This window comes from Oncorhynchus kisutch, linkage group LG1, assembly GCF_002021735.2.
Source record: "Oncorhynchus kisutch isolate 150728-3 linkage group LG1, Okis_V2, whole genome shotgun sequence".
NCBI lineage: Eukaryota > Metazoa > Chordata > Actinopteri > Salmoniformes > Salmonidae > Oncorhynchus > Oncorhynchus kisutch.
In genome coordinates, this window is record NC_034174.2 from 33508269 (window position 1) to 33580357 (window position 72089).

A 72089-nucleotide genomic window follows, 5' to 3' on the forward strand; every position below is an offset into this window, starting at 1 on the left:
TCTCCCAGTCCCTGCCACTGAAAAACATCCCCACATGGTGATGCTGCCACCACCATGCTTCACCATAGGGAGGGTGTCAGGTTTCCTCCAGACGTGACGCTTGGCATTCAGGCCAAAGAGTTCAATCTTAGTTTCATTAGAACAAAGAATATTGTTTCTCATGGTCTGAGAGTCATTTAGGTAGCGGCGGGCAGCCTAGTGGGTAGAGCGATGGGCCAGTAACCGAAAGGTTGCTGGATTGAATCCCAGAGCTGACAAGGTAAAAATCTGTTGTTAAGGCAGTTAACCTATTGTTCCCCAGTAGGCCATCATTGTAAATAAGAATGTGTTCTTAACTGACTTTCCTAGTTAAATAAAAAAATTGGTGCCTTTTGGTAAACTCCAAGAGACAGCCTTTTACTGAGGAGTGGCTTCTATCTGGCCACTCTACCATAAAGGCCTGATTTGTGGAGTGCTGCAGACATGGTTGTCCTTCTGGAAGGTTCTCCCATCTCCACAAAGGAACTCAGGAGCTCTGTCAGAGTGACCATCGGGTTCCAAGGCCCTTCTCCCCCAATGCTAATTTTGGCCAGGCGGCCGGCTCTAGGAAGAGTCTTGGTGGTTCTAAACTTCTTCCATTTAAGAATGATGCAGGCCATTGTGTTCTTGGGGACTTACAATGATGCAGACATTTTTAGTACCCTTCTCCAGGTCTGTGCCTCAACACAATCCAACACAATCTTTTCTATATAGACAGGTGTGTGCCTTTCCAAATAATTTCTAATCAATTGAATTTACCACAGGTGGACTCCAATCAAGTTGTAGAAATATCTCAAGGATGATCAATGGAGACAGGATGCGCCTGAGCTCAATTTCGAATCTCATAGCAAATGGTCTGAATACTTATGTAAATGTGATATTTCCCCCCCAAAATTATACATTGCTTTGTCATTATGGGGTATTGTGTGTAGATTGATGAGGGAAAAAACTATGTAATCAGTTTCAGAATAAGGCTGTAACAAAATGTGGAAAAAGTGAAGATGTCTGCTTTCCAAAATAACTGTACATTCTACAATGAACCATTAACAGGGACTGTGCTTCTCTCCCATTACCAGAAGCTTTAGGATGTGGGTGGAAGAATTTAAACAAGGTCATGAAGTAGGTGAGTGAAGGACTAGTGCTCTTTTGCATTAAAATTAAACTTCAATCACTATTTATTTTCTCTCTGCCTCTCCATCTGTCAGTCTGCCAATCTCTCTCTCTCATTGTTTTCTATAGGGCAAAGGCAATCTCGTTAGGCTTCCATAATGTATGGTGTTGTAATGATGCTATTTATTTTATAGACCCTGATCTTTCTCTGCTGGTGTATAATTGGTGATGTCTCAGTACAGCATAATACACACACACAAACACTGCTCTGGAAATTGATAGGTCTACCAAGCCATTCCTGCCCAGCAGAGGCTAAATGAGAGCTTGTTAGCTGCAAGATAAAAACAAACGAGGCCACCTCACTACTCGCTATGTGAAGAGAGAGAGAGAGAGAGAGAGAGAGGGAGAGCAAGAGTGCGAGAGCGAGTGAGAGAGAGCGCGAGAGAGAGAGAGTGAGAAAGAAAGAAAGAAAGAAAGAAAGAGAAAGAGAAGGAGCAAGCCAGAGGAAAATGAAAGACAGGGGGATGCGGGGGATAGTGTGGGAGAGGAATAAAAATAGTAGGAGAGAGAAAGATTTGTTACTGTAATTGTGCTGAGCGCTTCTTGTTTACAAAAGCTAGTTGTCTGGGAACAGACAGACAGACAGACAGACAGACAGACAGACAGACAGACAGACAGACAGACAGACAGACAGACAGACAGACAGACAGACAGACAGACAGACAGACAGACAGACAGACAGACAGACAGACAGACAGACAGACAGACAGACAGACAGACAGACAGACAGACAGACAGACAGACAGACAGACAGCAGGGTAGAGCCAGAATGGAAGAATCACTGTGAGAAACTGACAGATACTGAGATGGATGGCTTTTCACACACTGATATTGCACATTTAAGCCTAATAAAGGAAGATGGATGGCCAGTTAGCCTCAGTACATGGAGAAGATAATATGGATATTTATCTAGAGTGGCCCACAGAGTGTGTTTGGGCACACTGTGTGTGTGTTACAGCCTTGTTTGTGTTGACAAGACAATATAGGGCTTTCCGAAATGGGAATCACAGGGTGGTGGTGAGGGGGGTCTTAGGGAGAGGACATCCATTTGAATTAAAGGACTTCCTAAAGATACAGTGCATTTGGGAAAGTATTCAGACACCTTGACTTATTCCACATTTTCTTACATTACAGCCTTATTCTAAAATGGATTACATCTACACACAATACCCCATAATGACAAAGCAAAAACTGTTTTATAGATTTTTTGCAAATGTATTACAAATAAAAAACTGAAATATCACATTTACATAAGTATTCAGAACCTTTACCCAGTACTTTGTTGAAGCACCTTTGGCAGCGATTACAGCCTCAAGTCTTATTGGGTATAATGCAACAAGCTTGGCACACCTGTATTTGGGGAGTTTCTCAAATTTTTCTCTGCAGATCCTCTCAAGCTCTGTCAGGTTGGATGGGGAGCGTCGCTGCACAGCTATTTTCAGCTCTCTCCAGAGATCTTCAATCAGGTTCAAGTCCGGGCTCTGACTGGGCCACTGAAGGACAGAAGGACATTCAGAGACTTGTCCCAAAGCCACTCCTGCGTTGTCTTGGCTGTGTGCTTAGAGCCGTTGTCCTGTTGGAAGGTGAACCTTCGCCCCAGCCTGAGGTCCTGAGCGCTCTGAAGCATATTTTCATCATGGATCTCTCTGTACTTTGCTCCGTTCATCTTTCCCTCGATCCTGACTCCCAGTCCCTGCCACTGAAAAACATCCCCACAGCATGAGGCTGCCACCACCATGCTTCACCGTAGGGATGGTGCCAGGTTTCCTACAGATGTGAGAATCTTGAGAATCTTGTTTCTCCTGGTCTAAGAGTCCTTTAATCCCTTTCGGAAAACTCCAAGGAGGCTGTCGTGTGCTTTTTACTGAGCAGTGGCTTCCCGTCTGGCCACTCTACCGTAAAGGCCTGATTGGTGGAGTACTGCAGAGAAGTTAGGAAGTTAGGCTAACAAGCATTTAGGCTAGGTAGCCTATGAAAACAATAACTAAAAGCATACAGAGCCATAGACTGTTTGGCCAACATGAAAGAGTCACAATTGTTTTTTTAACTTGCACACGCACGCACACACACACAGAAATCAGTACCATGGACAGCCACATGATATTTAGCAACATTGATTGGACTAAATTGTTTTTGGTGTCTTTAAGTTTGTTTTCAGTGTATTAAAATAAGCATATATAGCCTTGTTGATTTTATGATGTTTAAATGTTTAAGTTGAAATGGTGCTGGAATAGCGGAGGCAGTTCTCCTGTTTCCTTTGTGCTGACTTGCGGTAACTCTGTGCTTCTAAATCAGTAGTCATTTCAGTAAACTGTCCAAAACATGAACTTGTGTGACCATGATGAATGTCATATAAATGTTTGTTACGGGCAATATTTGTTTTGTTGCTCTCCGGTTTTGTGATGAAACAAACGTATGTGTAGTTGAATTTATTCCTACACTGTGTGACTGTTGTCTTTTTGTTGTCACAGACTTATTGTAGGCCTACAGTATATCACGGTGGTGTATGAATGATTTTAGAGCAAAAGCCACAATTATCACAACATAGGTTGTAATAGGGCTTTTTTACTTGCTCGGCTTCCCCAGTGGCTTCCCCTGTGATTTCACTCACGCACCACTACTGTGTCACATGCCCCTTTAGTTGATGGGAACGATCCCTCTGTGTCTGTATGTGTGGAATACACGTGTATGTGTGTGTGTCTGCGTCTGTATGCGTGTCTGCGTGTGTGTGCGTATGTGTGCGTCCGTGTCTGCATGTGTGTCTGCGTGTGTGTGCGTGTCTGCGTGTGTGTCTGCGTGTGTGTGTTGGTGAGTACTGTCCAGTATATGAGACAGGCTGTCATGTTCTTGTCGTCTGTAGTGGGATAGGAGGAGGTGTTGTCTGGCAGTGATGCATTGGCATGGACAGCATGGTTTAAGAGCTAAAAAAAAAGGGTCACGGATGTCTCGCTCCACTCTCCCTCTCTCCTCTCTTCTCTCTGCTGCCCTTGTCATCCCTGGTGGATGATCCAACACTCTCGCCCCTGCTGTCTTTCTGTCCTTCGTCACGGGTTGGTGTTCCTTCTCTGCTTTCTTCTCTCTGTTTGTGATGTCCAACCTTAAGATTCTTATCTTTGAACTCTTTCAAAATGGTATTCCACTCTCTTGGCAACAACACCAATATCAACCTGTAAAGTGTATGTAAAGCTCATGCATGTGCATAAGGCTGGTATTTAGGGTGCAAACATAAGGGTTCCAGTTCAGGCTACTCCCTGAGTGGGTGGTATTAGTTCCAGTGAGTAAGACGTACTGAGAGAGACTTGGAGGGGGTCAGGGGATACATCTCCTGTCATCGTTTTAGAAAGGTTGTGACCTGTGAACAGCGAGAGGAGTGGCTCTTTTCAATTATTCAGCACACACTTCTCCCTTCGGGCTGTACATTTGTGTGTGTGTGTGTGTGTGTGTGTGTGTGTGTGTGTGTGTGTGTGTGTGTGTGTGTGTGTGTGTGTGTGTGTATGTGTGTGTGTGTGTGTGTGTGTGTGTGTGTGTGTGTGTGTGTGTGTGTGTGTGTGTGTGTGTGTGTGTGTGTCCGCCTCCTCCAGGAGGGTAGATCTCTGATTGCTCATGACTGACATTTGCACATGAAAATCAGTACAGTTTTTTTTGTTTAAACCCCTAACAGCAGTGCTGTTTCACACACATCCCCAAACCTCTGTGTGGGCTGAAGTGGTGTGTTGCTTTAGGAGTGTGAGTGGGGTGAGACCCAAGTTAATTTGTAGAGCTTGGCAATATGGACTAAAATCCATAACGCGATAATTGGCCTGAGTTGAGGCGATAACAATGAATAGAATGATACGTTTATAACAATAATGTGCGCCACAGTTTTTTGTGTTATCCTTTTAAACTACTACTACAGCCATCAATTGTCCCATTAATACCCATATTATAAAACTTGAGGAAATCATACACACCTATAACAGCACTGTAAAACTGTGTCATAGACCGCATTCACAGGGAGGATCTGAATGGTGTTATACATCTTGTGCAGCTATATTTATGCTAAATCAATGTATTGATCATTAAATCTGCCGTTGGCTAGGGTTTGCATATAGGTGACATGTTACTTCCCTTGGTTGGTTTATTAGTTGTCTGTTACTGTAGTTTAAAGGTTGAACTTGAGGAAAGGTTGAGCTGTTCTATAGACTACGACGGAGCACTTCCGCTTCCTGACTCCTGGCCTGGAGTTAGAACAATCATGGCCGCAGCATGAATAGTCTATTGGCAATAGAAACTGACCCTTTTCCCTCTCTTCTCAATCACCCTACCGCTTTCACATTCAAATAGGCTTTATTGGTATGAAAGGGATGGTCCAGTGTTGCCAAAGCAGTACAATACACAAAATAATGACAGAATTTAATAAGAGGAAAAATAGGGTCAAATCAATACATGACCATTTCAGGTAAGAAATAAATATTGTGATTAGAATAAAGGAATTACATTAAGAGTTTCAGCTTTCTCTTCATTTCTTTATTAATTCCATTGTCTTTTCCTCTTCATATCCCTCTCTAAGTGTCCCCTCTGCCACGCCTCTCGCATCTATCAATATAGCAGACATATATTTTGGGGGTATGAGTAGGGAGGGAGGGGAGGGTTGGCGAGACAAGAGTTTAAATTAATACTTCACTATGGGGGGGGGAATCCTTTTTGGAGGATTCAGTAGATACCTTTGATCAATTGGTAATGAACTGTACAGGGCACTCTCTCCCACTGTCTTCCACTCTCTTTCATACACACACAGTCACACACACACTGACAAATCTTATATTGTATTTTACAAGCCCTCATGCATGTATTGAAAGCCGCATACTGTATCTTGCAAACATCGTATTTTTAAAATTGATGAGCAATGTTTGGGTCATGCACAGCTTGGGTACTGATGTAAATACTGCGGGTTATACCAGCAAATTACAAGGCTCCACCTGTCCACACTACTACCCACACACACACATGTTCGTTTTACTATCCTTGTGGGGACCAAACAATTGATTCTCATTCAAAATTCTATTTTCCCTAACTCTAACTCTAAACCTAACCCTTAACCTAACCTTAACTCCTAACCCTAATTCTTACTCTTACCATAATTCTAACCCTAACCCTAACCCTAACCCTAACCCTAACCCTAACCTTAACTCCTAACCCTAACCCTAACCCTAACCCTAACCCTAACCCTAACCCTAACCCTAACCCTAACCTTAACCCCTAACCCTAACCCTAACCCTAACCCTAACCTTAACTCCTAACCCTAACCCTAACCCTAACCCTAACCCTAACCCCGAGACTAAAAAAGTATTTTCCTTTTGGGGACTGGCGAAATGTCCCCACTTTTTCCTTGTTGTACTATCCGAATTTTCCTGGTTTTAATCTCCTTGTAAAACCAAACACATTGCACTCTGGTTTACCCAGAGTTCGGTCCCATTGTAAATTAATATACTCTACCTTACCCTTGCATTACACACTTTTTATTGTGATATGTCCATTCAACAATAATGACTGTATGACACAGGACACTCATCAGCAACAACATAAAAGATGGCCGCAATACACCCAATACCAGTCGCCCCTTCCATACTGTTCAATATTTTCACAACTACATATGACAAAATATGTAATTACAGAGTATCGATACAGGCATGAATTGGGCCGATAAATCACTTTTTGCTGGTATGAAACAGTTTGCTTAACCTTGAGAGTGTCAGCAGAATTAAAATGTGTATTTTCAGTGAGAAACCCTCTCAGTATGCTTGACCATATTCCCCAGCTGAGGAAGAAGTAAGAGCAAGGGATAGGCAGACAGAGAGGGAAAAAGAGATGTGTGAAAGAGGAGAGAAAAATGGAGGGAGAGAAGGAAAGAATGGACAAACTGGAAGAAGAGGAGAGATGAGATGATATAGGATAGAATGGGATGAATGAACACAGAGGCTAAGATTGAGACTGAGATGAATGAACACAGAGACAAAGCCTGAGACTGAGACGAATGAACACAGAGACTAAGACTGAGATTGAGATGAATGAACACAGAGACAAAGACTGAGACTGAGGGACAGAGAATAGATGTTGAGAAGAAAAGCAGACATATTTGGTTGGAGAGAGGAGGCAAGGTGGGGACAAGATGTGGAGAGCAAGGGATGGAGAGAGTGAGAGAGAAGGCAGGAGGGAGGGAGAGAGAAGGCGGGAAAGAGTGGGAGGGAAGGAGGGAGGGAGGGAGGGAGGGAGGGAGGGAGGGAGGGAGGGAGGGAGGGAGGGAGGGAGGGAGGGAGGGAGTGTGGAGGGAGGGAGAGAGTGAGAGAGAAGGCGGGAAGGAGTGGGAGGGAGGAAGGGAGAGAGTGAGAGAGAAGGCGGGAGGGAGTGTGGAGGGAGGGAGGGAGTGAGAGAGAAGGCGGGAAGGAGTGGGAAGGAGGGGGAGAGTGAGAGAGAAGGCGGGAGGGAGTGGGAGTTGAGGGAGAGAGCATGAGGCAGATGACAAATTGTGATTAATAGGTGGGGTCCGGGGCAGCAGTGTGGAGCGTTGCTCATTAATAGAGAGAATTAGAGAGGCTGTGCAACTCAATCTGCACACTGTCACTCGCAATCAGGGACCATAATCAGATATACACAAAGGCAAAGTACATATGCCTTCACGTGTGTGTGTGTGTGTGTGTGTGTGTGTGTGTGTGTGTGTGTGTGTGTGTGTGTGTGTGTGTGTGTGTGTGTGTGTGTGTGTGTGTGTGTGTGTGTGTGTGTGTGTGTGTGTGTGTTTGCACACTCTTAGGCACACACAGATGCACACACACTAAGAGTAAGATTTATACAGAAATGCTTGGTAAATCTAAAAATATGTCTAAGCCTTGTCATAGACAACATGGCACCATGCCTGCACTGTATTTCAGTATTGCCCTCCCTCTCAATCTCTTTCTGTCTCTCGGTCCTATGAGCTTTTGGGTCAGGTCAGGCCCTTTCCAAAGCAGATAATTTGGCCTGGGTGCTGTCACACACACACACACACACACACACACACACACACACACACACACACACACACACACACACACACTCTCTTCCTTTCCATCGCCTGGTTAATAAGGTGGTAACCTCCCGGGTCACATGTTAGCTTCCTGCTCAAGACCTGATTGGTTTGTTGATTGTTTTTAAGAAGAACTCCAAAGAACACACCTTAGTGGTCTATCACCCGCTCCCCCTCTCTATCTAAGTAGCTGAACTTCCTATTCCCCTTAATGACAATTATTGAGAGTTACTCAACATACATTTTGTAGCAATAACTTGCTTAAAACTTGTTAAACTCAAGAAGCACCCGTGGTAAGGACAGTTTAACGTTGGAATCTATGCTTTAAGATTGTTTTGATCACACGGACTGGGATATGTTCCGGGTTACCTCTGGGAATAATATTGAAGTATTGACTGGATTCATCAGGAAGAGGATAAGTGACGATTAGAACTTATCCAAACCAGAAACTGTTGATAAAGGGCAACATTCGTGCAAAACTGAAAGCCCGAACCAACGCAATCAACCACAGCAGCTCAGCCTACAGCTCAGCCTTCAACACCATAGTGCCCTCCAAGCTCATCACTAAGCTTAGGGCCCTGGGTCTGAATCCCTCCCTGTCCAACTGGATCCTGGACTTCCTGACGGGCCGACCCAAAGTTGGTAACAACACCTCCGCCACTTTGATCCTCAACAAGGGGGCCCCACAGGGGTGCATGCTCAGCCTCCTCCTATACCCCTCATTTACCCATGACTGCGTGGCCACTTGTGTGGCACCGTATACCGAAACGGTATACTAGAATCTTTGTTACGTTCGGTACCTCTGTCAAATGTGTCTCACGTGATAGAGAGGATCAAGTCTGTCTATCAGCAAAGTGCCTGCTCTACTTACTGATTCATTGCTAGAGCTGTCTGGGCTGCATTGTTAGCTCCCCACTCATGCAGCACAGAAATTAACACACTTGAATAATGCAACACTGCATGTAGAAAGGTTGAAACTGTTCATTACTGTTCGCAAAACAATGTCAATACAGGCTAGAACACTTATACAATGCAAGACGATAACAGTAGCTTCCAACTTTAATTGTAGGCTTCCTAGCTAGTTTACAGCTGAAGCACCATCACTCCACTACCCTAGTGCTTTGTTTGTGATAATATGCAAACCATAACACAAAATATGCTGATTTCAAAGCTGATTGTCACCAAAACCATTAATTCACTCCGTCTCCCTCACCACCAAAAACTCATTCAATTCTTCGTCTCCCTTGCCACAGGTCTGGTTTCCACTCGATTCCATAGCCACAAAATCAGATTCCACAGACACGTTCACAGCCTCAGCAAATGATGTCATTACTTTCTTAAAGAGACCGCGCACACTTTTATAAAAGAAGAGATTATATTCAAATGTTGTTGATCAGTGCAATAAAATGATATGTTCTCCTAGCAGTAGACAATGAAATAAGTCCTAAATGGAAGGGATTGTTTGTCATCTGTAGCCCCATGAAATCATATAAAACAAGCTCAATAACTCAATGCATGCACACACTCCTATTGAATAATATGCATTCACCTGTATTATGAATAGACCTAGGCTACATATTGACTTACACAGTTTATTAATAGAGATTTACCTTTCAAATAAATTATTACCATTGTTCTTTTGTAGTTAGATTGGTAAAAAACAAAGTCAAATTGATTGTATTATTGTATAATTGATTGATTAATGCATACTGTACATGGCTGTCTCAAAATAATTGTCATAAAATTTTTAAAATGCCATGACACTGAATTCAAAAGATGCCCAACGATTGAACAGATCAGTAGCTGAGTTTATCTGTCTGGATCAATTGCCGTTCTGTGATCGCCCCGTACCCTGCCCTGAACCTCAGATACTGTCACAAGCCGGCTACCACCTGCTACTCTACCCTGTACCTTAGAGACCACTGCCTTATGAACATAAGAGTCACTTCATATGTATATACTCTATTCTAGTCATGGCTCATCCTATATAACTACTGCTATACACACCATTCACATACATATACAGTACATTATTTATATTCCGGACTCAGGTCCGGAAGCTAATTTCCTGCAATTCTATCCATTTTGCTATGGGGTTTTATACTCTGCATTTACATACTGTATTCTCAAAATAGCTCATTCTAATATTTCTACTCCTGTACGTTGCATTCCTGTACAATGTGCAACACACACCACATATTTATTTATATACTGGATTCTTGACACAGCTCACTGTAATATATCTACTGCTGTACATATAATTCCTAGTAGCCTATATCTTGTGTAAATTAATCTGTTGTAGGTAAATATATATTTTGATTACTGTTACAGTGCTACTTGGTTTGTTAATTGGATTCGTAACGATATTTCCTCATTTATATATTTTTACTTTTGGGATTTTGTGTGTATTGTTTTGTAGTGCTAGGTACACTGAATGACTAGAAGTATGTGGACACCTGCTCATTGCATGTCTCATTCCAAAATCCTGAGCATTAACATGGAGTTAGTCCCCCCTTTGCTGCTATAACAGCCTCCTCCCTTCTGGGAAGGCTTTCCACTAGATGTTGGAACATTGCTTGCGGGCACTTACTTCCATTCAGCCACAAGAGCATTCGTGAGGTCGGGCACTGATGATGGGGGATTAGGCCTGGCTTGCATTTGGCGTTCCATATCATCCCAAAGATGTTGGATGGGGTTGAGGTCAGGGCTCTGTGCAGGCCAGTCAAGTTCTTCCACACCAATATCAACAAACCCTTTCTGTATGGACCTCAATTTGTGCACGGGGGCATTGTCATGCTGAAACAGGAAAGGGCCTTCCTCAAACTGTTGCCACAAAGTTGGAAGCACAGAATCGTCTAGAATGTCATTGTATGCTGTAGCGTTAAGATTTCCTTTCACTTGAAATAAGGTGCCTAGCCCGAACCATAAAAAACAGTCCCAAGACCATTATTCCTCCTCCACCAAACTTGACAGTTGTCACTATGCATTTGGGCAGGTAGTGTTAATTTCACCAATAACCAATATTTAATAAATAGAATGAAAAAAGGGAATCTCATGCTTATCTGAACACATTTTCATAATGTAAGAAATCAACATTTAAAGCATATATCACTTGGACAATTACTCTTTTGGATAGCAATTTATGAGAATTCAACTTTTTCCTTTCCCTGCTGTAAAACAGTACATTGGCAGATATCTCGGTGACAGTAAGGTTTGTCGCCCAAAAAGCAGAATCGGTATCGGACCCAAAAAAACTAAACAGTCTGGCTCTAGTTTTCTTTTCCTGCATATGCTAATGTAACCAGAGGCTTTTCTGGTGCCCAGCGGCTTAGGCAGCTGACAGTATGCATCCCGGGGAGTGATCTATTGATCCATATTCAATATGTGCTACACTTTCCCCCTCACTAAAGTTGGCCAATGAATAAATAAAGTGTAGAACTGACAGTACATCCCACACTTAGGCCACAAAAGGCTGACTTAGGCGAATCAGGGGCAGACTTAGTGATTTGGAGGCCCCAGGCAGAAGCCAGTTAGATTTTTCTGTTAAAATTAAAACTTCCTTTCTTTTTATTTTCTCTGCCCCGCTCTGAAAGTGCCTCATTATTGCAGCTTAATTTCAATGAAAGTCACGTTTGCAATCATATTGCATGAAACAATGCATGGTAACTCTGTCAAGGTGAAATAGTTCATTATAATGAACTGGTCCCGGGGTGATTAATGACACTTGTTTCTACTATTTTGAGAAAAACTTGGATTATATTAATATTGATATGAAATATATGTATATGTATGGAAATAAATTATTGATCTATTATGAATTATTAATCAGCTGTATGGATTAATTGACTTTTTGAAGGCCTTTTTTGTCAACAATGTGGCCTCATTAAGATAAAAAAAAATGTTTTTAAAGGATAACTAGTATTTTGTAAAAAAAAATATTATGCCCGGCTCACGAGGCCCCTTGATGATATGAGGCCTAAGGCAATTGCCTCTTCTGCCTAATGGTAAGTCCACCACTGAGGCCAATCTTGTTAGATCTCCTGCACAAACAAATTTACTCAGACTAAATTATTTTCGATCAATTTCATTGGCCAACATGTTTTAATAGACTTCAGTTTAGAGAACATATACCGTTTTAAATGAATAGGCTTTTTGGTAGAGAATATAGAAATCTCAACAAAAGGTCAGATATAGTGTGGAGCAGGGTGATATGGCATAAATGACACAGAACAAAGAGGATGAGCCTGTTGACATTAACAGTGAAGGGGCTAAAGGTATACAATGTTTAGAAACCCAGGAAGAGTGGAGGAATGAATGAAAGAAAGAAAAAAGTTGTCAGTATCAATGTCTTTCACCACTAATGAGGTCTGAAAGCTGGAGAAACAGAGGCACTGACACCAGCCATGAGAATACCACTCTCCTCTCTCTCTGTCTCTCTCTCTCTCTCTCACACACACACATTTTGTCATTCTTCACACCGTGTCAGTCTCACATAATCAGTACATCTCCTATCCACGCTAGTCTCAATTTTTGTAACTGCCCCCCCCCCCCCCCCCCCCCCCCCCCCCCCCCAAAAAAAAACATACTTGCCTATGTTATACAAATATCCTGCTAATTGTCTGCTCATATCAGTTACAAGCTTTGAAAATGTACAAGGCAGAAAAAAACACTTTAACACAGACATAGATGTTGGTTTGAAAATAGACCTTGCTAAATGTAGACCTCAGTCATTATATCCTGTTGCTATCATAATCAGAATATAATACGTTTGTATACACAGTAGGCTACACACACTATTAGGCCTACACTCACATTATTATTTTTTTCTGCATGTAAACTATGTCTAGCCCAGGGTAAGACACAATCGAAATGTCTCTATTGTGTTGATGACAATAGGCTGTACATTAGTGTGACGTATGGTAGCCTAAACAGTCATGTCACTAGAATGTGAGAGTTCGGTTCAAGCCCCCCACCACACACACACACACACACACACACACACACACACACACACACACACACACACACATAGAGGTAAGAAAATACGTTATCAAGGCGCTAATAAGAGCATAGTGGCACCTACATAGCCCAAAGGTCAACAAATAATGGGACCGTGTGCGAATGGGACCGTGCAGAATCATTGTTCGAGGGGGCGGGGGAGAGGAGCGCAAGACTGTCAGAGAAAAGAGGAAATCTAACAAGTGAGAGAACTGTTGCATTTCGGTAAAGACGTTCACCAGTAGATTTCAAGATTAAAATCTACACAATGTATCGTTAGAATATTTTAGACCATAAAAAGGACGTGAAAAGTTAATTAGTTAAGTCACTGTCTATTAGTTAAGTCACTGTCTATTTGCCTCGGGTGTTGATGGTCGGGTGATCTGTTACGCACTGACTGAAAACAAATAACGATTGGCGCACGACGGCTCATTGTAGCAGGCTAGCCTTTAATCAGCGTGAATAGTTTGTGGTTTACGACAACAATTTAGGTCAAATTAGAAAAAAACGGAAAGTGGACTTGCTGTTAGTTTTCGAGTTCGTCGGACTACTCTATAGCTTGGCATCTCACCAAGGCGAAGGTGAGGATGAGCTGTCCTCACAGATTTCTCGACCACGTTGAAAGTCTGACTGCACTTGGCTGAGAAAATCACCATACCACGTCGTATCGCAGATTATCGACACTTCTATTGAGCAGCGAGGAGGAAAAGGTGAGCAACGATTTATGTATATATTTTTACAAACGTTTTACAGATTTGTTTTAAATGAGCCTCTCTATCGCTCATAGATCTTTTAATTTTTAGGAACATAATACATGTAAATGGTCACATGAAATATCGAAATGTGTTTGAATGTTTGAATAAAGTTACGTTACTGATAATTAATTGACTATCCCATGTCCAAAGAATTTACGAATCCAGTTTATTATGCAAAGCACCTTTTTGGTTTAAAATTATTATTAGGCCTGGCTATTATTATTTATTTGATTATTACTATTATTATTCCAAAGAACAAATAGTCTCACGTTTATCCACAAAGTAAATGTTCAATCTTGCACAAATGTAACCATTTAGGAATATGGTTTTAAATCATGTTACTTTACACTTCTTGCATTTTTTAAAACATTTTTTACATCAAATGTAGCTCAGTCCCAATAGGATAATTCAAACACTTTACTGCTTTGCAGTAATTGTGTTAGTGAGTTGATTTGTTATAATGGTTAGATATTATCTACCCTTCATTGTATCTGATCATAGATAACTATGGCATAACCATAGCCCATAGTGAAAAAATACTGTATTAATTTAGTCAGGTCAATCTCAAAATATATTTCCTTCCCCCAATAGAATGCTCCTGGCACAAGATGTCTGATTCGGAAGCAAACAGTGGAACCTGAGATATTCTCTGCTACGACTCAGCGCGCCACAAAAAAACAGAGGAACAAGTTTTCATGAGGAACAGAACATTTTCTCAACACTGTGTTTTGACAAATACTGACTTAAAAAAAAATATATATATCTGAGAGGGGAATGTGTTAGTCTACCCATGAGGAAAACACACCCAGGATTAAGCAAATTTAAAATACATAGAGAAAGAGAAGCACAAGGAAAGAGGAAGGAAAAAAGACCAGAGATTTAAACATTTTTTTTCATTCCCTTCCACTGATCCTTGGACCAGACAAGTGAGTGTCCTTCACTGAATGCCTTGGGTGAGATGGACTCCAGTGGGAATACTGGAGCAGCAGACCCCACCTGACAGCTCTCCAACTGAGAAATATAAGGACATTTCAACAGGAGATTCTGCTGACATTTTGTCTGAAAAATATTTATATTTTTAAAGAACCCTCTAGAACCATCTACAATCTACTATATTCTGTCCCAGGAAAAACCCTTGTATTTATCCTTCCAAAGAACTGGATGTGTGACTTAGTCCGTTTCAACCCATGTATGCAACACGGAGAAGGTTTTCCACACTCAACTGGCTGGTTTCACCTCTAGTCCTCCAAAGATAATAACATACAACTTTTGATATCAGTGAGATCTTTACTGAAAATAGGGATGAAAAACGTGAATAAATATTGCTTTGCGGACGAAAAGTTCAATCTTCAAAAATAGATGTGAAGAAAAAGGTGTTGAGAAATCCAAAGATAAACCTAGTCATTTTTGTTATTTTTATTTAATGGAATGGAAAAACATGTTTCTCCTCCTGATATTTGACTTCAACAACTCCTGAGCTTTGTTGTTCCTTCAATGTCCTATAGCATCTCATTCATTTCTTTACATTGAAATCTCCTGTATTTCCAGTCTCTCCTCATAACCCTCTTACCCTTTCACTCTCCCTCATTTACCCCTTCTTTCCCTTTATTTGACCTAACTACCTCACCACCTACTCGCGGTGTAGAACCTCTCTGCCTCCTCCCCTTTCCCCCTCAGCGCCTCTCTCTCACCATCTTTCCCCTTAGTCCCGGTTATCCCAGAGTTCATTCTGGCCGGCACCACCGTTCCGGCCAAGGGGGAGGAGGACTTCCTTACGCTGGCCGCCACCCGGCTCAGCCGCAGGAAACGTGTCATCGGGGCAGGAGTGGGCGTGGCCATGGTGCTGGTGCTGCTGGTTGCCATCCCCTTATTGGTTCACACCACCAAAGGGGGCGCGTCTGGGGGCGGGAGCACCCATTATGAGATGCTCGGCAGCTGCAAGATGGTGTGCGACTCTTTCACCCCCCCACAGGGAAGCCACGAGCTGACTGCTGTCTCCCCCCAACCCCCAGACTTCACAGGGAGAAGGGGCAAATCTGGGTTTCGTGGGAGCCCTGGACCCCCTGGCCCCCCAGGTCCCAGAGGTCCCCCTGGAGAACCAGGCAAGCCAGGTCCCCCTGGGCCCGCCGGCCCTGGCCCAGGGGGCTACGTCCCCTCCTTCTACAGCCCCAAGATTGCCTTCTATGCAGGCCTCCGTAAACAGCATGAAGGGAGTGAAGTGTTGAGGTTTGACGATGTGGTGACCAATGTGGGGAACTACTATGAACCCAGTACTGGCAAGTTCACCTGCCCCCTGCCTGGCATCTACTTCTTCACCTACCATGTCCTGATGAGGGGCGGAGACGGCACCAGCATGTGGGCCGACCTGAAGAAGAATGGACAGGTGAGTCAGAGAGGAGTGTATTGTTGTGTGTGCGTGTGTATTTGGGGGAATTGGTTGCTCGTACCTGTGTCAGTTTCTCAATAAATGTCACTACAGTTTCCATTCAAAATGGAAGAAAAAAAAGAATTCTAGACAGATGAGCACTCAATTGTTCTTACACTAAAACAGTTCAAAAGTTCTATAATAGTATGAGAACCCCCGATCTGCCTATGCCTTCTTGAATCACTTCTTCTTCCATTATTCTCTAATGTGTGTTTCTCCTTGTCATAGGCCTCTCTGAAAAATAGAAAGGGTTATAATGGGTATATTGTTAGAGTTGTATGCATATGTGTCATCAGTCTCTGTCGGTAAAGCATGGTGCTTGTAACGAATGCCAAAGAGTCGTGGGTTCGATTCCTGCTGGGGCTACCCATATGTCAAATGTATTCGCTCATGACTGTCAGTCACTTTGGATAAAAGTGTCATTATTATTATATTATTAAAGGAAAGGTCTGATTATAGGCAAGATTTAGAGATTTATCAACTTGTTTTCCTAATTAAATATCTAAATACCTTGAAAAAAAACTATTCTGGTAGGAAGTTTAACCAGAGGACCTGCATTTTACACAGGTACACGCAGAGAGTATTATTGTTCAAACATGAAGGCACGAGGAAGAACAGTGGAACTCTTACATATCCCAATCAACTTTAAAGTATGCTAGGCCTAAACGTTCTAAACCCTCAACAGTAACTATTTAGCTATTGCTAGTCCAAATGAGGTGGGCCGAGTATTCTATTGTTGGTAAGATGTTTGAAGGATGACTTAGCAAAGTAATCAAGATTAAACATAAAAATGGGAAAGAAGGAATGTTGAAGTAGAGATTATTATGAGAATAAAATAACTCATTCAGCATTTGAATAAGAACAAGTAAGCCCTCACTTAATAGAAGATAAACAAGTTTTACGCTTTGTCAGGTTCCACCTCCTGATTTGGGCAGCAGGAGAGAAAGAGAGAGAATGCCGTGACAGCTAAGCGATCAAGAGGATAACGATCCTCCACATCTCTGTGGAGTGCCGCCAAAACGCAACAGCTGGCTACTGTCCTCTGAGGATCTCCGGCTTTAACATCAATAAATAAACAAGCAAAAAAAACATCCCCCAAAAAGGCTTGAAAGTTGCCCATCTGGAGATGCATGACAAGCTTGAGGGATTAAACCCTGACTCGATGAGGTTCGATTTTGACATGTGTGGTGTGGAACAGAAGAACGACACAGAGGGCTTTACCAGAGAGGAATAAAATTAGACTCATTGTTACCAGCCAAGCCAAATCATCCTGAGTGTTTGGATGAAACACTGGTGTTTGGTTTCTTTACACATCATTTACAGGCTGCATAGTCATGCAGCGGTGTGTTACTGAGTCGACCGCGACCCTGATAGCTACTGCTTTTTCATGAAAGATTGGTAGGCATGGACAACTTGAACTATCCGTCATAAAATCTCTGTAAAACTGTCTTCCATGGAAATGCTAGAGTTGAAGATTTCTTACCTTTAGTCTCAAGATTTCTTACACCTTGTCAACTAGTACAAACAACCAGATCTAAGTGTAAGGGATCTAACCTGTCTTCATCAGACAGTTTTCATTGGGTTGAATGTATACAAGTTCTAGAGAATTTGGCAGTACGTCCAACCTGACTCACAACCGCAGACCACATGTGACCACGCCAGCCCAGGACCTCCACATCCGGCTTCTTCACCTGCGGGATTGTCTGAGGGGGTGTTGAGGAGTATTTCTGTCTGTAATAAAGCCCTTTTGTGGGGAAAAACGGATTCTTATTGGCTGGGCCTGACTCCCCAGTGGGTTGACCTGGCTCCCAAGTGGGTGGGCCTACGCCCTTGCCCAGTTATGTAAAATCCATAGATTAGGGCCTAATTTATTTATTTTAATTGACTGATTTCCTCATATGAACTGTATCTCAGTAAAATCTTTGAAATTGTTGCATGTTGCATTTATATTTGTGTTCAGTATTAATGTTACCTACCCAATTGGTGGTGGAATGGATGAGTTCAGGTCAGGCACATACAGTATTTAAACATTTTATTAGTTACCATTCATTTCACAAGTTTTGTAAATAAAAATGTCTATAATGTTTTCTCCTGGGATCCTGTACCACCTTGGCACTTCTCCCAGCTTCCCCAATACACCCGTAACACGGGGTATTTATTGGAGCAGGTCTATTAAGAGGTAGATTCCGCACTGCCTCCCCAGTCATCAATTTGACAGTGGGTGTATAAAGTACACAGTAAAGAAGACAGGAAAATGCCAGGCATAATTGGCAGACCTGGTTTGTCGTGTGCCGTCACTGAAATTGTCATTCCTGTCCTGTCCCGCTGTTAAATCATTCATGGCCTTTAGATTAGAACCTCTCCCATCCACCTGTGCATCCCTTCTCACACACACACCTCACACACACACACCACACACACACACACAAGTGCCCCCCCCCCCCCTCCCCCCTCCCTCTGGTCTCTTCTGGCTTGTCTATTGGCTTGCCCATTAATTATTTTTTCCATCAACTGAATTATTTAACCTAATTCAGTGCCCATCCCCCCTTCAGAGGCCCACTCCACTTCGTGGTCCCACTTTGCAGTGAATAGACAAGTGCTCTCGTAGGGGAGCTAACCGATGGGGTCAATTAGAAAACACAACCCTGGGAGAACATCGTATAGCCAAAGCTAGAGACCAACGGATGAACATCAAAGTTACAGCAAGGAGTACCAATATCAATGTCAATGTTTGGTAGTTGCATTGTGTAGGCATACTGTTTGGATTGTGTCAGAAATTTAAAATTGTGATGTGTCCATTGTGATGTTCCATTTAAGTTGTTGTACCTGTCCTTCTGAGTTTCCTAGTCAAACTGTAGTTGTATGTAATAATTATGTAATAATAATAATAATGCTAACTTTATTTGTATAGCGCTTTTCGATACACGTAAAAGTGCTTCATATCATAAAATAATAAAAGAAAAGTACTAACAAAGCAACAGACCAGAGGATAGAGAATGAAAAAGATCGCTAATTAAAATCATACATTAAAAGCAACTCTGACAGACCATTCCAAAGTCTAGGGGCCCTAATGGAAAATGCCTGGTCTTTCGTTTTCAAACTAGACTTTGGAATGATCAAAAGTGCCCTGCCAGAGGATCTCAGGCTGCGTCCTTGCTCATAGGGAGATAAAATATCTGAAATAGACGATGGGGCTAAACCAAGCCAAGCCTTAAACATTTTAAATCTATTCTAACAGTGACTGGTAGCCAGTGTAGAGAAGCTACAATAGGTATGATATGGGTACATTTCCTGGTGCCTGGTAAAAGCTCAGCTGCAGAGTTCTAAACTACCTGTAGACGATGGAGTGATTTCTGACTGAGACGTATACAAAGAGTGACAGTAATTTAGGCGTGAGGAAATAAAATCATATATAACTTTCTCCAGATCAGTGACTCAAATAAAATACTTGACTTTAGCTTTATTTCTTGGATGATAAAAGCAGGACTGGACAACATTCTTTACATGCAGTTCGAGGTTTAGTCAGGGTCAAAGAAGGTTTCTGGCCGTAGACTTTACTTTGGTGGACAAATGACCAAGGTTATTTACAATCTAGGTTCTAGCAAGGTGGGGGCCAAATAAAACAACCTCCGATTTCTTATCATTGAGCTGGAGAAAATTGTCAGACATCCAACATTTGATGCCAGCAAGACACTTGTGGAGGATAGCCACGCTAGCTTGGCCACTTGGTCTGATTGGTAAATAAAGCTGTGTGTCATCTGCAGAGCAGTGAAACTGAATGTTATGATGTCACTAAGGGGAAGCATGTGCAGGGCAAAAAAAGGATGTACGTGTGATTTACATTGACTATAACTCAAAGGGCAGATCTAGGTGTCAACGCCACCCCTAGCTGTGGCGTTGACACAGAGATACGGTTTATCCACGGTAAATCAAAGGGAGGTGGGATTACGACACAACTGGGGGTAGGTAAACGGGAGGCAGGCTGCAGACAAGTGGGGAGACAGAGAGATCAAGGGAGGAGAGAACGATGGATGGATAAACAAAGGAGAGCGGACATACGGGATGAGAGACACACTGCTACAGCGAGGCCAACATGAGAGCACTGGATCAGATCAACATAAAGAAGACAGATGAGGAGGGATGAGATGAAAAGAGGAGGAGTGATGGCGTGAAAGAGAGGGCCAGTGTAAGAAATTCAAATGATTAAAGACCTTGACAGTCGTAAATCTCTGAAAATCTGATATTGCTAGATGGATGATGAATCCTTCACGTGTGCTTCTTGACATATTGTCCAGTGTGTCCAGTGTGTCCAGTGTACCTATTAGACATCTATGGAAGGAAGTTATATTATGTCTGATCACAGCTCACAACTGACAAGCCTGCATATCCTAGTGAGCTGTCAGATCTCCTCTCTCCATGTTGCTTGAGCCACCAACAGATTTTTGTTAAAGTAAGTGACCTTTCCCATGGATCTATAATTTACAACCAATATAGATTTTGCCCTTTGCGATGATGAGCTGGGAGTGGGATTATCATTAATATTTATAGCCGGTATGGAATGCATGGATTGGTCATTTTGGGAGTGTCTAGGCCTGGCATGTCTCATGTTGGCCCCATATTTCTTCTATATAATAGTTTATGATGAGTCCAGTACAGTGTTTAAAGAGCTGCTGCTAAACCATTTAGACCCAACATGACTGCTCAGTAGCATTGTGCCTCCTGTGACACTGTGTCCCCATTACAGGACTGTGGCATTTGGTTTGATTTGACCTATTGGAGAAAGAGACCTGGAGACAGACTGAGCACTAATTAAGCCCAACATAACATTGGAACCGCGGCCCGCTTCCCACTTCGCACGGCTCAGCCCTTTACACACCTCACAGAGGACATAGGCTACTGGAGAACTAGAGGGAGTATTTTTCCATTCAGTTAAACTTTAGGCTATACATATCAATGTAGTTATACCATTCTGATCCAAAACATAGTCATGTTCACTTCAGAAGGGATCCGGTCCAACATCAACTTAATTAGCTCATTAATTAATGATGCTAGTAGCTAATTTTTGGACAACTGTGTGAAGCGCTAGATCTCATTTAGTGGGCCTGACGTATCCGCTGTCAGGATTAGCGGCTACTAATTACCATCGGTTTCAGTGGAGGTGTTAGTTTAGTACAGCCTTCCAGATACTGTCTGCTACACAGGACTTAATGACTACATTTGTTTTGATGTTCCCTTACTTGTCATCCGGAGTTTGTAGAACACGTGGTTTGAAACTGCAACAGCAAAGCTTTGGTATAAGTGTATATTCATAACACTTCCTTGGAAATGACATCGCTGCGTTTTATGTTAGGGCACATTTTCCATGCAATGGTTCTTGTCATTCATTTGACTTATGAAAAAAGGTATGTGTTTTTGCACTTGTCCCCCTTGGGATTTGAACCAACGACCCTTGCATTGCAAGCACCATGCACTACCAACTGAGCCACACAGGTGGACATTCATGAGTCCGTACACCACAAATGCAGTTTTGCTGTGTGTCTCCCTCACGCACTCACTCACACTTGTAGTTTTGCTGTGTGTCTCCCTCACGCACTCACTCACACTTGTATGCTCGCACGCACACACACGCACGCACGCACACACACACACACACACACACACACACACACACACACACACACACACACACACACACACACACACACACACACACACACACACACACACACACACACACACACACACACACACACACACTATATGTCCATGCATTTCTCTAATCATCACTGGCCTTTATACAGTGCAGACTAATAGGCCTCCCTTCTCTTCCTTTTCCGGTCTTTTGTCTTGTCTTTGTTTTCCTTCTCATTTTGCCTCACACTTCAATAGTTCATCCCAAAGGTTGGGTTTTCTCATTGAGGAGTGTTCAAATGTCAGGATGGGTTTGATAAAGACCATTTTCTTGGTACGGGAGGATATAGAGCATTTAGCCCATAGAGATCATGAACGTGTATATGACGTTGGAAGCATAACATTTGCCAGAATAGAGAGTGAAGGCTAAAAGTATGGCATTAACCCATGACTCATGGTATTATATAATGAGGGAACTAAAGGTAGCCAATGAAGAATATCTCCCCACCACCAGCTTGATCCCTTTATGAAAATGGCAGTGGTGTGAGATGTCTTTGGATTGGCTGAACATGTGAAGTAAATGTTTAATCAGTCACGTGATGTTTGCAAGACCCAACCACACTTTTATTTATTTGATTTTATTTCACCTTTATTTAAACAGGTAGGCTAGTTGAGAACTAGTTCTCATTTACAACTGCGACCTGGCCAAGATAAAGCAAAGCAGTGCGACCCAAAAAACAACACAGAGTTACACATGGAATAAACAAACATACAGTCAATAATACAATAGAAAAGGTCTATATACAGTGTGTGCAAATGAGGTAGGATTAGGGAGGTAAGGCAATAAATAGGCCATAGTGGCGAAATAACTACAATAAAGCAATTAAACACGGGAGTGATAGAAAGGAGCAAAATAAATAACAGTATGGGGGATGAGGTAGTTGGATGGGCTATTTACAGATGGGCTATGTACACACACATAGATAGTATTGTAATCAGATGATATGTAGGAGAAAACACTGGTTAGCAAGGTCCAAGAAAATGTATGTGCGTGTGCCTGTGTGTGCGCATGCCTATTTGTGTGCATGCATGCTTGTGTCTGCCTTCCTGTGTGCATACTTGTGCATCTACCTGCCAGCATACGTGTTTGTATTGGTAAATATCGCAAGGATCCCAATATTCATCATGTCTAAATTGTCAATAGATTTCAAATTACCTGTGACTGACTGTCACTTAACTTAATGTCATTGCTCAATCTATTGCTGCTTTATAGTTGATGCTCTGCAGGTAGAGTCGTCTGTAGCTGAAACCCCTTTATATCCAATTGAACAGTCTCCACCATTGGTACATCCCAGCCCAGAGCCAATTAGGGACTTTCTAATCAACGTCTTCCCCTTAGGTCCAGAGTGTCATGGCAATATATTAGCATTTAGCATGCCAATTAGGGGTCAGACCCACATGGTTGCTAAAGGGCTTCCACAACCACCACCCTAATGGTAACAGAGCACACCTTAACGCTGACCAGAGAGAGGGAGAGAGAGAGAGAGAGAGAGAGAGAGAGAGAGAGAGAGAGAGAGAGACAGACAGACAGACAGACAGACAGAGCGCCATAGCATTGCATAAACTGGATATTTCCATCAGTTCTCCCCCTCCTCGACCCCTGCCTCTCTGCCCATAGTGGTCCCACAGGTGAGTTTAAGAGACCCCTCTCAATCTTCTCGCTCCGCTCTGAGAGGTCTGTACATCACGGTGAATGAATCCTGTCAGTTTTATTACCAGAGGAGCAGGGCACCACTGAAAAACACCAAAATAACAGAGACTACTCAGACCCCCACCTCCCCAGTCTCATTCTTGCCCCCCTGAAATCGGCTCGCTTGATCAGTTTGTTACCCAATGGGCTCCCTCCCTCCACATACTCCAGCCCCCCTCCAGTTTGGCTCCCCTCACCCGTCTTGTGCTTGGACTGTTAAAGTGGCACGCAGCTGCTCCCTCCTGTGGTCTCGTTCTAAATCTCTCTCACTTACCCTCGTTTTCACCATCCCTCTCCTCTCTTTTCTCTTTACCCCATTCCCTTTTCCCCTGTACTCTCCCGGCTCTCCTTCTCTGCCTTCTGCTCTCCACGGACTCTCTGTCTCCACCTCCCTCTCTCCTCTCTGTTTCTTTAGCTCCTTCCCTTTGTCCATCTCTCTCTATCTCTCTCCCTCTCCTATTTAATGGTGCCCCAATAATGAAAAGTGGAGGCAGTGTTATCCTCCCTGTCGTCCCGCGGGCCCTCGCTCTCCCCAGTAGCAGCTCAAGTCGGCACGGCATTTGGCCAACAGACAGGAATTCACTCCCTTGTCGATATCAATCTCCACTGCAGTTGACAATAATCCCGATTTGCCTTTCTCTCTTTCACACTCCCACTGCTCCCCCTCCTCCCCTCTTAGAGAAAACAAGGTTTCATTTTGATAGTTACTGGGTGAGAGCCCAAACTGAGATTCACTGCTCTGGTTCTCTAATCAGACTGCTCTGCCTGTTCCCTATGTGTAAATTCTGGTACGGTAACATTTATGGTGGTAGTATTTACAATATGCTCAGTAATTGGTATGCTGTATTTATTTATACAAATGATTATTTTCTCGTTGCTGTTTGACCATGCACTTACTTTAGAGTTGAGGGTAACATCATAAATAAGACCCTACATACAAATGCACCTTTGCATGATTCACTATTTCTTCTAAAATAAGTTGAAATTGAAAAAACTTTCGTGTTCACACAAGTATTTGTTTGATTTAGAACTGCACAGGACCAAGAAATAAAATATAAACAGATTTTTTTTTTTTACATCAAAGAAATGGCCAGGACTAAATGATTCAAAATACAAAATTGGTTGGAGCGAATAATTGTAATTGAATGTGTTGTGTATCTCACCTGTGGTAAGTCGCAGGTGCCTACAGGGTAAAAGTAGTCATTTTAACCAGTTTTGAAAGGAAAAAACAGAACATTCCGCTCCATTGCAGTGAAAAGTTGAAATATATTTGACTTCATCAGTACATGTATTCTCATTTTCATACATTGGTTTCACCAACATGGTTTTTAAATGTTACACCATGATGCTTCATTGTTGGGCAGAATTGCTGTTGAGCCACTAGGTTATATTAGGAAGTACAATACAACTATACATTCATCATAAACATTACACATTAAATGTCAGCGACTGAATATATTTTCTGCTGTCTGAGCCTTGGTGAAGTAATGTCCCCTATGGCTCTGTGCCAGAAGTCATAAATAACCAGGCCTCCTTATCGCTAGCAAATATAATTAGCTGAATGCCATGTTTAAAGGGTCATTGCAGGGAGGAGGGGTACACACCAGCACTGTCACAGCCCTTGTTATGACCCTTTAAAGGGATACTTTGGTATGTTGGACTTGGGAGTCAGACCAACTCATGTATACCATTTTGATGTCTCTGCATGCAGTTTGAAGGAGGTTGAAGGTAGCATATTGGTAGCTTTGGGATACCCAAATAGACAACGCTCATGCCATTTGACCTTGAATTCAAAACTGGGCAGTGTCATACGTTAAGTAAAAGCTGGCCAATTGCTCGATAAGATGTTTTACTATTTCATATTTCTTATGAAAAAGATTCTCAGAAACCCTTTATATGTTGTTATTTTTTGTTGTTGCCATTATCGGCCGATACTGATATATCGTCTGATACTATTAATGATATCGCCTGATACTTATTAGACTATATATCGTATGATACCAATATGACCAACAATCATGACATCCCTACTGACTAGCTTTGGTTCGTAGTTGTATTGCTACCACAGTTCTACACAAGTGTCCCTCCTGTGAACCAGGAATGACCAAGTGCTACCAAGAGAGAATGACAGAAGGATGTGGCAAGGCCCATACCAAACTATAATACTAACCTTAACCCTAAACCACAACAACCCAGTGTAGATTAACATAAGCCGCCTAGCTATACATCTATGGAAAAAGGTTCTCCTGGAAAGGTTCTCCTCCTTGCCCGCCCCTCAAAACACAACTCAGAGAATGTCAGGGGATTAATGCCACTCAACCATGTAGACAGATGTTGGGATTGACAGCAATTCAGCCTCTCCGTTCTCAATTTTGTTTTACACAAAACCACATCACAGATCCTCCTCACGGGAGTCATTCATTTCTCTCAGAGAACAGGAAATCTATAGAAGATGGCAAAAAGATCTTTAAAAGATGCAATTCCTTTATGTGTCTCCAGTCTACCTGAGATACATTTAAAAAAATTGACTACTAAAGAAAATACTACTAGTCCAGCAGCTTTTATAGACAACAGTGTGTGTAGCCAGGCATGGATTTTTATTCTGACCTCCCGCCACTGTTTCAGTAGACCATCTGACCGCAGTAGCCTATTCTGTGGCCCCATTTATTGTGATTGTATGGAGTTATTGAGGAGTGGGAGCCATTAAGGAGGGAGCTGCCATGGCTGTTCGACTACCAATTACCGAGCCCTGTAGCCTCTGGAGTTTGGGGGGGGGGGGGGGGGGGGGTTGTTGGAGGGGGTCCCGGGAGACCTGGCACAGCAGCGCGCCGTTAATCAATCCAATTTAGACCGGACAGGGACACGCTTAGCCGCCGCTCCCGCCAACACTGCCATGGCAGGGGAAGAATCCGCAAGCGTGACCTGCATCTCATTCTGGGGAAAGGACAAAAAAAAGATGGATAGATGGGTCCAGAATGAAGAGATAGTGGGGTGGTGCGGACGGAGGGAGGATGATGGAGGGGGTGTTAGGCGGAGAGGGAGAGACAGAACAATTAATAGAGTGATGTGAGTTGAATTAAAAACAACAAAGGGAACGGATCGATTCATGTGAGTCTTTGGGAAGAAGAAAAAAGGCCCAACAAGCTATACATGGAAAGAGATATTCTGGCCTTTAAGAATATGGGAAAATTTAGTGAGTAGCCTAATCAGTTAAATTGATGATATGTGCAAAAAAAAATCGTTATTGCCAACCAGGTTGTGGAGAAATGGTTAGTTTCATTCGATCATAGGGGACAGGGACTAGGTGACAGGTTGAGATGATGGAACATATCCTCAGCCAGGCCTAGGTCCTGGGAGAGAGACAAGGATGAAGTGAGGTTATCAGGTTTGCATTAATTAATATAGATGCGCTAGTGTGTTTAATTTTTCCACGATTAAATGGATCCCATGCTTGAGCAGTTGGCTATTTATCTGGTGATGTTACTATTCATTATATGCAGCTTTAGTAATTAGGGCTACAAACAGACAATTAAGAAATGGCACAACTTAAGATGTAGTGCAACTCATTATAGGCCATTTGTGTACACAAAATGTGTATACCATGAGCAGTGTCTATGTTTTACCATGTATAATGGATATAAATGGAATATACTTGTATAATTGTTTGAGGCATACATATAAATGCATGACCGGTGAGAGTTTGTAAAATACTTCATTATTAAAAAGGAAAGCAAAGATCAGTTAAAACCATGTTCTAATCACGTTAAACTGATTTCTATATTACGACTATGAGGAACATTGAGATTGATGCTCTGTTGAAGCATGTCTACCCTGACCCCAACTAAACCATCTAGGAGGCGCTCTCTATCATTCTTCCACTGCAATAGTGCTGGACATCCCGATAAATCGATAGTGTGAGGTTGTGTTCTCAATGAAGGCTCTGGGTCAAAGGTCAATACACAGCTCTTCTATTTAGAGCAATACATTGGACAGGAAGGCCTCTGTACCGATGACATTATACAAAGACCCCAGAGTGAAGGAGGAAAAAACATTACACGGCTCAGAGAGAGAAAAGAGAATGAGATGAGAAATGTGAGGAGAGAGAGAGAGGGATGGAGAGATAAAAGATGGATAGAGGGAAGATTGGAGGAGGGAAGCTTAAAAGAAGAGAGAGGTAAAAATAAGAAATAGAGACAGAGGGGAAATACCCATATTCCTTCTTTTGGGCCATTAGTAGTGAATATTTATGATTTACAGTATGTGTATGTGTGTTGGGGAGATAGTCTTGGAGGGGTAGTTGTAAATTAACACATAGGGATGAGCCATAATCCGCCCATATTCCCCTGTGTCCTTCTCATCCCAGTAATGAACATTTAGATGACCATGACGACCAAGGCTCAACCTCAGGCCATGATTACATTACAGACATGAGGCTAATGTACCACAGAGAGGAGAATTAGAGTGGTTGCTTAGTGGGATAGATGTGTCCGGGCCAGTGGGCAAGGTTGTCTGTGGTGGGGTGGTGCATGAGGAAGCAGGGACAACAGGAAGGGTTACAAGGGGGAGTGGGACTGCAAGAGTCTCCATGTTTACATTAAAGTCATTTAGCAGACACTCTTATCCAGAGTGACTTACAGTTTGTGCATCCATCGCTCTAGGTGAGACAACCACATATCACAGTCATAGTAAGTACATTTTTCCTCAATAAGGAAATTATCAGCAAAGTCAGTGCTCGTAGGAGAAGATGAGTGCAAGGAAATGGTTGTGGGATGGGATAAGACTGAGATGTCTTATTTAAGATACTCTTTGAAGATGTAGGGTTTCAGATAGTTTTGGAAGAGGGGCAGGTACTCAGCTATCCTAGCATCACGAGGAAGCTGGTTCCAAACATAGAATAAGGAATTAGAATACTAGAATGGACATGAACCTTCTTGTAATGGGATAAAGTTCAGCCCTTTTGATAGGCGAGTTGGTCAAACATGGTTTGCCAGTACTGTATTAATGAATTTGAAGTATTTATCTGCACTGTGTATTTGTTAGCTAACTAGCCAGACAGTTTAAGAGGATATTTCAAATTAACCGCCAATATGCCAGCATTCCAATCAAACAATGCAGTGAATCCACAGCCATACACTGACTCCACATTGACTCTGTACCGGTACCCCCTGTATATCGCCTCCACATTGACTCTGTAATGGTACCCCCTGTATATAGCCTCCACATTGACTCTGTACCGGTACCCCCTGTATATAGCCTCCACATTGACTCTGTACCGGTACCCGCTGTATATAGCCTCCACATTGACTCTGTACCGGTATCCCCTGTATATAGCCTCCACGTTGACTCTGTACCGGTAACCCCTGTATATAGCCTCCACACGGACTCTGTACCGGTACCCCCTGTATATAGCCTCCACGTTGACTCTGTACCGGTACCCCCTGTATATAGCCTCCACACGGACTCTGTACCGGTACCCTCTGTATATAGCTTCCACGTTGACTCTGTACCGGTACCCCCTGTATATAGCCTCCACATTGACTCTGTACCGGTACCCCTTGTATATAGTCTCCACGTTGACTCTGTACCGGTACCCCCTGTATATCGCCTCCACATTGACTCTGTACCGGTACCCCCTGTATATAGCCTCCACATTGACTCTGTACCGGTACCCCCTGTATATAGCCTCCACATTGACTCTGTACCGGTACCCCCTGTATATAGCCTCCACATTGACTCTGTACCGGTACCCCCTGTATATAGCCTCCACGTTGACTCTGTACCGGTACCCCCTGTATATAGCCTCCACATTGACTCTGTACCGGTACCCCTTGTATATAGTCTCCACGTTGACTCTGTACCGGTACCCCCTGTATATAGCCTCCACATTGACTCTGTACCGGTACCCCCTGTATATCGCCTCCACATTGACTCTGTACCGGTACCCCCTGTATATAGCCTCCACATTGACTCTGTACCGGTACCCCCTGTATATAGTCTCCACGTTGACTCTGTACCGGTACTCCCTGTATATAGCCTCCACACGGACTCTGTACCGGTACCCCTGTATATAGCCTCCACGTTGACTCTGTACCGGTACCCCCTGTATATAGCCTCCACGTTGACTCTGTACCGGTACCCCCAGTATATAGCCTCCACGTTGACTCTGTACCGGTACCCCCTGTATATAGCCTCCACATTGACTCTGTACCGGTACCCCCTGTATATCGCCTCCACATTGACTCTGTACCGGTACCCCCTGTATATAGCCTCCACATTGACTCTGTACCGGTACCCCCTGTATATCGCCTCCACATTGACTCTGTACCGGTACCCCCTGTATATCGCCTCCACATTGACTCTGTACCGGTACCCCCTGTATATAGCCTCCACATTGACTCTGTACCGGTACCCCCTGTATATAGCCTCCACATTGACTCTGTACCAGTACCCCCTGTATATAGCCTCCACATTGACCACCCCCTGTATATCGCCTCCACATTGACTCTGTACCGGTACCCCCTGTATATAGCCTCCACATTGACTCTGTACCAGTACCCCCTGTATATAGCCTCCACATTGACCACCCCCTGTATATCGCCTCCACATTGACTCTGTACCGGTACCCCCTGTATATAGCCTCCACATTGACTCTGTACCGCTGTTACTTTTTAAAGTAATAATTCCCTAAATATCGATGCAGAGTTGCAGTGAGAAGATAAAGACAAGACAGATGTATGCTGTGTTTTACTCTGAAGCCTGAAGGTTGATTTGATTGTTTTTTTTAAAGCAGTTGTGTGTACTGTTCACGTGAACAAGGCATGTTGAATCCCAGCGAATCACTCACGGATGCTCACGTTGCAAAAAGCAAAGAAGAAATAAGAGCAGTGACAGCCATGGCTAGCGGAGGAGCTGAAGAACTGGAAAAGCCTCCCGCTTCATTTAAGTCTCATGTATGGGAGCATGTTGGCTTCCCTGTCAAATATGATGATGGAAGAAGGGTGGTGGACAACACCATTACAGTGTGTAGGCATTGTGCCACAAGAAAGCCATATGATCATGGAAATACATCAAGCATGGCCACATATTTATAGCGTCATCACCCTGGTGTGTCAGTGACGGGAGCCAACTCAGCCAAGAGACAACTTCTCACCGCGCCATTTAAGCCCTTTGCTGCAGAATCAGACCGGACTAAAGCCATCACCAAATCTATTGGGATGTGTATCACTGCAGATATGAGGCCATACTCTGTTGTGGAAAACAAAGGGTTAAAAAATATGGTGAAAGTACTTGAGCCACGCTACGAAATCCCCTCACACACCCACTTCAGTATGAAGATCATGCCAGATCTTAATGGACAGGAAAATATCAAAATTGTCACCGAATTATCCAAGGCATCCTCTGTTTCCCTCACCACATATGGGTAGACCTCCAGGGCAATGGAAAGCTACGTGACTGTGACTGCTCACTACACCACAGAGGAGTGGACCTCCAGGGTAACGGAAAACTACGTGACTGTGACTGCTCACTACACCACAGAGGAGTGGGAGATACGAAGTCCGATGCTACAGACACGCCCCCTCAATGAGAGTCACACAGGCACAAATCTGGCGCAGGTACTGCTCGGAGCAGTAGCAGAGTGGAAGCTAGAAAGGCCCGATTGCAATATCCCAATCACCACAGATAATGCCAGGTAAATGCTGTGTTAGAAGCTGGACTGGGGCCACAGATAGCTTGCTTTGAACATGTGATCAATTTAGCATCCCAAAGGGGAATCTCAGTGAACCAGATGGACTGCCTCCTTGGGAGGATTAGGAAGGTGGTTTCCTTTTTCCACTGAAGCACAACAGCCGCTCATATGCTTAAAACCTCTCTGGGATAGCGTTGCAGGGCGCCAAATTCAAACAACAGAAATCTCATAATTAAAATTCCTCAAACATACAAGTATTACACACCATTTTAAAGATAAACTTCTTGTTAATCCAGCCACAGTGTCTGATTTAAAAAATGCTTTACGGTGAAAGCATACCATGGAATTATGTTAGGTCAGCGCCTAGTCACAAAAAAACCTACAGCCATTTTCCAGCCAAAGAGAGGAGTCACAAAAAGCAGAAATAGAGATAAAATGAATCACTAACCTTTGATGATCTTCATCAGATGGCACTCAGAGGACTTCATGTTACACAATACATGTATGTTTTGTTCGATAAAGTTCATATTTATATACAAAAATCTCAGTTTACATTGGCGCTTTATGTTCAGTAATGTTTTGCCTCCAAAACATCCGGTGAATTTGCAGAGCCACATTAATTTACAGAAATACTCATCATAAACATTGATGAAAGATACAAGTTTTATACATAGGATTAAAGATAAACTTCTCCTTAATGCAACCGCTGTGTCAGATTTTTTTAAAGCTTTACGGCGAAAGCACACCATGCGATAATCTGAGTACAGCGCTCAGCCACCAAAACAAGCCATACAAATACCTGCCAAGTTGTGGAGTCAACAAAAGTCAGAAATAGCTTTATAAACATTCACTTACCTTTGATGATCTTCATCGGAATGCACTCCCAGGAATCCCAGTTCCACAAAAAAATGTTAGTTTTGTTCGATAAAGTCCATCTCTATGTTCAAATACCTCCTTTTTGTTTGCGCGTTTAGTTCACTAATCCCAATGCACAAAGAGCGGGCACTAAGTCCAGACGAAAAGTCAAAAAGTTCCATTAAAGTTCGTAGAAACATGTCAAACAATGTATATAATCAATCTTTAGGATGTTTTTATCATAAATCTTCAATAATATTCCACCTGGACAATTCCATTGTCAATAGAAAGGAAAGAGAACGACCACTCGCTCAAGGCCACGTGTTAGACACAACTAATGGCTTTCAGGCTGACCACTTGTTGAAACAGCTCTTATTCGCTCCCCTTTCACAATAGAAGCCTGAAACAACTTTCTAAAGACTCTTGACATCTACTGGAAGCCTTAGGAAGTGCAATCTGACCCCATTTACATTGGATATTGGATAGGCAATCACTTGAAAAACTACAAACCTCAGATTTCCCACTTCCTGGTTGGATTTTTCTCAGGTTTTTGCCTGAGGAGGAGCAGGCAGCTCCACTCACAAGGCTGCCAGTACGTCTCCTCAGTCCAGTGAGACCTGTTCCGGTTCCACGTGATGATCCATGGCACGAAGCCTCCAGTGATGATCCATGGCATGAAGCCTCCAGTGATGATCCATGGCACAAAGCCTCCAGTGATGATCCATGGCACGGGGCCTCCAGTGATGATCCATGGCACGGGGCCTCCAGTGATGATCCACGGTCTCCAGTCCGGAGCCTGCTGCGACGGTCCCCTGTCCGGAGCCTCCGGCGATGATCGGTGGTCAGGTTCCTCCGGCGATGATCTGCGGGCCGGTTTCTCCAGGGAAGGTCCATGCACTAGGGCCGCCACCAAAGCGAAGGGATCTGCGGGCGGAGGGGGGTCTACATCCCGCACCGCCGCCGCCACCGTGAAGAGATGCCCACCCGGACCCTCCCCTTTAGAGTCAGGTTTTGCGGCCGGAGTCCGCACCTTTGGGGGGGCATAGAGAGGTTTTTATTCTCTATTTTGGTTAGGCCAGGGTATGACTAGGGTGGGCATTCTAGTTTCTTTATTTCTATGTTTTCTATTTCTTCGTTTTTGGTTGAGTGTGGTTCCCAATCAGAGGCAGCTGTCTATCGTACTTAGGCAGCCTTTTTCCCACCTGTGTTTTGTGGGTAGTTGTTTTCTGTATAGTTTATTTGCCTTACAGAACTGTTCGTCTTTCACGTTGTTATTTTGTTCGAGTGTTTTGATAAATAAAAATCATGAACACTTACCACGCTGCGCGTGGTCCATGCCTTCCGACGACAGGCGTAACAACTAAAGATGTCACGGTTGCCTTTAGACAGGACCTGAACCCCAGATACCCCCCTAGTGTACAGGACTACCTTCATAGATCTACGGCACTGGATCCAAGGTTCAAGTCCCTGTCTCACCTAGACCCTGCCCTATACCGGAGGACATACAGTGATCTCACCACTGACATTGAGGCCACTGAAGAGGTAAACAAATAAATGAAAGTGAATTACTTAAATAATAAATATACTACAGTCTAATCTAAGTCTATGCTATTGCTATTAGAATCATAATTTTTGGTTAGACGTTTGCCAACACCATCAAAGAGGAGGTGGCATCCTACAAGGCAGCAAGCGACATTCCAGTGGATGGTGATCCACTAACATGGTGGAACGCAATGAGGGTAAATACCCTCACATTGCCATGCTGGCAAGGTGCTACCCGGCTGTGCCTGGCACTTCAGTTCCTAGTGAGAGGGTGTCCCCCATGGCAGGGGACATAGTGACTGTAAAGAGGTCTTCCCTCTCCCCAGACAATGTAGACATCGTCTTTTTGAAAAATAAGTTATAAGCTCAGGTCTGCTTTGATTCTTTATTTTAAAAAAACGTTGTATTGATGATGAAGACACAAGCTATTTTTACATTCACTATTGTTCAAAGGAAGTAGGTGTCATGCCTCATATTGCACTTTAATTTAACAATTGCGTATTGAATATTTTATTTAAAAATGTTATTTAAACATTGAAAAGTTCCTTGTTTTAAGTGTTCTTTAAGTAATGAATGGAAAGCTAAGTTTAATTTGTCTCCCTTCTTTTTTTTTTTTGCTGATCCGAAAAATTATCCAATCCGTGACTCCAAACTGTTTTGTGATCCGTTGCACCACTAGTATTTTCTTAAAACTACATTGTTGGTTAAGGGCTTGTAAGTAAGCATTTCACTGTAAGGTCTACACCTGCTGTATTCGGCGCATGTGACAAATAAAATGTGATTTGATTTGATTTGAGTTTACTATAGAATATTACAGTACTTACTATATAATTATGTAGTAAACTGTAGTATACTGTAGGATACTATATGACACACTGTAGTAAACCTCAATCATGTGTAGTACTTTGTATAGAATTTTGTAGTATACTATACTAAACACTACAGTATTAGCAACACACAAAAACACTGTAGTAAATACTACAGAATTGTCCACAAGAACCCCAAAACATTTCAACTATAGTAAATACTACAGTATTTAATTTGCATATACACTGTGCGTTCCCCTCCCGCATATTCCAATTTGTGCCACCCGTAAGTGAGAAACCTAAACCCAAGTATAGACAATATATTTTGTTCCCTACAGGTTACCTACCTACGGGTTATGGAAAATGTGATATTTTAGTATTTCTCCAGTAGGTATCCTCAAGGAGAAAGCCCCCCACTTCATTGTCAAAGATAATAATACGCAAACACTTTAGTACATACTACAGTAGTGTCCCCCAAAAAACACTACAGTAAATACTACAGTATACTACACTTTGCACAAACTCGACAGTAAATTCTACAGTATACCATACTACAGTCCGCAAACCACTTCAGTAAATACCAGTCTGCAAAAACACTACAGTAATTACTATAGTATGTACTACTATTTTTTTACAACAGTATTTATACTATAGTAAACTGTAAATACTACAGTAAAGTATGCAAAAACACTACAGTATTCCTACCATAGTATACACAATAGTATTTTTTCATGTGGGATGACATAGCCCCTCTAGTTATTTAATAGGATCTCTATGGTTCCACCATTGGGGTGCCAGGACAGAGAAGAGCTTTGACTGGACTGACCAGGAGCTGACCTCCTGTAGGGATGGGACAGCCAAGAGACCAGAAATAGCACACCGGGGTGCTTGGGTTGGGATGTAGGGTTTGAGCATAGCCTGAAGTTGGGGATGGGCAGTTCCCCTTGCTGCTCAGTAGACAAGCACCATGGTCTGGTAGTGGATGCGAGCTTCAACTGGAAGCCAGTGGAGTGTACGGAGGAGCGGGGTGACATGAGAGAACTTGGGAAGGTTGAACACCAGACGGGCTGCTACATTCTGTATAAGTCGCAGGTGTTTGATGGCACAAGTGGGGAGCCCAGACAACAAAGAGTTGCAATAGTCCAGATGGGAGATGACAAATGTCTGGATTAGGACCTGCGCTGCTTCCTATGTGAAGAATGTACTCAACGGATATTGTAGAGCATAAACCTGCAGGAGTGAGTCACTGCTTTGAAGTTTGCAGAGAATGACATTGTGTTGTCTACGATCATGCCAAGGTTCTTTGTACTCTGGGAGGGTGACACCGTGGAGTTGTCGACAGTGATGGAGAGGTCTTTGAGCGGGCAGGACTTCCCCGAGAGGAAGAGCAGCTCTGTCTTGTCGAGGTTGAGCTTGGAGTGGTGGGCTGACATTCAAGCTAAGATATCTGCCAGACACACAGAGATGCATGTCGCCACCTGTGTGTCAGAAGGGAGAATGAGAAAAGTAGTTGAGTGTCATCTACATAGGAATGATAGGAAACCATCAGACCTGAGTGACTTGGGGCATAGAGAAAAGAAGAAAGGGCCTAGAACCGAGTCCTGGGGGACACCAGCAGAGCACCCTGCCAGGTAGGATGCCATCCAGGAGTGTGCAGAGCCTGAGACACCCAGCCCTGACAGGGTGGAGAAGAGGATCTGATTGTTCACGGTGTCAAAGGCAGTGGATAGATCTAGGAGGATGAGAAGAGAGGAGAGCGAGTCAGCTTTGGCAGAGCGGAGAGCCTTCGTGACACAGAAGAGAGCAGTCTCAGTTGAGTGACCCGTCTTGAAGCCTGACTGGTTAGGGTCAGGAAGATCATTCTGAGAGAGATAACGAGAGAGTTGGTCAGAGACGCACGCTCAAGTGTTTGGAGAAAAAAAAGAAGGGATACCGGTCTGTAGTTTTGACATCAGAGTAGTTGAATGTTGGTTTCTTGAGGAGGAGAGCAACTCTGGCCATCTTGAAGTCAGAGGGGACGGAACCAGTGGTCAGGGATGAGTTGATGAGGAAAGTGAGGAATGGGAAGTCTCCATAGATAGTCTAGAGAAGGGAAGAGAGGATGGGGTTGAGTGGGCAGGTTGTCGGGTGACTGGACTTCAATAGTCACAGGATTTCAACTGGAGAATGAGTGGAGAAAGAGGTCAAAGCATATGGTAGTTCTGTGTGAGGAGTGGACTTTATTTCAAAGTGGTTGACAAAGTCATCAGAGAGGGAGTAGGGTGGGGGAGGAGGTGGAGGATTAAGGAAGGAGGAGAAGGTGGAAAGGAGTTTCCCAGGGTTGGAAGCAGAGGCTTGAAATTTAGAGTGATAGAAAGTGGCTTTAGCAGTGGATACAGAAGAAAAGAAGGTAGAGAGGAGGAAGTGGAAGGATGATAGGTCCGCCAGTGTTTAGTTTTCCTCCATTTTTGTCCAACAGCCACAGCCTTGTTCTGTGGGCATGCAGTGAGTCACTCATTCACAGAGCAGGATGGGAGGGTCAAGCCGACTGGCAGAAAAGGGAACAGTTAGATTCAAAGGAGGGAGAGTAGGCTCGATGAGGCAAAGTTAGGAGAAAGGAGGGAGAAGGATTTAGCAGGAAGAGATGATAGGATAGATAAGGAGAGAATAGTGGGAGAGAGAGAGAATATTGTGATGGCACATGACCATCTGGGTAGGAGCTGAGCGGGTAAGGTTGGAGGAGAGAAGGAGAGAAAAAGAAACAAAGTAGTGATCAGAGATCTGAAGGGGGGGGTTGCAGTGAGATCAGTAGGCGAACAGCCTCTACTAAAGATGAGGTCAAGCGTATTGCCTGCCTTGCGAGTGGGAGGGGACTGAGAAAGTGTGATGTCAAAAGAGGCAAGGAGGGGAAAGAAAGAGGTGGAAAGAAATTAGATGAAGTCAGGAGTCAGGAGGTTGAAGTTTCCCAGTACGATGAGTGGTGAGCCATCATCGGAAAATTAGCTTATCAAAGTGTCACGCTCATTGAAGAACTCTCCAAGGGCACCTGGTGTGCGATAGATGACAACAATGCTAAGCTTGAGTGGACAAGTGACAGTGACAGCATGGAATTCAAGTGAAGAGATGGACAGATGAGAGAGGGGGAAAAGATCAAATCTACATTTAGGAAAAATGAGTAGCCCTGTGCCAAAACCACGAGGACCAGATGCTCTAGGACTATGAGAGAACACATAGTGAGATGAGGAGAGAGCAGCTGGAGAAGCAGTGTTCTCTGGGGAAATCCATTTGGGGACTGAAGGGCGACATAGGCTGAGATATTACATTATATTGTACTGTATATGTATAAACACATCACAGCCAAATTAATTAGGTCTTGTCTTTGGATTAAATACATGCAATTAGATTATGGTGCTTTCCATGTCTGTATTATTTATCCACTTGTCTAGTTAGTCACTTTCTCCAACCTACCACCCCACCCCACCCCCCTTCTCTGTCTCTTTCTCTCTTTGTCCCTCTCTGTCTCGCCATCTCTCTCTCTCTCTCTTTCTCTCTTTGTTCCTCTCTCTCTCAGGTGAGGGCCAGTGCCATAGCCCAGGATGCTGATCTGAACTATGACTATGCCTCCAACAGTGTCATCCTGCACCTGGACGTGGGGGACGAAGTGTGTGTGCAGCTCGATGGAGGCAAAGTCCACGGAGGAAACACCAACAAATACAGCACCTTCTCTGGCTTCCTCATCTACCCTGACTGATGGCATTCCTGCGTTACACATACACACACACAAACATACAACCACACAAACATACAATCTCCCAGGCAAACATATACAGCACCTTCTTCAGGATTCTCATCCAACCTGATACTCTAAACCTCTCTCTCTCTCTCTCTCTCTCTCTCTCTCTCTCTCTCTCTCTCTCTCTCTCTCTCTCTGTTGCTAAACACACACATTATTTAAAGAAACAGATGAAGTGGGAAAAGGAAAATGTATATTTGCTCTGTGTTTTTTATGTCTATAAAAGTTTGGATAGTGGCCAAAACATAACATTCCAAACCAAGTGCAGTTAGAAGGCGTCTAATGTGCAAGTGTGTATATAGAAATGTTTATTTAATATAAACATCCATTCATTTGTCGTGCTGCAGCACCCTTACTTCCCACGGCTATGGGTCCGCGGAGGTACTGCAGGGGGTCCGGTTCGCCTGCAGGTCTAAAGAAAGTATATATTTTACATTTCATTCATTTGTCGTGCTGCAGCACCCTTACTTCCCACGGCTATGGGTCCGCGGAGGTACTGCAGGGGGTCCGGTTCGCCTGCAGGTCTAAAGAAAGTATATATTTTACATTTCATTCATTTGTCGTGCTGCAGCACCCTTACTTCCCACGGCTATGGGTCCGCGGAGGTACTGCAGGGGGTCCGGTTCGCCTGCAGGTCTAAAGAAAGTATATATTTTACATTTCATTTATTTTATTTGATTAATATTACTGTGTTGTGTAATTCTCATGATATCCCTGAATCACAGATATTTAAATTCAACTAGCATGTAAGTATGTGGTGATAAACAAGAATTATGTCAAGACAAAAAAATATATCATCTTGATATTGTGTATATTCTTAAAGTTACATACACTCCCCTCCAAATGTATGTGGACAGTGAAGGATTTTTTGTTAAATCCAGCATTTTAGATTTGAGATAGAATGTTGAGATAGAATGTTTCATGTAAGGTTATTTTAAGGTTATTTTCATACATATCCGTTTTACCGTTTAGAAATCAAAGCACTTTATGTATCAAAGCACTTTATTTATCCATTTGAATAAGTCATAAGTATTTGTACAAATTCACTTATTCCTTATTAAAGTAGTCAAACGCTATAAGTATTTGGTCCCATAATCCTTGCACACAATGACTACATCAAGCTTGTGACTCTAAAAACTTGTTGTATGCATTTGCGTTTTTGTGTGTGTGTGTGTTTTGGAGAGAGAAAATTGCCCAATAGGGACTAGATACAAAAAGTGTTTTCATTTCTTAACGGTAAAAGAGATAGCCTATGCATGAAAATACCCTCAAATAAAAGATGACATTCTGTACTGTTGCCTCATATGAAACATGTGTTCTCAAATCCAAAATGCTGGAGTATAGAGCCAAATTAAAAAAATGCAGCTTCACTGTCCAAATACATACGTATGGAGTGGAGTGTGTATATTCACTTCCGATGTACACACATCTGTGTATATGATCAGGTATGTGGAAGCATACATGACTCGCATGCATTACATGCACACACACACACACACACACACACACACACACACACACACACACACACACACACACACACATACACACACACACACACACACACACACACACACACACATACACACACACACACACACACACACACACACACACACACACACACACACACACACACACACACATACACACACACACACACATACACACACACACACACACACACACACACACACACACACACACACACATACACACACACACACACACACACACACACACACACACACACACACACACACACACACACACACACACACACACACACACACACACATACACACACACACACACACACACACACATACACAGTGATTAATTGACTTCCCCTATCTAGTGTTGCATTGACAGGAGCTGACCATTTCGACCACCAGTGTGGAATTGAGTAAAATGGTCTCAGAATGCAGTCTGTAAATCGAACACTTCGAGCTTGGCTGCGGGGCCTCCCGCCTCCCTTCTTCGCTCCGAGATGGATTTCCAATACGGCTGAAGACACAAAACGAGAAAAGTCATGAATATATTGATTGGAGCTGATAATACACGCAACATCACGAACATCATCCAGTATGGTGTGTGTGTGTGTGTGTAAAGATAAGTATCATGTTGTTGTTAGTTTTACCCACATGGCCCCTGGCTACAGGTATGGGGGGGGGGGTCCCCAACACACAGGATATCAATGATGAGGCTTATGGCAGACAGATACACTATTTTTCCAGACCTTATGGCGGATGATAGAGCATCATCATGTTCCACTAATGAGCCCAGACATCCTGTGTATAAACCCTCAACTGTTGGCGGGACTACTATAGGATTACTATTCGTATATTCACTTTACATTCAATTGATAACATAGCAATTTAAAATGGGTGTCAAATGCATACACAGAGATGGAGCTTTAGATCATACTGGTTATTTGTATATAGATGAGTCTTCTTTTCTTCAAAGGTAAAGCAGACGGTTTGTTTACAGGGTGGATATGGACATTGAGGATTCATCTTGTACAGAACTAGTTTCACATTTTCAAATATACGCTACCGTAGAGTGTCTTCAATGGAAATGTGCATCTTTGTGTGTTTTATTGAATGTACCATACATTACTAATTGTAAATGCAATCCAAATATGCAGGTTCAGGTTGATGCTGTCGGTCAAAGATGTTATGCAAACACTTGACACAGTGGCAACGAGAATCTATAATGTTTCACTTGTGTTATCGATCAGAATGGATTTCATGGCGATTTCAGTGTGGCGACATTATTATCTTGTCATACCATAACAAAATACAACTATCTTTACATCAATGTAAATGCCCTGCCTAGACAATACCATGAAAAACAGATCCTCGCGACACGCATCTATAGTTATAGCATCATACATGTACCTAATGTAAGTAGTTGTATATGTTACAGGACTCTATTGTAACAAGTAGTTGTATTAGGAAAACCACAGAATAAACCATTGCTGCAGCAGGGATGATACTGCTACTCCATGTGTGTGCATTAATGTTACAACACAGTGTACCGGTGTGTGTCGAGTCTCAGGTCCAACTACAGGACAGAGCTTTGGGCTTGATCTAGAGACAGAACACTGGTTATTATCAAACTGCATCAGTCAGATGAAAACATTATTCCTGTATTATACCTTTAACGGACAGTATTGCAACAACCGTCTACCATCTCATTTACACCAAAGTAATGTACAGATTAGTTTGTGTGTGAGTGTACATGATCTCTCTCTGTGTCATGCTGCATTCTGCTGTGTTCCCTGGCACTAAACAATGTTAAATAACTTACTGTTGAAAAAGAAACCTGATTCTTGTTTTTGAACAGTATGAATTGATTGTTGTCACTGTACCTTGCAAGCTGAGCTGTGTGTGTATATTTTATGTATAATACTAAAAACTCAGCCCTAAGACTATATATAAGACCTACAATAAACCAATGTGAAGATCCCTCTGAGTCACTCTCTGACTTACACTAATGCTGTCATGATTTACAATCCAAAAACGTTGTCAATTTGTTACTGCAGTAATTTATTTTCCTTTGTTTATGTGGTGAGTTGAAAACCAATGAATGTTACAGACTTAAGGACGAATATTGCATTTATGGATGTACATTGCATTCAGTGTACTACATCTTAAACTCTCAGCTGCCACTGAAATAGCTACTGTTAGCTCACATTTCACTATTATTTTAGTAGCATGAGCATTAACATAGCATGAGCTGATGCTCACCTAAAAATGTTTGTAGAGGTGCTGGCTAACCAAGAGTAAACTGTATAAAAATAAGTAAAGACAGTCGCTCACTCTATATATGCTCCCAAAAATTTAATGGAAAAACTTAATAACCAAAATGTTGGCTTTATCTATTTATTTTTTAATCTCATTATTACCACAGTTAGGTGATTCCTTACTCATATAAAATGACAGCATCCTGTCACTTAACCACTGAAACTACAAGCAAAACTCTACAATTACAGAATAGACCATTGTTCTGCTCCCTCCCCCAGTGAACCAGTCTGAGGTATTGAAGTATTGGCTGAATGGAGGTCTCATCTTGTCAGAGTGAAAACAAGCAGACAGATCTTTAATTAAAGGTGAGAAGTAATAGTATTATGGATTTAAATGTTTTAGCTGAATTTGGTGGCTATGGGAGACTGGGGGGATGGATAGTGGTGTAGAAAAGAAGGGTTGGGGTGTACATTGGAAGTCTCCCCTCCTCCTCACACTCTCTCCTGGCAGATTCCAGTGTAAAGTTAATTGGACAGGGAGAAGGGGCTGAGGAGGGAAGCATTCGGGCCCATTAGCAATCCCCCCTTGGAAGCTTGAGCCGAGAGGATCACAGACTCACAAATAGGAGGATTAAAATAATCAATAGGCTTCACTCTCTTTTCTCCAGCACCACACACACACACACACACACACGGACACACACACACACACACACACACACACACACACACACACACACACACACACACACACACGGACACACGCACACACACACACACACACGGACACACGCACGCATGCACACACACACACACACACACACACACACACACACACACACACACACACACACACACACACACACACACACACACACACACACACACACACACACACACACACACACACACAGTCTAGGGAAGGCCCACACACAAACCAGCAACACAAACAGAAATAAATACATTCTGTCTGGTCACATGCACACACCTATACACTCAAGACAGACAGAAATGTAAACTTTCAATTACTCACGCCACATATAAACACTATATTGTATGAATACACACAACAGTAATGATTCCCCACACACACAAGCACCCACACACTGAACACGCATGCAAGCACGCACACACTCATACACCTATCCCAGTGCTAATGAGGGGTATGCCTTTGACTGACAGAGATGGAGAATAGGAGCAAAAAGGTCAGAGAGATGATAGCCTTTGGCAAGGCCCGGTTCACCAAACAGCTGTGTGTCTATCTTTGGCACACCGTGAAATTGATGTTTCTAGTATATTTTATTGATCTTTTATATATTTTCTGTTCATTTATGCATCCTGTCAACAGGACCTGAAAAACTGCAATATTCTATGTTTCGCAGCTGAACGAGGACATGGATAATATATGTCCTGCTGGTTTTTCTATGTATCATCAAGATCAGATGGCAGACTCGGGTAAGATGAATGGAGGAGGGGTGTGTCTCTTTGTTATCAGCTGGTGCGCAATGTCTAATGTTAAGGAAGTCTAGAGGCTATGCTCGCCTGAGTTAGTATACCTCGTCATAAGCTGCAGACCACACTATTTACCAAGAGAGTTTTCATCACAAAAATGTCATAGCTGTCTATTTACCACCACAAACCGATTCTGGGAATAAGAACACACTCAAAGAGAAGTAAAGGGCTATAAGCAAACAAGAAATGTACATCCATTGACGTCTTTTCTCGTGGCCTGTGATTTTAATGGAGGGAAACTGAAATCCATTTTACCTCATTTTTACCAGCATGTCACCTGTACAACTTGAGGAGACAAAACTCTACATTACTTTACTCCACACACAGAAACACATACAAGGCCCTCCCTCGCCCTCCCTTAAACTCAAACAGGAAGTACCAGTGACGTGACCAATATGGAGGTGGTCCGATGTACTGTACCAGATGCTAAGCTAGAGGACTGTTTTGCTAGCACAGATTGGAATATGTTCCCGGGATTCATCCAATAACATTGACAAGTTTACCACATCAGTCACCGGCTTCATTAATAAGTGCATTAACGACATCATCCCCACAGTGACTGTACATACCCCAACAAGAAGCCATGGATTACAGGAAACATCCGCACTGAGCTAAAGGCTAAAGCTGCTCCTTTCAAGAAGCGGGACACTAATACAGATGCTTATAAGAAATCCCGCTACGACAAGCCATCAAGCAGGCAAAGCATCGATGCAGGAATAAGATAGAATCCTACTATGCCGGCTCTGACGCTCGACGAATGTGGCAGGGCTTGCAAACTATCACGGATTACAAAGGAAAATCCAGCCGTGGGCTTGCCAGTGATGTGAGCCTATCAGACGAGCTAAATGCCTTTTATGCTTGATTCAAGGAAATAAATATTAAACCATGCATGAGAGACCAGCTGTTCCGGGTGACTGTGTGATCTTGCTCGTCGTAGCAGATGTGATTAATACCTTTAAACAGGTTTAACATTCGTAAGGCCGCGGGGCCAGAAGGAATATCAGGACGCGTACTCAGCTGGCAAGTGTCTCACTGACAGCTTCAACCTATCCCGGAACGCCCAAGAATGCCAAGGTAACCTGCCTAAATGACTATCGCCACATAGCACTCACATCCATAGCCATGAAAGGCTTGGAAAGACTGGCCGTTTCTCACATCAACACCATCATCCCAGACACACTGGACCCACTCCAATTCGCATATCGCTCCAACAGATCCACAGATGACCCTCTACTGCACTCCACACTGTCCTCACCCACCTGGACAAAAGGAATGCCTATGTAAGAATGCTGTTCATTGACTACAGCTCAACATTCAACACTATAGTCCCCTCCAATCTCATCACCAAGCTCAGGACCCTGGGTCTGAACACCTCTTTCTACAACTGGATCCTGGACTTCTTGATGGGCCGCCCCCAGGCAGTGAGGTAGCTAACAACACATCCGCCACATTGACCATCAACACGGGGGCCTCTCAGGGGTGTGTGCTTAGTCACCTCCTATACTCCCTGCTCACCCATGACTGCGTGGCCATGCACGACTCCAACACCATCAAGTTTGCTGATGACATGATGATGGTAGGACTGATCACCGATGATGAGACAGCTGACAGGGAGGAGATCAGAGACCTGGCAGTGTGGTGCCAGGACAACAACCTCTCCCCCAGGGTCAGCAAGATGAAGGAGCTGATCGTGGACTACAGGAAATGGAGGGGTGAGCACACACTCATCCACATTGACAGGGTTATAGTGGAGCGGAATGAGTGCGTCAAGTTCCTCGGTGTCCACATCACTAAAGTCCACACCCACCCACACAGTTGTGAAGAGGACACGACAGCACCTCTTCCCCCTCCAGAGGTGGAAAAGATTTGGCATAGGCCCTCAGATCCACACATACAACTGCACCATTAAGAGCATCTTGACTGGCTGCATCACCGCTTGGTACGGCAACTGCAAGGCACCTGACCGCAAGGTCGCTACAGAGGGTGGTGAGCATGGCCCAGTACATCACTGGGACCGAGCTCCCTGCCATCCTGGACCTCTATACCAGGCGGTGTCAGAAGAAGGCCCAAAAATGTTCAAAGTCTCCAGCAACCCTAGACATAGACTATTCTCTCTGCTATCGCACAGCAAGTGGTACCAGTGCACCGAGTCTGGAACCACTCACACACACACACACACACACACACACACACACACACACACACACTACAAACGCCGCACACACATAACACGCACACACATGCATACTGACACCACACACACACACAAACACACACTTTCACATTCACCACATATGCTGCTGCTACCGACTATTATCTATTCTATTGCCTAGTCAGTTTACCCCTAATATATGTACATACAGTGTCTTCAGAAAGTATTCACACCCCTTGACTTTTTCCACATCTTGAACTGTACAGCCTAATTGTAGCGTGTTCACTAACACTTTACTTCTAGTAGCCATGTTGACTATATTGTTAGCTAATATAGTGACAATAATGTAGGCTGTGTGTAGCGGTTAGCAGTTATGATATGAAGGTTTGGCTTTGGAAAGTTTTTTCGCCTTTGTTACGACTTCTGCCGAAGTCTTGTTCAGGCGACGCTCGGCGCTCGGCGTCGCCGGTCTTCTAGCCATCATCGATCCACTTTTAATTTTCCATGTGTTTTGTCTTGTTTTTCCTCACACCTGGTTTCAATTCCCCATAATCATTTGTTGTGTATTTAACCCTCTGTTCCCCCATGTCTTTGTGTGGAATTGTTTATTGTAAATGCTTGTGCACGTGTTGATTGGTGCGCGACGGGGTTTTGTACCCAAATATCTTGTTATTTTTATGCAGTTGGTTTGGCTATTAAACTGCTCCGGCTATTATCAAGTTCTGCTCTCCTGTGTCTGACTTCCCTGCCAACGGTTACGCACCCCTTGGTCACAGTCAGCTGATGTGTTTTGCACTGAAGTCCACAAGAGAAGGGAAAGGGTAAGAGGAGAGCGCATAAATGCGAGAATTATTTGTATGCCGCATTCAAGTGCTAGTCGGAACAAGGAAACTCTGAAATATCCGACTTGCTAACCCGTTGAATGCATCACGTGTATAACTACAACCAGTTAGCAAGTCAGACATGTTTGCGTTTCCTAGTTCTGACTAGCACGAGAATGCAACAATACAACGAGCAAAGTGATCATTCTGTTTGTATCTGGCTGCTATGAAAATGAACTGTGTTCACATGTGATCAGGGGTGTAATTCAATTCTGTTGAAAAACATTTCTTAATTCTCTAGAGTCTAAGACATTGACAGGTGTTGTTGGGTTATAATCTGGCACTTGGAATTGTTTTAAGATGGTCATACCATAGATCATTTAGCTATTTGATTTAGAATTTTATGACCCCTTTAGCTATCATAAAATGTATGTACAAAAAATATTTGAATTTTGCATTTATTTTCAAATCCCATAGAAACCCATTGAATAACACATGCCTAAATGGCAAAAAAGACAGTCAAAAATGAAATCATAAGGAATACATTTTTTAAGTGTCTGTCCAATATCTAGGAGATATAAGAAAGCTCAGGAAATATATACTGTATATTGGTACACATATTTAACCCCTAATTTTTGTTAGCGCAAAACTACCTCCGTACTTCCATTCATTTGTATGCGTTAAGTTTAGACGAGTCCCGTCTTGTTCATGAATTCAAATTCAAATGTATTTATTTTATATAGCCCTTCGTACATCAGCTGATATCTCAAAGTGCTGTACAGAAACCCAGCCTAAAACCCCAAACAGCAAGCAATGCAGGTGTAGAAGCACGGTGGCTAGGAAAAACTCCCTAGAAAGGCCAAAACCTAGGAAGAAACCTAGAGAGGAACCAGGCTATGTGGGGTGGCCAGTCCTCTTCTGGCTGTGCCGGGTGGAGATTATAACAGAACATGGCCAAGATGTTCAAATGTTCATAAATGACCAGCATGGTCAAATAATAATAAGGCAGAACAGTTGAAACTGGAGCAGCAGCACAGTCAGGTGGACTGGGGACAGCAAGGAGTCATCATGTCAGGTAGTCCTGGGCCACGGTCCTAGGGCTCAGGTCCTCCGAGAGAGAGAGAGAAAGAAAGAGAGAATTAGAGAGAGCATATGTGGGGTGGCCAGTCCTCTTCTGGCTGTGCCGGGTGGAGATTATATCATGAGAGTCTCATCTTTCCATAGAGGTATCACATTAGTTTGTAGGCTAAACCGTACAGCAGTTTTCATGAGAAAACAGATTTTCAGGATGTCTCATGGTCTGACAACCACCGCTGTAGCTCGGCCACCTTCCACTACAGATGTGGAAAGCCGCCATAGGCGGATGCTATAGATTGAGACGTAGCCCATGCAAAAAACATGGGATATCTGTAGCTTAAACTGGCAGATTTTGATGGGGATTTTTTTATTATGTTACTTAGATTAACACACCCATGCGTCAATAGATTCTAGGGGGAAGCAACCTGATTTAAATGGGGATAAACATACCTGAATTTGTCCAATATAAACTGTTGGACTAATGATTACACCCTAAATCAGTTGGATGCAGGCAAGAGTGTGCAAGGCGTTATTGAATGTGTCACTGTCTGTCACCTCGATTACCACAATGTGTCTCTCGACCTGTGCACCTACAGTACCAGTCAAAAATTTGGACAAACCTACTCATTTCAGGGGTTTTCTTAATGTGTACCATTTTCTACATTGTAGAATAATCGTGAAGATATCAAAACTATGAAATAACACATATGGAATCATGTAGTAACCAAAAAATTGTTAAACAAATCAAAATGTATTTTATATTTGAGAATCTTCACACCAGCCACCCTTCACCTTGATGACAGCTTTGCACACTCTTGGCATTCTCTCACACTCTCTCAACCTGGAATAAATTTCCATTAACAGGCGTGCCTTGTTAGAAATGAATTTGTGGAATTTCTTTCCTTCTTAAATGTGTTTGAGCCAATCAGTTGTGTTGTGCCAAGGTAGGGGTGGTATACAGAAGATAGCCCTATTTGGTAAAAGACCAAGTCTATATTATAGCACGAACAGCTCAAATAAGCAAGAAGAAACGACAGTCCATCATTACTTTATCCTTTTAAGGATCCAACCCTTTTTTTCAGTTTTCGCCTAAAATGACATACCCAAATCCAACTGCCTGTAGCTCAGGACCTGAAACAAGGATATGCGTATTCTTGATACCATTTGAAAGGAAACACTTTGAAGTTTGTGGAAATGTGAAATAAATGTAGGATAATATAATACATTAGATCTGGTAAAAGATATATATATATAAATATATATATATATATTTTGCCATCTTTGAAATGCAAGAGAAGGGCAATAACGTATTATTCCAGCCCAGGCGCAATTTTGATTTTGGCCACTAGATGGCAGCAGTGTATGTGCAAAGTTTTAGACTGATCCAATGAACCATTGCCTTCTGTTCAAAATGTTCTATCAAGACTGCCCAAATGTGCCTAATTGGTATACTAATAATACATTTTAAAGTTCATAATTGTGCACTCTCCTCAAACCATAGCATGGCATTCTTTCACTGTAATAGCTACTGTACATTGGACAGTGCAGTTAGATTAACAATAATTTAAGCTTTCTGCCCATATCAGACATGTCTGGGAATTGTATTTGTTACTTACAACCTCATGTTAATCACATTAGCCTACATTAGCTCAACCGTCTTGCAGGAGGGACACCGATCCCCTAGAGAGACATGACGATCACTCAGTCTGGAACATGTCAAGAACTTTGAAAGTTTCTTCAAGTGCAGTCGCAAAAACCATCAAGCACGATGATGAAACTGGCTCTCATGAGGACCGCCACAGGAAAGGAAGACCCAGCGTTACCTCTGCTGCAGAGGAGAAGTTCATTAGATTTACCAGCCTCAGATTGCAGCCCAAATAAATGCTTCACAGAGTTCAAGTAACAGACACATCTCAACATCAACTGTTCAGAGGAGACTGTGTGAGTTAGGCCTTCATGGTCGAATTTCTGCAAAGAAACCACTACTAAAGGACACCAATACTAAGAAGAGACTTGCTTGGGCCAAGAAACACAAGCAAAGGATATTAGACCGTTGGAAATTGTCCTTTGGTCTGATGAGTCCAAATTTGAGATTTTTGGTTCCAACCGCTGTGTCTTTCTGAGACGCAGAATAGGTGAACAGATGATCTTTGCTGGTGACAGTGTGAGGGATTTATTTAGAATGCAAGGCACACTAACCAGCATGGCTACACAGCATTCTGCAGCTTTGCACCATCCCATCTGGTTTGCGCTTAGTGGGACTATCATTTGTTTTTCAACAGGACAATGACCCAAACACACCTCAAGGCTGTGTAAGGGCTATTTGACCAAGGAGAGTGATGGAGTGCTGCATCAGATGACCTAGCCTCCACAATCACCCGACCTCAACCCAATTGAGATGATTTGGGATGAGTTGGACTGCAGAGTGAAGGAAAAGCAGCTAACAAGTGCTCAGCAAATGTGTGAAATACTTCAAGATTGTTGGAAAAGTATTCCGAGCTGGTTGAGAGAATGCCAAGAGTGTGCAAAGTTGTCATCAACGTAAAGGGTGGCTACTTTGAAAAATCTCAAATCTATTTTAATTTGTCTAACACTTTTTTGGTTACTACATTTTCCCATATGTGTTATTTCATAGTTTTGATGTCTTCACAATGTAGAAACTAGTACAAATAAAGAAAAACCCTTGAATGAGAAGATGTGTGCAAACTTTTGACTGGTACTGTAAATATATATATATATATATATATATATATATATATATATATATATATATGCTGGCTGGGTGAAAGCCCTTTAAACTGAATTTTCTTTATACAACAACACCGCTTGCAGTACATTTACTGCAACTACAGCGGTATTAATGGGCCCATTGGCTGCAATGTCATATTTCTACCACGGGGCGGCGGTCGATGTCGACATTCTGCAGACAAAGATGGCGGTTCGGAAGAAAGACGGCGGCCCGAACGTAAAATATTTCGAAGCGTCTGATACAGTCTCGCAGTTCGACAATGTCCGCGTTTGGTTGGGCAAGAATTATAAAAAGGTACTGCTGTATTTTGTTAATGTAATGAATACATTCATTCATATGATCATAAATGAAAGAGGGCAATCTTAACAGTAGAAGGAGTGGGCAGGCGAGTGAGGGTGTGATGAGATGGGTTGCAGTATAGTCCAGTTGTTTAATCCACACATTCACGAGACGGAAACAAAAGGATGCTGAGGAAACGTCTTGGCAAGTGCCGCGTGATGGACATGGACACTTGATATGTTTTAAGTGGATGTTTCTACACCCATTTAGTAGAGGGAAATAAATGGCCTGTGTTGGGGGTTGCTGTTCGGGGAGGGGAGGGAACCTAGCTAGCTGGCTAGCTAGCTAACGGTAATTCCATGGATTGCAGATGCCTACTCCTGCCAGCGCAAGTGCACAAATCCAGATGTTAAACTGTTTTTTTTTTTTTTTTACCGGCGCCTTCAGTTTTCTCTTTCACCCCATTTCACTCCATGGTCTTTTAGGGCAATATAAGCGCCATGAGTTTTCATGGTCCGGCTCCTTTTACCCCCAGATGGGGAGAAGGATTTTCTCATTATAGTGTTGCCAAAAAAGCCATGTCTATTGTCTCAGAGCAAGCGCTCAACCCCACCATTTTCAACCTGGGCCAGACCGAAAGAATACAAAGATTCACATAGATGAACCTATAATTTCTTTGACCATCAAATTACCTCTGTTTTTGTTAATTGTACAGTTCCAACTATCAAAGATCTATCTAAGACCCACTCACTCACACCATACTTGAATATATGGGATAACATGTCAACATAGTTACAATGTATATTTATCCTGATATTTCCATGTAAATCCTCTCTCTCTTGTCCCTCAGTACATCCAGGCGGAGCCCCCCACCAACAAGTCTCTGTCCAGCCTGGTGGTCCAGCTGCTGCAGTTTCAGGAGGAGGTGTTCGGACGACATGTCAGCAACCCACCTCTCACCAGGTTGCCGGTGAGAGAACTTGCACGCACACATGTGCTCAGGCACACACACACACACACAATTTGCTCTTGTGCTTCCCCTATTCCACTGTTCTAATAGTGTATCTGACCCTCTGTCTTTCTGTTCAGATGAAGAGTTTCCTGGACTTTAAGTCTGGTGGGGCTCTCTGCCACATTCTGGCTGCAGCCTACAAGTTCAAGAGCGATCAGGGCTGGTAAGAGTTTCATTCTAGCCTGCATATTTTGTTTTGCTCACTACACTTACACTCCCCTCAAATGAGTTTAACCCACTAAGTTGTATGGTTGAGAAGTTCTGATTAAGATGAAACCAAATAGACTGATCCTTGAGACGTTTTCATTTTCACAATGATGCATTTTTATTGAAATATTTTATGAGGTTGTGTGAGATTTTTGACTCCTGTCTGTCTTCATGGCAGGCGCAGGTTTGACTTTCAGAATCCTTCTCGGATGGACCGCAATGTGGAGATGTTCATGACTATCGAGAAATCTCTAGTACAGGTCCGTCTGCCCTTGTCTTCTTTGGAAAACTATTTTCTTTGTCTGTGTCGCTCTCTTTTTTTGAATTTACTCTCTTTCTCTGCATCTGTCCATCAGAACAACTGTCTGAGTCGACCAGTGATCTACCTGAGCTCTGACATTGAGGCCAAGCTACTGGGGAAACTGAAGGACATCATCAAGAGGCACCAGGTAGGCTTGTCTTCACTGACCTAATGATGAAACTGTATGAGTACACAATACAGTACAGCTTCATACAAAACAATACAATACAGCACAATACAGTACAATACAATGGAGGTACAGCTTCATACAAAATAATACATTACAATGCATTACAGTACAGCTTCATACAAAACAATACATTATAATACAGCACAATACATTACAGTACAGCTTCATACAAAACAATACAATACAGCACAATACAGTACAATACAGTACAATACAGTACAATACAATGCAGTACAGCTTTGTACAAAACAATACAGCACAATACATTACAGTACAGCTTCATACAAAACAATACAATACAGCACAATACAGTACAATACAGTACAATACAGTACAATACAATGCAGTACAGCTTTGTACAAAACAATACAGCACAATACATTACAGTACAGCTTCATACAAAACAATACAATACAGCACAATACAGTACAATACAGTACAATACAGCACAATACATTACAGTACAGCGTCATACAAAACAATAAAGCACAATACAATGCAGTACAATACAATACAGTACAGCTTCATGCAAAACAATACAATACAGCACAATATAATAAAATACAGTACAACACAGTTAAGCAGAGTGTGTTTGCTGTCTCCTGCAGGGCTCAGTGACTGAAGACAAGACGTCCAGCTCCCATGTGGTGGTTCCCATCCCTGCCAGTCTGGAGGAGGGTGAGTCAGTCTAACATTATGGATCAAACGTTATCTGGTGGCCAGAATGTTTGTTCTGAATGTATGCCTGGAAAGTGAATTGGTCTATTAGCTAACTAGACTAATGGATTGATCATAGAGACATTTTTCTCTCTTCCTCTCCCCTACCCCATTGGTTCAGAGGAGTGGGTGCGTCTGGTAATGAAGAGAGACAAGCAGGTGCTGCTCCACTGGGGATACTATCCTGACAGGTAGGGACTGTCCATATTGGGGCCTCAGCCTGACAACGTCAACACAACCTTCGGATAAAGCCTTGTGCAGAACAGGGTGCTCTAACACCATGGAAACCCAGGATGATGATGATGATAATAATAATGATGGATTGGATTTATATAGCGCCTTTCTACATTGGTACTCAAAGCACTTTACACAGTAAGGGGGAAACACACCTCATCCACCACATGTTCAGCACCCACCTGGGTGATGCATGGCAACCATTTTGTGCCAGAACGCTCATCATACAACAGCTAGCATGGTGAGGAGTGATATATGCCAACTAGGAATGAGGGAGATGATTAAGTGGCCATGATGGAAATGGGGCCAGGTTGGGAATTCTGCAAGGACACCAGGGTTAACACCCCTACTCATACGATAATGAGACCTTTAATGACCAGAAAGAGTCAGGACACCCATTAAACATCCCATCCAATCCGAAAGACAGCACTCTACGCAGGGCAGTGTCCCTTTCACTGCCCTTGGGCATTGGGATTCGATCTTAAGAATAGAGAGAAGAGTTACCCCTACTGGTCCTCCAACACCACTTCCAGCAGCATCTGGTCTGCCATCCAGGACCAACCCTGCTTAGCTTCAAAAGCAAGCCAGCAGTGGGATGCAGGTGGTGTTCTGCTGGCCGCATGGCACCATGTGTCTTAAATGTCACAATTTGGGGTGCAGACACATTGAAAGTACACTGCCATTTTCTCTATCCCATACCCACATCTCCTTTTCCATTTTCTCTATCCCATACCCACATCTCCTTTTCCATTTTCTCTATCCCATACCCACATCTCCTTTACCATTTTCTCTAGCCCATACCCACATCTCCTTTACCATTTTCTCTATCCCATACCCACATCTCCTTGACCATTTTCTCTATCCCATACCCACATCTCCTTGACCATTTTCTCTATCCCATACCCACATCTCCTTTCTATTTGAGCTTCACACTGTTTTCTCAGCCTGTGTTATAGCACCATGTGTTGATATGTGGTGCACTAGAAACATTAGTCTAGTCTAACCTCTGACCTCTGTCCCCTGCTGCTCAGCTATGACACCTGGATCTCAGCCAGTGAGGTGGAGGCTGCTGTGGAAGAAGCGCCCAGCCCAGAGAAACCCAGGAAGGTCGGCACACACATCCTTCCTTCTTCTCTTTCTGTGTCTTTCTGTGTGAGCTGATAGTCAGATAAGGGGACGGGGCTGTACCACAATGCAATTGCGCATTAGATGACACATTGTCTGTTGATATCTGTGGCTTACTGCATACATTTTCACTAAACAGTATGTTCTAAATAGTATGTAGTACATTGAGTACACAGAATGTTGTTTTAGTAAGTAGTAGGCAAGACAGGTTTCGGACACATCCTCTCTCTTCCCCTCTCTTTAAGTTTCTATTTTTCTCTTGCTCTTTCTCCCTCCTCTCTGTTTGTGTTTTTTATAGCCAATATATAACATTTTACTACATTAAATGAATACCATATAAACTGTGTCTTCAGGTCCATGCCAAGTGGATCCTGGACCTTGACCAGTTTAATGAGTGGATGAATGAGGAGGACTATGAGGTGGGGGAGGGGGGCCCCAAGAGGAAGAGAATCTCAGCCAAGACCCTAACGGATGAGGTCACCACCCCAGGGGACGAGCGTCGTGACAAGAAGCCCGGAAGTGCCAAGAAGAGGAAGCGCTCGCCCTCCCCTTCGCCCACCCCACCACCCCAGGAGAGCAAGAAGAAGAACACAAAGAAAGGGTGTGGGTGTGTGTTACCCTTTGTTTACTACTGTGTAATACATTGGGAGATCTGTAGATTCCTGAAATACACAATGACTAAGAAATATAAGCCTTAAAATGATATATACATAATGACTAACTTTGTGTGTGTGTGTGTGTGTAGGCCCACCACCCCGTACACTAAGTCTAAGCGAGGCCAGAGAGAGGAGGAGCCGGAGGATCTGACTAAAGATCTGGATGAACCATCACCTGTACCTGCAGTGGAGGAGGTCACCCTACCTAAGACAGGTACACATGCTCACACACGTGTGTGTATATATATATATATCTAAGATTTAGACTCAGCCAATTGGCTTGTCCTCCTGATATTTACATTGGTTGAAACGTTAGTATTCATCATCATTGTGACAAAGTCAGGGGTTGAACTGAAGTGTTGTATCACAGGAAATGCAACTCTCTCCCCCCACACCCTTCTCTCTCTCTCACTCTTTTTCTCTCTCTCCCCTCCATACCCCTTTCTTTCTCTCTCTCTTTCACCCCCCATACACCTCTTTCTCCCCCCATACCTCTCTCTGTCTGTGTGTGTGTGTAGCCAACACTAAGAAAGACTCTGAGTCAACACCAGTAAAGGGAGGTACCATGACAGACCTGGGTGAGTTCCCTGAACAACTTAATAAGTTCTCAGTGTATATACACTGTCTGCAGGTTGAGATCACATTTTACAATATTTGAGCTTTCTCCATCCTTTATCTGTCCCCTGATCTGTATTTTCACTCTCTTCTTTTATCTCTTGAACAGATGAGCAAGAGGATGAATCCATGGAAACTGCAGGAAAGGAGGAGGAGGAGGGCTCTCCGAGTGTGAAGGGAGAGCCGGTGAAAGGGTCGGACCTTCATGAGGACAACGTGACCGAGCAGACCCACCACATCATTATCCCCAGCTATGCTGCCTGGTTCGACTACAACAGGTAGGCTACACATCTACGCGTCTCTCCCGACCATCAACGATGATAGTTTGATCAATGATGTATGTTTGACCTCTTTCTGTCTTTTCCAGTGTCCATGCTATCGAGCGTAGAGCCCTCCCAGAGTTTTTCAACGGCAAGAACAAATCCAAAACCCCTGAGATGTGAGTAAACACATGCTAACATAATGTTATTATGATTATTATTATTATTACACATGCCTAGCTTAATACACATGTACACTCTTCTGTGTTATACAGAGACCAACAGCTTTGGAGTTTGGAGTAACTTAGCTGCATAACCAATGACGAGAGTCTCTCTTTCTCTTCACAGTTACCTGGCCTATAGGAACTTCATGATAGACACTTACAGGCTGAACCCGCAGGAGTACCTTACCTCTACCGCCTGTCGTAGGAACCTGGCCGGAGACGTGTGCGCCATCATGAGGTCGGGAGGACTCAGTGCACACAGGACATTTACCACAGTCGCATTGTCTTTTCATCTACTTCATGCAGTAATATTTACCGCCTCCATTTATCCCTCTCTCCTCTTCCTCTTCCTCAGGGTGCATGCGTTCCTGGAGCAGTGGGGTCTGATCAACTACCAGGTGGACTCAGAGAGCCGTCCCACCCCCATGGGCCCCCCGCCCACCTCCCACTTCCACGTCCTGGCTGACACCCCCTCCAGCCTGGTGCCCCTGCAGCCCAAGGCCTCTCAGGTACACAGACACACACAGACAGGTTGTTTCTATATTTTGGTTCTAGATACCTCTATTTGACTGTAGCGTCACTCCACTTCTCTCTGTCCCCTCCAGACTCCGGCGGCCCAGCAGATTCTGTCCTTCCCAGACAAGGTGAAGGAGAAGCAGCCAGCCGACCTGCAGAACTTTGGCCTGAGGACAGACATGTACAGTAAGAAGACTGGGCCTCCTAAGGTATGGCTCACAACACTGCAGGACTGATGAGGATCATAGTGCACTGTGTAGCTATCTGTAAAGAGTAGTGAGGTGTGTTACGGGGATGCTACTTCTTCCTGTCTGCAGAGTAAGACTGCTGCCAGCGCCATGCGAGACTGGACCGAACAGGAGACACTACTGCTGCTAGAGGTAAATAACAGCACAGCTCTGTCTCATCCACTGTATTACCATTCAATAGAATGCCCATTAAATCCAAATAACCTTGAAACTGTTGAGAGGATCGACAACAAAAACACACAAATAACTTATCTGAAAATGTAACCTAGGGCTTAATATAACATCCTTATTAATATCAATCATATCCTCTCCCCTCTCCTCTCAGGGTCTAGAGATGTACAAGGATGACTGGAACAAGGTGTCGGAGCACGTGGGCTCACGTACCCAGGACGAGTGTATCCTGCACTTCCTGCGTCTGCCCATCGAGGACCCATACCTGGAGGACACGTCCTCGTCCCTGGGCCCCCTGGCCTACCAGCCCGTCCCCTTCAGCCAGGCAGGCAACCCCGTCATGAGCACCGTGGCCTTCCTGGCCTCCGTGGTGGACCCCCGCGTGGCCTCCGCAGCCGCCAAATCTGCCCTGGGTGAGAGGTCAACTCACTAAATAACCGTTGGATCACACAGAGTACAGGCTGGCCTGATTTGTGTCAGAGCTGTTTAGCTAACCTTTATTTACCAGGAAGTGTCTTGGAAGTTTTGGATCTTTTTTTTCTCAAGAGATACTTTTTAGAGGTGGCGTGTGTATTTGGTGTAGCCTTCAACGGTTCAGAACCATCTCCCTGCTTCTTTTACCACCGTTCATTATCTCTCTTTCCTTCCTCCCTCCCTCCCCCCTCTCTCTCTCTCAGAGGAGTTTTCCCGTATGAAGGAGGAGGTCCCAGCAGCACTGGTGGAGGCCCATGTGAGGAGGGTGGAAGAGGCGGCGCGGACCAGTGGCAGACAGGACCCCCTCTACGGCCTGGAAGGCAGCGGCATCGCAGGCACCAGCCTGGAGGAGGGAGAAAAACCTGGTGCAGCTTCCATCTACTATTATCTAAAACTATAGTTGTCTTTGGTCATATTTCCATGTATTGTATGTCAATGAAGAGAAATGAGTTTCCGGTGGGGTGCACTTAGGACACTAGGCTTGCTGACAACTCATCTGTCTTTTCTCTGCCTCCAGAAGAGAGCAGTGAGGAGAGTAAAAGTGACAGCCAATCCAGTGAAGAGAAGAGGGAGACCAAGGTATGGTGTCTTTAGGACTTCTACTTTACTTGTGTTTATGTGGTCGAGTCTTCTGAAACCAGCTACGGTCTGGGTCTGAATTGTCTAGGTTGTGATGATTTATACTCATGTGTTGACCATTGTCCTTGTCCCCGCCCCCATGGTGATAACAGGAGAACAAAGAGGGAGCCATGGAAGAGGGGGAGAAGCAAGGAGAAAACGGGAAGAAGGAGGAGGAGAGAGGAAGAGAGGGAGAAGGAGAGGGAGAGCAAGAGGCTGAGAAGACCGACTCGGAGATGGGTAATGTTTATGTCTGTGACTGAATTTGAATGTATCTCTGTAAACTTTGTAAAATAGTCAACTCTGTCTCTTGTTTTTTACAGACACTTAATTATGCGTGACTTCTATGTTTTCCTCTCTGCATTAGGTGATGGAGAGAAGGATAAGGAAGGGAAGGAGTGCTCGGAGGAGAGCCAGAGAGAAGGAGAGAGTGAGGGAGAGAGGAAGGCTAAGGTGGAGCGGGATGTGGGAGAGGGGAACCTGGCTACCGCTGCTGCCTCTGCCCTGGCTGCTGCTGCCGTCAAAGCCAAGGTCTGACCTCTGACCCGTGTTTAGCATGATCCCCCTAATCACAGATCTAGGATGAGGGGCTGTATTTATCAAACTTCTCAGAGTAGGAGTGCTGATCTACAGGTGTAGGATCTTAATTTGATCACTATTTTGCTGCTGAGGATTTTCTTGCACAGCAGTGTGTTTAAGGTTTAAAAAGGCTTCTAAAGTTTGTAATTCCCACTTTAAAATGTCAGACTTGATTTGCCCTAAAGAAAAATGCATCAACCCCTACAAAAAAGGTCCATTAATTATAATCACATTTGTTGTTGCTGCAGGATTCATTTCCTGCTGTAGCAAACTGGCTGAAATTAAGATCCTACATCTGTAGGGTCAGTTTTGCCTTTGGGATCATAATGAATAAGATTATTATTTTTTTCACCTTTATTTAACCAGGTAGGCTAGTTGAGAACAAGTTCTCATTTACAACTGCGACCTGGCCAAGATAAAGCAAAGCAGTGCGACACAAACAATAACACAGAGTTACACATGGAATAAGCAAGCATACAGTCAATAATACAATAGAAAAAAGAAAGTCTATATACAGTGTGCAAATGGCATGAGGAGGTAAGGCAATAAATAGGCCATAGTAGCAAGTCATTACAATTTAGAAAATTAACACTGGAGTGATAGATGTGCAGATGATGATGTGCAAGTAGAAATACTGGTTTGCAAAAGAGCAAAAAATAAATAAAAACAATATGGGGATGAGGTAGGTAGATTGGGTGGGCTATTAACAGATCGGTTGGTTAGCTGCTCAGATAGCTGATGTTTAAAGTTAGTGAGGGAAATATAAGTCTCCAGCTTCAGATATTTTTGCAATTCATTCCAGATTACATTAGGATGCACTTGATCCTAGATCAGCTCTCCTAGCCAACCCCCAGGGGTTAAATCATATCTGACCCTATCTGTTTCTCATACTGATTATCAACCAGGGATTGTTCAATATGTCTGTGCCATTTCACATGAAAAGATGACTCACATCCATACTTCTCTCTCTTTCTCGATCTCCCCTATACATTTTCTCTCCCCTGTGTCTCCATTTCTGTCTCCCCCTCCATCCTTCTCGGTGTTTCTCTCTCCATAGCACCTGGCTGCTGTGGAGGAGAGGAAGATCAAGTCTCTGGTGGCTCTGCTGGTGGAGACTCAGATGAAGAAGCTGGAGATCAAACTTAGACACTTTGAAGAGCTGGAGACCATCATGGACCGAGAGAGGGAGGCGGTGAGTCAAGGAGAAGTGAAGGGTTAAGGGGGATGTAGTTTAAGTATAATTTTTTGTTTTGCTTTGTTGGTTGGAGTGTGCATATACATGTTCTTACTCTTTGTGTGTGTGTGTGTAGTTGGAGTACCAGAGGCAGCAGCTGCTGGCAGACCGTCAGTCGTTCCACATGGAGCAGCTGAAATATGCAGAGATGAGGGCGCGTCAGCAGCACTTCCAACAGATCCAGCAGCACAGCCAGACTGGAGGCCCACACTCCGCCCCGGCCCCCACTGGCCCCCCACCCCCACCCCAGGGCCCCTCAGCCACCCAGTCCCAGCCAACCCTCAGTACCCCTGCACCACAGCCAGCTCCCAGCCCAGCACCCCCTACCACCTCCATCCCTTCCTCTGCCCAGCCTGCTGAGCCCCAGCCGCCCCCCAGTGGTCCTCACACCTCACCTCCCCGCCCGCCAGGCCAGCCCCCCACGGCCCACTCCAGCACCACCCCAACACTCCACGGTGAGTCACACTTTGTGTTATCGTACTGTGAATTCAGTATTTAGCTAATACTGTACAAAAGTAATCACGTGGGCCTACCGCATCGCAGTGCTAGTTGCGTCATCCTGTTTCGATCCCAGGCTGTTTCGCAGCCGGCCTCAACCGGGAGACCCATCAAGCGGTGCACAATTGGCCCAGCGTCGTCCGGGTTAGGGGAGGGTTTGGCCGGCCGGGTTGTCCTTGTCCCATCGCGCTTTAGCAACTCCGGTGGTAGGCTGGGCGCAACGCGCCTGACACGGTCGCCAGGTGTACAGTGTTTCCTCCGACACGTTGGTGCGGCTGGCTTCCGTGTTAGGCGAGTATTGTGTCAAGAAGCAGTGCTGCTTGGCGGGGTCGTGTTTCGGGGGACGCACGGCTCTCGACCTTCGCCTCTCCCGAGTCTGTATGGGAGTTGCAGAGATGAGACAAGACTGTAAATACCATTTGGATACCACAAAGTTGGGGAGAAAAAGGGGTTAAATAGAAATAATAATAACCACATGAGCCACTGGAATCAACTTGAACTTTACTGTGACTTATTGTTTTTGCTGTGTGTGTGTGTGTTATTCTCTTTTCTTGAACCCAGAGCCTAGTGCCCCTCTACCTGAGGATACACACCACTCCTCAGCCCCAGTTCCCCCTCCACAGTGAAAAGAGAGAGGGAAGAAGAGAGTGAGAGAAAGGGTCCTGGCAAACTGAATGACATTGACCACTTTGTACCTATGAATCCTGCCTGTTTAATCTAAAAATGAAGAAGTCAAACTGAAGGACATATAACAAACTTTGATCATGTTTAACATTTTGAACGATTTACATGAGAAAGAAAAGCAAAACAAAAACATTTCACTGAAGTCTACCTTACCTTACCAGAGTGAATATAAAGATCCCCCTCAACTAAACAAGAAAATACCAATGAAGAACTTTATCGGTTTTCAAACTAACAGTCCCCCAGGCATTTTTTCAGACATAAGTTGCCTAATGACTTTCACCTTTCACATCAGAGCCCAAGGTTAAACCAAGAGAGTATGGTCATGTAAATACACCACTTGACCTGAGGATATGAAGAGAACTTAAAGGCTCTTGTATGAGCAGTCCTTTGACCAGTGGTGCTTTGGTGCTTTCGTTTCCTGTTATAGTTTACTGTAGTCAGATGTCCTACCATGTTCCCAGAGGTACCTACCTACCTATTCACCCACGGTACCCCTGGTAGGAATTTATAAAAGAGAAAAAAAAGATTTGCACTTTGAAAAGATGTTTCCCCGGTGGCCATATCTAGAGACATGAAGCATTATTAATGGCTCTATTCAATAGGCGTTGCAGAAGTTCAGCGTTACAGCGTGATTTAAATGTAAAGGCAATGTTAGGGGAGACTGCATTCACAGTAAACACTGCATATGTCAGCTCAATCTGGAAATGACCTTTACATTGCTATTGCACAATCTGTAACACTTCAGCAATACAGATTGAATAGAGCCCTAACTCAATTGACCTGCAGCACTTAGCTGCTCTCTTGTTTTGAACTTTTACTACGACGTCATAGTTTCCAAATATGAGATTCTCAGTTCTAGGTCACCTTATTTCATTGGTTTGGCTGCTTGTTGCCCTATGTGTGTGAATGTGCTGTTATAGAGCATTGGGGTTGGTCTGTTGGTTAGATGTATCGTAAACTGAAACAAAGTATGTGTTAGAGAAATGAAAAAGAATGAACGAATGGTTTTACTCTTTTGTAATGATATGTATTCCACGTGGAAACCGTCTCATCTTGCCCTACTGCCATTTGTTATTAAGACTATGTACTGTAAACTGGATTTTCTGTTACGAATGTTTCATTCCAATTGGAACAGAAAATCCCTCCATGACTGAGCATTAGAAACCACTTAAAGTATTGATGAAGGGCCACACCCCCAGAGTCAGTGTCCTCTAGGACACAATGTCCTAAAAGGCCTTATTTGAACTCTATTTTGGGCTCAATTCAATCCATATAGCAAAAGTTTAGCGTTACAGTGTGATTGAAATGTAAAGGCAATTTTAGCGGAGACTGCATTCACAGTAAACACTGCATATGTCAGCTCAATCAGAAATTACCTTTACATTGCTATCGCACAATCTGTAACACTTCAGCAATACAGATTGAACAGAGCCCTTTGTTTTTTAAGTTTAACATCTGAAGCACTTCTGAAACAGTTGCACATGCTCAGAGCAGAGCATAATCATAAGCCTAGCAGTAACTGCACAAATAACATGGTGTTTGTCAGTATGTCCACTATGGCTAGTCAGTATCAGTGAATCATACCATTGTAGAGATTATACTCTAAAACAATGACTGGATATAGCTCCGGAAGAACCTTATTGGCAACTTCAAAGATAGCAGGTATCACCATCACAACTCTGTTCATTTTTTTAGGTTTGCAATTTTCTCCATATGAGTTTGTGGGATGTGGACATTTGGAAATCCACTGATCTTTATAGTTTGTTTTGTGTTTTCCAATAACCTGTCCAACTCGCATGAAGCTGTTAGTATGTGATGGAAGTGGCTTTAATGTTACAAAATAACTTTCTAAATCAAGGAATCTGAGAAGTCAGTTCAGCTTACAGAGGAGAATTGTGTCCTTTAATATCTGTAAACAATATCTTCTCTATGTATCCTATCTATTTTTATAATATTTGACTGTCAGGTTTTCCATTTTTGTTTCTTTGATATTATTGTTAGCATTTTATTGCTGTATTTTATTATCTATGTAACCTCCAATCCCCTCCCTCATTGTCATGTGCGCGATCCTGATAGGCCTCCATGACCTTTCAATCAGTGTGACTGTGAGCATGGGTGTGTTTTCCCCACTGTTCCTTCAGTTCAGTTCCATCTAACCCCCTTGTGCCATTGTTTTTGAATTGTTACAAAGGCTGAGGAATTGGGATGATCATTGTTCTCATACAGAAGTAGAAAATGATGACACAGCAACACATTACACAAACCCTCTCCTCTGACAGTGTCGTACATATACTCTGATAATACAACTTGTGTCCAGATAGCCAGTGTTAGAAACTTCACTACAGTTGTGACCATGGATGGACTGCTTCGGTCTCTGTTATTGCATTGTGTGGATTTCGTGATATGAAATACGTGTGTATGTTCAGTTTCTTGTTTCTGTTTGTTTTTCATGATTGCTAACGATAGCAATGATTGCATTGATTATACAGTAGAAATGAACCTTTCCTCAGTCAAACTCTTGCCAAATGAGTGTCAACAGTTGCTCTGCCGTTCGTATTGAATTAAAATATATATATATGCGAAGGTTTTACTTAATTTTTTTTTTTTTTGGGGGGGGGGGAGTCAAATAAATGAAGATGACGTGACGTGTATAGTTTGGTCATTGTTGCTACTGTGGGGATTGCAATTATTGACACCCTGGATAAAGATGAGCAAAAATGACTGTATAAAAGAAATAATTCAAATACTGAGCTGTATTGTATGCAATATATTTGTTTTTAATTATATTATTTTATACTAATACAATTGCTCAAAGAAAGAGATTTTGTTTAAAGGCCCTGTGCAATCAAAACTGATTTTACCTCAGTTTTATATATATATTTCCACATTGATGTTGGAAAAAAAATGTAAAACTGTGGAAATGGTGATAACGCGCTTTTAGTCTAAGAGTGGCTTGAAAAGACCGCCTGAAATTTCAGCCTGTTTTGGTGGGATGGAGTTTTGCACTGCCTGGTGACAACCCCAGGTGGTAAATTCGTTTGTAGACCAATAAGAAAGAGAGTTCCAAACCTCTCTGCCAATAACAGCTAGCTTTCAGTTTTCCCCTCCCAGCTCAGACCACTCCCAGACAGTCCTAGTGTAACAATGTTGGTTATGTTTCCACTTGCCACTGCAGAACTATGTTTTCGATGTTTATGTATTCTTATTGGTTGGTTGAATTTACATATCAATAAAATGTTATGCCATTCGTAACGCTTGCAGATAGGGGGAGATAGATCATGAATATCAATTCTTCCCAGTCTGATATTAACATGCAAGCAGGAGCTCACGTTCTGAAATAATGCGTTCTATTTTCAAATGTACAACGTGTACGAGTTCACTTTGTACATGTCCTGATGTATATACACTGAGTATACCAAACTTTAGGAACACCTTCCTATTGAGTTGCACCCCCTTGCCCTCAAAACAGCCTAAATTCGTTGGAAGCGTTCTACAGGGATGTTGGCCCATGTTGACTCCCAATGCTTCTCACAGTTGTGTCAAGTTGTCTGGATGTCTTTTTGGTGGTAGGCCATCATTGATACACATGGGAAACTGTTGTGTGAAAAACCCTGCAGCATTGCAGTTATTGAAACATTTAAACCGGTGTACCTGGCACCTACTACCATACCCTGTTCAAAGACACTTAAATATTTTGTCTTGCCCATTCACCCTCTGAATGGCACATATGCACAATCCATATCTCAATTGTCTCGATTTAAAATCCTTGTTTAACCTGTCTCCTCACCTTCATCTACACTGATCGAAGTGGATTTAACAAGTGACATCAATAAGGGATTATAGCTTTCACCTGGATTCACCTGGTCAGTCTGTCATGGAAAGAGCAGGTATTCCTAATATGTTGTATACTCGGTGTATATGTGCACGGTACCTGTTAGATAATGGGGGCATTCTGGCATGTGCTTTTGTACGTAATTGCGCGAGTTAGCTAGCATGCTCTAATTCTAATGGTCACATTAGCTCCCTGCTAATTGAGTTATTTCCATGCCAACAGATGAATTACGAATCTACAACCATCAACATACTGTTGTCCTGCACATCTAATGTGCTTCCTTTTGTCTATCGTCAGACACTTACATTTATTGTATTTTGTACTATTTTTGTCATTGTTATGTTTACAAAATACCCCGTCTGATATTGACATGCAAGCGACGAATCACAAATATACTGCCATCAACATACTGTTGTCCTGTACATCTGTGTTTCTACGTGTTTTATCGTCAGAATAAACACCATCAACTGGGATCGCTGGCTGGCCAGTCCTTTCTTTAAATACATAACGCAAGAGAGTTACTACTACATCTGTTACACTTGCAAAATTCTTGCTTGAGAAATTGCTCTTAGCTAAGAAGCTATTGGTTTCCTTTTGACCATTTAATTGAAAACAATCACAGTAAGGTACTTTATTGTTACCCATAAATGATTTGATATCGAGTTAGAAACCGCTGCATTGGACCTTTAACAAGTAATATATATATTTTTTAAAGTCAGGGGTCAAAATTATTGTCACCTGTTTTCAATACATCACCCTACAAGGATAACAGCACTGTGCCTTTTTTTTTTTATGTTTGAGATTGGAAAACACATTGGGATAAATCTTAGACCATTCCTCTATACAGCATCTTTCCAGATCCTTGATATCCTTCGTCTGTGCTTATGGACTGCCCTCTTCAATTCAAACCACAGGTTTTCAATGGGGTGCAAGTCCGGCGACTGAGAAGGTCTAATATCTCTCCCAGTGTGTTCTCCAATCTCATAAAACATTTTAGGAAAAGGCTCAGTGTCGTTATCCTCACACGGTGAGGTATTGAAAAAAGGGATTTCAATCATTTTGACCCCTACATTTGAGAGAACTATTACTCAACTTTACACAACTTTTATATAAAGGAATAGACTGAGGATCTTTCACTTTTTTCATGTGACATGAAAATAATCCTAAAGTCAGTGTCTGCACTGCAGGCACCACAAGAGGGCAGGCTGTGTGTGTTGTCTTACTTACAGCCCCCCCTCCCCCCTCTATGCATGAGACTGCTGCATCCTGAACATACTGTACATTTCTAATTTTCCATTGAACTATCACCTAGTACTAAACAGATACTGCAGAGACCACCAACAATCCAGTGGGAAAATATCTCACCTTACCATACAGGGCCTACTGCCTCAGAGCAAATAGACTCATACCTGCATTACTGTACAGGGCCTACTGCCTCAGAGCAAATAGACTCATACCTGCATTACCGTACAGGGCCTACTGCCTCAGAGCAAATAGACTCATACCTGCATTACCGTACAGGGCCTACTGCCTCAGAACAAATAGACTCATACCTGCATTACCGTACAGGGCCTACTGCCTCAGAGCAAATAGACTCATACCTGCATTACCGTACAGGGCCTACTGCCTCAGAGCAAAAAGACTCATACCTGCATTACCGTACAGGGCCTACTGCCTCAGAGCAAATAGACTCATACCTGCATTACCATACAGGGCCTACTGCCTCAGAGCAAATAGACTCATACCTGCATTACCATACAAGGGCTGGTGTAAGTACTGGAACTACATCATAGAGAACTATACAGGGCCACTGCAATAGAACATACCCATCTTACCATAAAGGACTACTGCAAAAAAGATACTATGACAAATTTGAGTAGGCGTTACAATAAGAAAAGAATAAAGGCCCTATACAGTTCTGTTAAAATATTCAAATGACCTTTACATTTGAGAGAAAGCTATCAGAGAAGTTTGTTCACTTAAATTATCCAACGGTTAAACTCTGCTACTTGAATACCACTTCCTAGATTGCATTACATGGTGTCAACTCAAAACATGCATCCTCTTAGCCATCCCAGATGTGTAGCCAGAATAGCTAGTATCCGGCCCATCCTGGACACTAGGCCAAAATGGTCCAGTACATGATGTATCCATTTGTATATTACTGCACTGCTGCTTTATTAGAATTCCAGACTCTTAACTAAATTAAGAATGTTGCTTCGTCATCATTTTATTAAAAAGAAAAAAAATACAGTACTCAGAAACTGGGGATCTTTATTAAATACCGTTCGTTATAACATATACATGACAGTAAATCTGTCATTTCATGATTGGTTGGTTGGCCTGGTAAAACCCACATTACAGCATGGTCTCAGCCAATGAACATGCATCTCCTCCGTATAAAAAAACAGCTATTTGGTGGTGGGGCTGACAAGGGTTGAGTGACAGGGTGGGTGATGGGAATGTATGGAATAATCAAGGGAATGTTATTGCCGATTCTGTCCACGAGCCAGGCATGATAGCATGCGCCTCCGTGGTTGGATGATATTTTGAAGTGAAATGAAAAGGGTCTCTTCAACTCAGACACAGAAAAGGCACTTCTGAAAGAAAATACAAAAAATATGACAAAACCAGGGCTAACAAGAGTTGGGTGGGGAATGACACAGTGGATGGGGGTGAGACAGTATATAATAGAAGAAATAAAACATTTGGGAATAAAATGATCCGGATGTGTTCTTAATCTTCAACCACTCATCACCATCCGGACGAGTTCTGAGGGAGAGAAGAAGAAAGAACATCAGCAGCATGCTTGGTCATCAGTGTCTGAGAAGAGCCTAGAGCAAACCCCACCTCCAGCATCTGCCAGCAGTGCTATAGCCTCCCATCTCTCCCAAATAGCCCCAGACTCACCATGAAGATTGAGGGCCTTATTTTCCTTATGACTTCATACTGTGACTCATTACTGAATGGTTCAATATGAAATGGCTTGGGTATCCGAGAATCATTTATGGAGGGGCTATTACATGCAAAGAAATTTTACCAAAAGCCTTCCTAAGCATTATCCCACCAAGCTGTCATTTTCAAAGCACACTCAAAGGATGTCACAGTCTACAGACACCTATATATTTAAAAATCACAAGGAGAAATTACAATGAATCAACAGAGAGGTACAGTGCATTCGAAAATTATTCAGACCCCTTCCCTTTATGCACATTTTGTTACATTACAGCCTATTTCTAAAATTGATTAAATGCTTTTCCCCCTCATCAATCTACACACAATACCCTATAAATGACAAAGCGAAACCAAGTTAAGAAATATTAACACATTTATTTAAAAAAAAATACAACAAATATACTTCACATAAGTATTCAGACCCTTCGCTATGAGATTCAAAATTGAGCTCAGGTGTATCCTGTTTTCATTGATCATCCTTGAGATGTTTCTATAACATGATTGGAGTCCACCTGTGGTAAATTCAATTGATTTGACATGATTTAGAAAGGCACACGCTTGTCTATGGTCCCACAGTTGACAGTACACGTCAGCGCAAAAACTAAGCCATGAGGTCAAAGGAGTTGTCCGTAAAGCTCAAAGACAGGATTGTGTCACACAACAGATCTGGAGAAAGGAACCAAAACATTTATGCAGCATTGAAGGTCTCCAAGAACACAGTGGCCTCCATTCTTAAATGGAAGAAGTTTGAAACCACCAAGACTCTTCCTAGAGCTGGCCGCCTGGCCAAACTGAGCAATTGGGGGAGAAGGGCCTTGGTCAGGGAGGTGACCAAGAACCCAATGGTCACTCTGACAGAGCTCCAGAGTTCCTTTGTGGAAATGAGAGAACCTTCCAGAAGGACAACCAACTCTCCAGGTGTGCCAAGCTTGTAGCGTCATACCCAAGAAGACTCAAGGCTGTAATTACTGCCAAAGGAACTTCAACAAAGTACTGAAAACATATGTAAATGTGATTCGTTTTTTTATTTTCTAAATCTGCAAAAAAAAATATAAAAACCTGTTTTTGCTTTGTCATTATGGGCTATTGTGTGTAGATTGAGGAGGAAACAAAATAAGGCTGTAATGTAACAAAATGTGGAAAAAGTCAAGGCGTCTGAATACTTTCCGAATGCACTGTAAGTCCTCCCCAACATGAGCACTGCTCTCAGCTGGATGCTGAAGCCTGAATCTGATCCACAGAGACTCCATGTGTCAGACAGAAGAGAGAATCAGCATTAAAAGGTTGAGCATTAGAGGCAGGAGCGAGGGAGGGGGAACTGTAGAGGGAGGGACACAGAGAGAAACTATCTCCTAGCGAGCCAGAACAGCAAAGGATTTGCTCAGCCAGGCCTCAGGACCTGGAATGTGTTAGGATTAGCAACCCCCTTCCTTATTTGGGCTGTTCTAACAGAGGAGAACAAGGACAGCTGTGAGGAAGGAGGAGGAGCGATGGATCTGGCAGAAAGGCAGGGGGAAAAAATCAATCAAGGTTCTAGCACGCTTACAGTACCAGCAGCAGCTTCCTTCAGTACAAGGGAACAGAAGTCACCAGCCAAGGAAATGGAGCTACTCACTGCAATAGTTGGAAATCATTATAGTAGAGGACGATAATTCAACCATTAAGAAATCCTTATTATTGCACACCACTTTATCCAAACCCCTCTCTCCCCGACATTCGGAGTTGAACTGTCACCCATCTAGTCTAGCTAACAGACCCCCCAGTCAGTGTCCTGCCCTCCTCCAGTTGGAGAGTCAGTGTCCATGGGGGTAATTTAGAGGAGCCACCTAGACACATGCAGAGGCGCTACATGCAGGCAACAGCCAGGGGAGGGGGAGAGAGGCGAGGGAGCTGGGCAGGAGAAGGGCCCTGCAAGATAGAAAGTTAAAGAGAACAGAGATCAAACCATAAATTCAAACCACTGACTCCATCACAGGAACCCAGCAGCCTCTGACAACACCATCATGGCACAGAGCAATATCCTACTCTATTAGTATCATAGCTTTTACTCTGCATCTCTACAACAGCCTGCCACTTATTAAACAAGTGTGTTAGATAGACTAGGAGCACCCGGTCCCCCCACACAACCCCAACCAAGTATCACTTTAAAACATTAAAGAGTAAAACTGTTAGTAAACTACTGGCTATATGTGCGGTATCAGTAGCTAGGAGTAGGAGCATTCTGTGCAGTGATGGGCTAACAAGAGGGCCCCCTCCTCCCCCTACACACAAGTCTCCCAGAGCAGGTGAGAGCCCACTGCTGGGGTAGGAGAAACAGAGAGGGAGGGGGGGGGGCTTTAGGGGGTCTGCTCGTACTCGCCGCTCAGCCGGACATGATGTGGCGGACAAAGACTGTGGGAGAGGAACAGGGAGGTCAGTGAAGGGACAACACAAGGGGGACACACACCTGAAATCCAATAATACAAACTCCAGCCAGTCCTACACCTTCTTAATAATCATAGGGCTTTGTGGTTACGTGGCACAAAACACAAGTACATCCCATTCAAGTCAATTGTATTTCGTTATTGCATTTTGTTACAATTCATGTATTATCATTCAAACACTATGGGAAAGTGTAATTCCTCAAGCATTGTAATATATTCTACAGTACAGGATGAGGTTCAGTGTTCTCTCTTTACAGCCATCATATCCATCCAGTTCACCACTCTGCTTTACCTTCGTAGTTGATGCAGCCGTTGGCATCTTCGTGTCCTGCTAACAGAGTCTCCACCTCCTCTTCTGTCATTTTCTCACCTGCAACAAATTAAATGCTCTTTTACATTCTCATAACAGATAAATAGACAGTGTACAGCAAGGGTATCCCATCTTTCCTTTCATTCTACAAAGGTAAAAGCCACTAGACGGATTGACAAAGTCTGAAAGACAAGTCAGGAGTATTTTTGGGTCACCCCCTTACGATTACTTACATTTTCAGGCAAATTATTGCCTGCCTTTTATCTACACATAGGAGAGAAATCAGAATGCTCAAGACCGGAATTATTTGTATTTGGGTTGATATCAGTCAAAAAATAATAATTATAACTCAGAGCAGGCTCAACTTACCCAACATCCATAAATAGTCTATTTTACTAAAAAAGTGTGGAGGAACCAGTAAGATTAGTTTTAGGCTACAGGAATTATTGGCAGTTCGGTTGTTTTCACTTTTTCACCTGCCCAATGAGGCAACCTCGGCGCAGGTTTAACTTTAATGGGTGTCAAGTTCACTTGCAACCCTTAAATGTCAATCCCTACACTACCAAGCAGACATGCCCAGAGGCACACTGACACAGTTAACCAGGGAGACTCAACAAAGCCACATCTTGTCATTTGTGTTGCCCAATCGCCTTACTGACAAGAAAGATATCCAGGATGCAAATCAAGTGTATCAATATGGATACAGTAGGGCATTGAGTCACTAGTTTAAGAGGTGATTACTGATTAGTGACAATGAAGACCTTTGGTACAACAGTCAGGTGTGGTTGATAAGGAGAAGAGGTAAACTATCAGGACTGTGTGGATCAAACGTTTCGCTTGATCCAAATTCAATTCTCCAGGTAAAACCATCAAGAGCTGAATGTCAATGGTTTATCTGGCGTGTTAAACGAAGAAAGCACTCCCTGATTTGGCCTCATTTTAAAATTTGGTTCATTAAGAAATGCTATGACTGAATTCAAACAGGAGCTGGTTTCAGGGTGCGGGTTTGATGTGTGTCTCGTGTGTTTGCAGGTGGGAAGAGTTGGCCAAATTATTTCACCAATTAGCTTCAGCTAGCTGGTGTGCAACTGCGGCAAAATTAGTTTGAATTTGGAAAGCCTATCTCCGGGGCTAGTTAGGGACCGTCAATACACGACACAATATAAATTAGACTATTTTCATGTTGCACACCTTTTAGGTTCTCATTAAATGCTTGCAAT

General features: G+C 43.2%; 3 protein-coding genes across 7 annotated transcripts in view; 2 read left to right on the plus strand and 1 right to left on the minus strand.

The window, feature by feature from the left end:
• The first annotated feature begins 13438 nt into the window (after nt 1-13438).
• c1ql4b (complement component 1, q subcomponent-like 4b) lies at nt 13439-39961 on the plus strand. Its single transcript, XM_020502456.2, has 3 exons — nt 13439-13935; nt 14572-16363; nt 38227-39961. The coding sequence occupies exons 2-3, from the start codon at nt 15818-15820 to the stop codon at nt 38404-38406; spliced, it is 726 nt and encodes a 241-aa protein (XP_020358045.1). The 5' UTR covers nt 13439-13935; nt 14572-15817; the 3' UTR covers nt 38407-39961.
• Nucleotides 39962-50672: 10711 nt separating this feature from the next.
• smarcc2 (SWI/SNF related BAF chromatin remodeling complex subunit C2) lies at nt 50673-65654 on the plus strand. Of its 3 annotated transcripts, none has more exons than XM_020466104.2 (25): nt 50673-50801; nt 51637-51756; nt 51876-51961; nt 52184-52265; nt 52362-52454; nt 53105-53174; nt 53335-53404; nt 54479-54554; nt 54926-55179; nt 55318-55442; nt 55747-55806; nt 55953-56121; nt 56211-56282; nt 56452-56565; nt 56683-56836; nt 56933-57052; nt 57161-57223; nt 57417-57675; nt 57940-58101; nt 58254-58315; nt 58468-58594; nt 58722-58885; nt 59991-60125; nt 60244-60622; nt 61227-65654. In XM_020466104.2, exons 1-25 carry the CDS (start codon nt 50691-50693, stop codon nt 61289-61291), a joined length of 3192 nt encoding a protein of 1063 aa, XP_020321693.2. In that variant the 5' UTR covers nt 50673-50690; the 3' UTR covers nt 61292-65654. The 3 variants fall into 3 exon arrangements, with proteins under 3 accessions (XP_020321693.2, XP_031677719.1, XP_031677758.1); XM_031821859.1 differs by having other exon boundaries at nt 50677-50801; nt 54926-55173; XM_031821898.1 differs by having other exon boundaries at nt 50677-50801; nt 52190-52265.
• A 1783-nt stretch (nt 65655-67437) lies between these two features.
• Nucleotides 67438-72089, minus strand: part of LOC109895803 (myosin light polypeptide 6) — an 8604-nt gene continuing 3952 nt past the window's right edge. The window contains exons 5-7 of one of the 3 annotated variants that reach the window (XM_020489809.2): nt 70852-70929; nt 70492-70527; nt 67438-67953 (exon numbers count right to left, since the gene is read on the minus strand). In XM_020489809.2, the coding sequence (XP_020345398.1) occupies nt 70499-70527; nt 70852-70929 (107 nt within the window). In that variant the 3' untranslated portion in view covers nt 67438-67953; nt 70492-70498. The remainder of the gene's footprint in view (nt 67954-70491; nt 70528-70851; nt 70930-72089) is intronic. The other 2 variants (XM_031822019.1, XM_020489800.2) reach the window with 2 other exon arrangements.

Coding starts and splice junctions, on each gene's coding strand:
- smarcc2 (XM_020466104.2), top strand. CDS start 50,691: ATGGCGGTTCGGAAGAAAGACGGCGGCCCGAACGTAAAATATTTCGAA. Junction 51,962..52,183: donor TTCAAGAGCGATCAGGGCTG/GTAAGAGTTTCA, acceptor TCTTCATGGCAG/GCGCAGGTTTGACTTTCAGA. Junction 58,886..59,990: donor CTGCTGCCGTCAAAGCCAAG/GTCTGACCTCTG, acceptor CTCTCTCCATAG/CACCTGGCTGCTGTGGAGGA.
- c1ql4b (XM_020502456.2), top strand. CDS start 15,818: ATGGTGCTGGTGCTGCTGGTTGCCATCCCCTTATTGGTTCACACCACC. Junction 16,364..38,226: donor ACCTGAAGAAGAATGGACAG/GTGAGTCAGAGA, acceptor TCTCTCTCTCAG/GTGAGGGCCAGTGCCATAGC.